Here is a 72,089-nt window from a genome sequence, read left to right as displayed (position 1 = left end):
AGCTGACAGGATAGACACCTTTTAGATTGGTATATGGCGTAGAAGTTGTGATGCCTATGGAATATATTGTGCCCAGTCTATGCATAGCAGCTTTCACAAGCATGGCAGATCGTGAAGCCTGGGAAGAACGGCTCGTGTAGCTGATGGAGCTTGAAGAAGACAAATTCTTATCTGGATTCCATCAGTAAGTATAGAAGGAATTTGAAAAAGCATGGCACGATCGACACATCAAGTTGCGTACGTTTAAGGTAAACGACTTGGTATTGTTTTATGATAGCAAGTTCACTAAGTTTCCAGGGAAATTTCAGATGCATTGGCTTGGGCCATATGTTATCAAAGAGATTACAGATGGAGGCGCAGTTCAACTCATGAAGTTGAATGGATAACCTTTTCCGAGGAGGGTAAATGGCAACCGATTGAAGCCATATACAGGGGATCTAGTTCAACGACTATATGATGGCAGGAAAATCTTAGTGCTCCAAGAAGTTGTAAGGGAGCACGGGACTATAAACTACACTTCCAGGATTTGAGGACTCCATGGTAGGTGGGCTGCGCGTAAAATGGGGCAGTTACAGTATAAGAAGTTGTGCGAAGGGAGTTGCACTACGAAAGGAGGTGCCATGCAACATAGCAAGAAAGTGACCATTGGAGTCACTGTTCATGATTTGACAGCCAGAAGATGGTTAAGAGGAGCGGGTTGGTAGCATTTAAGGTCAAAAGCTTTGAATATTTGTCACCAAAATAACATTAATGATTGCATTTTGGGGGGAATAGTTGAATTTGAATTCAAAAAACCCTATAAATTACATGTGCTGGTCCAATAGAGAACACTTTTCACACTTAGAGTTTTTGAGATGTGTTGTCTATTACTTATGAACCACTCATTCTTTGAGGATTTGGTCATGAGCCCTGCATTTTCCAATTTACCAAAGTTGAACCATAAGTTTATCCTTGACACCATGTTAGGTCCAAGCCTTGCTGAGACTGTGAACACCGGGGGAGATATTGCGTCTGAAGGAGTTGCCCCAGAGGTAGTGAGTATGGAAGCTCCACCTCCTATTCCCATGGTACTGAGGTCACCTAGGTCGAAGGATACCCCTCGTAGAGAAACCCAGAAGATGAAGAAGGATAAGTATAAGAAGTTAATGACAGTTCGCGAATCACCCAGGAAACATTCTGCAACTCAAAAGTAGAAGAAAACAAGTAGCTCGAGATGGTTATTTGGAGGTCGAGGAAGGACAAGGCACCAAGGATATAGATGTTGATGGAATGGATCCCTTGTTGGGTAGCGGATCCCCCCATCGCCAGTTTTGGGGCTTAAAGCCTATGTTTTGGTCAATTTAATGTAAAGACCCCGCAAAATGTGGGCGTAGAGCGCAAGAGTATAGGGTTGTTCGCCCTAAAATAATGTAATTTAATATAGAATGTGTCAGCCTACCCATGCCTCGCGGACCATGGGATTGTATAAATAGAGCGAGGCTCTAAGTGTAGAGGGCAGTTTTTAGTCTTGAATGATATGATGGGCTTTTGAATGAGGAATTCACTCTGAGTCTGTCAGTCCGAGTCTTGGGTCATAGTAGTAGTAAGAGGCTCTGCAGCTGAGTGAGCAGAGGCCTGGTAGAGTTCGTAGCTATGTGCACGGACCCCTGTAGCTGAGTGCGTAGGGCAGAATTGGGATTGTATCTGAACAGAGGTTTAATAAAAGATAAGTTGATTTTGAAATATTGTGCATCTGCTTGTACATCGGTGTGTGTTTATGTTTCTATTGTATTCATGCATCTCTTTACAGTTTTATGATTGCGCGCACTGGTTATAAATGTTGAATGGTTAATAAGGATATCGGGTACACACAATTAAGTGAAGATCTATAATAATAATGTAGTGAGGATTAAGGGTCTAGGTAGAACCTTTTCGCAGTCTTTACAGAGCTACACGAAAGTAATTGCACAAGTTGGGAAGGTCAGACGGCTGCGCGGAGAAGCACAAGCGTGAAAGTTGGGTTTGCGAACTTCCTAAGACCTCATCAGGACATCCCTAAGGTGCAAAAACCTAGTTCTAGCACCCTCCCATACTACCTCGGGTGAGACCTTAGTCTGCGCACCATGGGCTGTTGCCGAAAAGGCCGGTAGTTTTGAGATTTGTTTGGCTAAATCACTTTTGAACCTGGGTCAAGCCCCAACAGGCCAACAAATGGTTCCATTGTTGGGACTGGGATCTACCTAAGGGATTTTTGATGTTGTGCCATTGGAACCCCGTGAAGGAAGAAATTGAAGAGTGGTTGGATAAAAATATTCACAAGTTTGTGACATAGGAAAATAGAAGAGGTGGCTGGATCACTACGTATATACAGAAATCCACAAGATCTTTGCATCCTTCCCTTCAGAATTGTATGAGTGGATCTCGAGGTTAGCCGATAGCCATGGAAGGTATAAGCTCGACCAACCAATAGTGTGGACTCCGGAGTTAGTGCGTAGACTAGAGGAATCAGAAGATACGATCGCACGAGCTATGGACCATTGGCTTGACCGGATAATAGGAGGGTTTATCACTGAATTTGCGATAGACACAACTATGAGTTACAATGAAGAAGAAAGACATTTTCTCAAGGGATTGTGAGGTAAGTACATCAAATCTTTGAATACCTAGATTAAGATGCTATTATGTGAAAAACAGGTGATGCGAATACATTAATGTTTGGAACAATGCGGAGCGGAAATTTCTACAGAGGTAGTGGGGAATTAGGAAACAATCCCTTAATTTCACCTTCATGAGAGAGTGAGGAAGAGCTTGCTCGGGTCTCTCTGAGGAGCGCAGTCAGTTTGATAAGGCAACGCATTCTGTAGTTACCATCTCCACTTATGCCACCACTCGCTTCACCTCCTTCACCTCCATCTTCACCTACACCACCCCCACCAAACCAGTAGTTCAGTATGGCGAACGCGATCAAGCTACCCATATTAAGAGGAGTAGGGAATGAGGACCCGGATCAGTTCTAGTTTATGGTAAGAGCAGTGTGGGAAGCACAAGGGGTCACAAATGATAACATCAAGAATGCTACATTGGTGAGTGCACTGCAGGATTGCGTGTTGACATGGTATATCAAGCACTCGAATGATCACCCAAATGCAGGAATAGTGGAGATCTAGAATGCACTGAACAGAGAATTTAGCTGTCCAAAATCATAGACACAGTAAATTGTCCGATTTAAGGAGATCGCGATGCTTCCAGGCAAGACCCTATGGGATTTGGATCAACAGCTGAAGAGTAGAATCCGCGAGGCTAATATGACACTAATGGATGCACAACACCGCGCATGGTTTGTGGCATCCTTGACACCCCACCTGAGGATGGCGTTGTCATAGCAGAAGCTTTCAACCCAGGCCGAAGTGTTGGAAATGATGATGAGGTTGGATGAAACACTGATATAGGATCTGAGGGTGGGAGTTCAAAAAATCCATGCACAACTACAAAATCTATGCTTGGAGATGCAGAGTTTGAAGCAAAATAGGGCACCCCGGCCAGGGGCGCACGATGAAGTATGGTGTATAAAATTCAAAAGTCAGAGCCACAAAAAGGATCACTATCCAGTATTCACTAACTATTTGGTAGGAGGAGGGCCAATGCCATTAAGACTGGAAGCACAGGAAGGGCCGAGTATGACACTCGCATTATGGTGCACAATCTGTCAAGTAGGAGGAAAACACATGATGGATAACTGTCACTTGCTGTAGAAGTATACATAGACCCTACAGCAGCTATTTTGTAATTTCTGTAGGTCAGTGGGCCACAATGAGCATACTTGTCGTAGCTACGAGTTGATGATAGAGTGGACCCCAGCCTATAGAATGCAGACAGAAACGCAAGGCCTCGACCCAGCCATGGGGATGGCACGTGCTAGATTTTAGGGCCGAGGTTGGGGACGAGGAGGAATGGGCCCAGGAAGGGGCTATGGAAAATTAATTTGTTACAATTGTGGAGGACCAGGGAACTATGCTCGTGATTGTACCAAACTAACAAGAATATCTTGTTCATACTATGCTCAGTTCGATCATGAAGCAGTGGATTATCCTACGTCGATCACACAGATGTGCGAGAAAGGAGAACTTCATCCTACTCTGACTCAAAATATTCAAATGATGAGGTCTGAATCATGCGAAGAAGACCCAAATGTGAATATGGTGCTCAGAAGCGGCACGACCACAGGGGAAGATAAGGGGGAGGAGCTCGAAGAAGATACATGGGTTCGTAAGGCTCCTACAAAGGAACCAGAGTTTGACTTGGAATGCACAAAGGAGATGTTTATGGAAGCTAAGAAGAGCTTCACAGAGGCCTCTACTTCAGGTAGTAAGGATCAACCAGAGCTAGGAATGGATCCTTCTATGCTTACTACCTTTTTAGAGACATGCATGAAACTGTTGCATGATAATAGGGCAGTTAAAGGACTACAAGAGCTGATCACTCGGTGCGCAGGGTCGGGTGAACCGCACGTAGTCGAGAAATTGGGAAAGCATACGTTGTGCACTGGAAGGGAGATGAGGTTGACAGCGTAGATTGGTGAATATGAAATGGATCAGGTAATCTTGGACCTGGGGCCTGACGTGAATGTGTTACCTAAGAAGACATGGGAATGCATGGGCAAGCCCATGTTACAGTGGTCCCCTATCATATTATGAATGGTGAACCAATAGAAGATTTTTCCTATGGGGAGGTTGCAAGGGGTAATAGTTGATATTGATGGTGTGATCATGCAGACGAACTTTGAAGTGATAGAGATTGTTGACGACAACAATCCTTATCCCACATTGCTAGGAATAGATTCGACCACTAATATGAATGGAGTCATTAACCTGAAGAAGCGGAAGATGATATTCGAGAAAAATTCCCTATGCATAGTAGTTCTACTAGATCCAGCCGAAGGAGAGGGCTATACTGAACCTGTGTTCGACAATGATAGCGACGATGAGCTAGATTGCAATTACCAGATAACGACACACGACCAGGATCAGGTGAACCCGGTTGTAGATGGGAGAATCTTGTGGGAACATGACAGTTCCTGTACTTTGGATTCAGATGAAGAATTAGAACGCTGGTAGAACCAGTTACACAAAGTGACAATGCTGAATTGCAACATGATGATTAGATCACTGCGGTGTGTGACGATAGAAGCAAGGGAACTGCCAACATATGATGGGGTAACAATGATGGATGAATTCTTAGGCAAATTTGAAAATGCAGCACCAGAACAGCCATGGTATGGTGCGTTGGAATGGGCGTTGCACGCGACACCCGCACAGTGGTGGAGTACACATCAGAAGACCATTGGAAACTGGCATGAATGTAGAAAACGGATGTGCTTACGGTTTGGAAGTCCCCAGCACTGAACGAGAACTGAGTAGCCAAGACGATGCAGTTTACGTGCACCTATGTCGATGGGTGCAGATGTGTGCTATGCAAGCACATCCTAGGCTAAGGATCGACACTCGGAACCAGCTGTAGCAATAGGAGAAGTGTTGTGCACTGAAAAAGTTCCACCTAGAAGTGTTCAAGACGGTACGCATGATATTGAATAAGGTTTACTAGGTGGAACAAACTGATTAGGACCTGTGCATACAAGCGATCCGATGGGCTCAAAGGGCCATGTACAGGATCCTGAGCATGGGAATGATTTCGAAGACAACAAGCAGAGTCGAGGTTGTAGCACGGGAAAAGAATCCTCGCGCAATAAATTCCATAATTGGGATAGCATGCGAGGACTAGATCGAAGAAATTATGCAGCCATGTGAGGATGAACATATGCAAATTCAAGAAGCCATTCGGTGAGGGAACATTGAGCTTTGCGAACTCGAAGAAGAGCGGGTACAAATGAATCAGAAGAGCATGTTAATGGATGTGGATATCAAAAAACTAGAAACCAAAATAGCGGAAGCATTACGCATCGACCGAAGGAAAAAACAATGTATGAACAACCCTACCACCACCCTAGAAGACAGACACCGAGAGTTTCTGGTTATACTACCATGGTTGTGACCACACCTTATTAGACAAAGTAACCAGGGAAGCACACTGCATAAGGAAGAATGACAGGCATGGACTGGCACGAGGGTGACTACGAAAGGCCCGTCGATTGGGTTGGAAGGTGACCTGAAGCCTCACACTGGTGGTGTGACCACCTGACTATCCATAGGAAGCATAGTCTCAGCACTCCTAGCAGTTGAAAGAGAGTGTGGGACTATAAAAAAGTCTATAGGATAGCTGCGTGGGAAGGAGGTTACGCGTAGGGTTAGTATATCACAGGGGTCATGGTCGCTCATAAGGAGCTATGCTGCTGCGTGGGTAGGCTGGAAGGTGACCATTGATGTCATTGTTCATGACAAGAGGTCCAATCTAAAGCAGAAAGGAGTGGGCGATGGGCAATCAAGACAGGAATTAATAACTAGATTCGGGATGATCTGTTACCAAGAAGGTATTAATGACTTAGAAGTGGAGGGAATGGTCAAATTCAAATTCAAATGATACTATAAAATCCCTTGGGTTAGCCTCGAGGCAATACTTGGTTGTTTAAGATTTGAGCTAGTAGAAAGAATTGAGCACCAAGCACTCTTGCCACCCTTGAGTACGCGACTGAATGACTCCAGTGTAGACAAGATGACGGCTATGAGAACCAGAGTTTGATTCACGAAAGTTACCCCAAAGCCCCGTATGATCCAGGAGGAGCTTGGAGAGGCGACAACTACACCAGAGGTTCCAAAGACACCACACACACCGCTATCATAGAAATACAAGCAGACAATGGGGCCAGTCTAGGTATCACCACAGAACCGATGGTTTAGTAAATTGTCAATGGCAAAGAAGGGCAAAGCCATCACCTTTGAAACAGAGGAGGAGGAGGAAGATTTTCAAGCCTTGGTCACCCAAAGTGAAGCACAGGATGATGATGTAGAGAATGTCTCCCAAGTGCCTTCGGTGATAAAGTTAGCCCCCTACATCCCCCCGTGGAAGGGGAAAGCCAAGATACCAAAGGACCTAGAGGCCACGAAGAGTGCACTCCAGAACTCGCTCCTTCTTGATGAAATAAGGTTTGAAGGTTCACCGTAGGGACGAGTACCTAGTATGAAGTTTGAAGACTAGGACCTCGTGGACGGCGAGAAGTTCTCGCAGTTGGCCATGGAGAGATTACTGAAGCAGAAATGGCTATGCGGCATAGAGAAGGCTAGGCTACTCCATCTACAATTGATACCCCACTACCACTACACGCCCATCACTATTTTTTTCATTCAGTAGCTATTGTGCCTAGTACATGATGGGTATCTCTGGCTAGAAGAGTTGATTCCCATCACAGACAATCTAATTCACCGAATTTCTCAGCTTCCCATCAAAGGAAATGACCCCGCATCCATAGCAGGAAAGAGCAGCAACTTGGTCCTCGCGAAAGCTATGAAGGCGAAATATAAGTTGAAGAAGAGGAAGCGAGGGTATGTAATCGCAAGCATCAAAACCAAGGGGTGCACCTAGCCACCCAGCTGCTGGTCGACAAGCTGATGAGGAAGTGTTGCGCAGATGAGGTTCCAGCATTTGTAATTGCATTAGTAGAGCAATGCGCAGAGGGGGTCCAGTTCAACTGGGCACAGTTCCTCTATGACGAGTTTTTAACAAATTGCAGGGAGGCCCAAGAGCAAGGTAAGACCTTCCACTATGCGTGGTTGCTCTTATCCATCTTGTTGGTTGTAGAAGAACTACCAAAGTACAACCAATTTCCCATGGTTGAGGGTGACCTACTTGAAGCCGTGAGGTACACATCACTCTGGGCAAAGAAGGACATGACGAACACTTGCGATATAAAGGTATTTTGGGTGTTCGTAGAGGTAAGCATACGAACATGGATCAATCGCAAGCTGCGCTTGTCTCCTACAATCCATAATAGCTTACAAAGAACGGTAGAGTTCAAGGCAGATATACATAACCTGTATATCCGAACGCGCAAAGATCCCACATGAACATGGGAAAAGATCCCATTCATCGCAACAGATGATGCGATCTTTACGGTAATGGCATCCTGGCCTTTGGAGTGGTGTGCCCCAGACTTGGCAGAAATGGAAAAGATCGTAGCACAACAGTGAAAGAGGGAGACCAAGCTATTCATCGCGTAGCTGGTAGAGAGAAGGCACCAGGAAGAAGAAGCGGCCATGCAGCAGAAGGTGGTTGAGGCAGCAGTGGCAGCATAGATGGCAGAAATCACAATCACATCCACCAAAGAGACCGAGGAAGGCCATGAAATTTCTGTGAAGTAGGACATACAGGGGGAGGTAGAGATAGAGGAATGCATGGATCCGGCACCAAAATTGACCCAAATCAAGAGGTCGTGCGTCCATGAGAAGCCAGCCTGAAGGAAAAAGTCAAAGGCCACAAAGACCTCCGCTGACCAAATCCAACTCACCGAGGGAGACATTCTTGACATTTGTGAATCAGTTTGCGATGTCACTAAGGATGCTTTTGATGAACTTGTGACAGAGGAGACAACTATGTTGGGGGTGCTCAGAGCGTAGTTGCAGCCATTACAAGTGCGACCCCGAGAAATGATGGAAACACACATTGTGGTAGGTGCATCTAAAGCCGAGCCGATGTTGTGTGCCTGCACCACAAACACTTTGGTATTACCAGAGGATGCAGTGGTAGCAGCTGTCGAGTGCGACAGGGCCTCGGCAAGTCAAATGAAGGGCTGGGGGTTGAATTTGGCCACCCTTCCCATAGAAACCCTATACCAACTATAGGATGGGGTAACGACTAAGCTTCACGCCAGGGAGGGTTGTACCCTCCAAGTCTTGAGAAGGTAGAAGTTAAATTTAGAACAGCTCAGCCTGCAGCATGACAACCTGGTCGTGCACACGCAGGGATTAGAACAGGCTATGGAGGAGGCTTGTGGCAGCATACTAGAGTTGGCTATGCCGACGGGACTCCCAACAGCATAAAAGATTCATTATCTAGTAGCGAGAGTCCGCAAGACCCAGGAAGAGGATGCGAAGGTTTAGTTGGAGCTGAACTTGTAGATCGCTGAGTTGTGGCTAAGGCACAGCCCTCTACACCCTTGAAAGTCAGAGAGCAGCGCCGCCGTGCCATTCAATCGGGTTGGAAGCGATAGAGCACGCAATACAGGACTACACGAGATTGTTGGATCAGTCCCTCTTCACGCTCACCTCAATGCAGGAAGATCCAACCATATAGCATCTAGAGACAGAAGCAGGGAAATTACAGCAGGCATATGACAATATCAAATGGTTGCCCTTACTCAACGAATTAATAAGATGAAGGAAGCCCAGGCTCTAAAGGAATAGGTGGACATCACGCGCTAGAAAGAAGCAGTGCTTAAATCGCGCATCCAACCTTAGCTCGAGGAAGCACTCATAGTCACCACCATGATCAAGGAAAAGCTGGCATAGATGCAGAGTACATATGCGCTAAGGCAAGAAGATGCCCCTAACAACAATGCATCAGAGATTCGCGCACAACTGATACAGCAGATGGCAGAAGAGTGTGTTGCAGATGTAAGCGAAGTGCGGATGTTGTTGGATGGACTTTGTGTGAAGATAACCACACCAGCCGATGGACTCGGGACGAGTGACAATGATTGTGTTAGGGACCTGTTTGGCAACAAAGCCCCCTATAGCTAGTTTTGGGGCTTAAAGCCTGAGTTCTGGTCAATGTAATGTAAAGACCCCGCAAAATGCGAGCGCAGAGTGTGAGAGTCTGGGGTTGTCCACCATAAAATAATGTAATTTAATATAGAATGTGTCAGCCTACCCATGGTTCGTGGACCATGGGATTGTATAAATAGAGTGAGGCTCTAAGTGTAGAGGGCAGTTTTTAGTCTTGAATGATATGATGGGTTTTTGAATGAGGAATTCACTCTGAGTCTGTAAGTCTGATTCTTGGGTCGTAGTAATAGTAAGAGGCTCTACAGTTGAGTGCGCAAAGGCCTAGTAGAGTCCGCAACTGTGTGCGCAGACCCCTGTAGCTGAGTGCACAGGGCGGAGTTGGGATTGTATCTGAACAAGTTTAATAAAAGATAAGTTGATTCTAAAATATTGTGCATCTACTCATAGATCTGTGTGTGTTTATGCTTCTGTTGTATTCATGCATCTCTTTACAGTTTTATGATTGTGCTCACTGGTTATAAATTTTGAATGGTTAATAAGGATATTGGGTACACACATTTAATTCAAGATCTATAATAATAGCATAGTGAATATTAAGGTTCTAGATAGCACCTCTTTGCACTCTTTACATAGTTGCGTGAAAGCAATTGCACAAGTTGCGAAGGTCAGATGGCTACACAGAGCAGCACAAGCGCACTGGTTGGGTTCGTGAAATTCCTAAGACCTCATCAAGACATCCCTAGGGTGTGGAAACCTAGTTCCAGCACCCTCCCATACTACCTGAGGTGAGACCTCAGTCCGTGCACCGTGTGCTATTGCCAAGAGGGCCGGTAGTTTCAGGATTTGTTTGGCTAAATCACTTTTGAACCTGGGTCAAGCCCCAATAGACCAACATCCCTTGTCAAAGTTTCCTTACTATATTACTCCACACAAGAGGAAGGAAATGGTAACCAAGGACCCAGACTCCGATAAATTTGTTATTTCTACGCCCCTACTACTGGAGCAGTTCCCCTTCAAAGGTCCGCACCTTGCCAGATCCCCCTGCTAAAGATGCAAGATTGGGACCTAGAAGACCATGAGAGGTTCCCTCACCTCATGACAGCAAATTATATGAAGAGTGTCTATTACTTGGACTCAAGTGTCATCAAGCTAAAAATGGTGGAATGGATCCGTGGAGTGGAGAATTCTGGGCTGTTGAACCTATTTTTCGTGCCCCACTATCACCGCACCACTATCAACACAACCTCTGTGCGTCAGTTGCTTACTCTAGTACAAGTGGGTGATTATGACTAGGAGGGCCCATACCCATCACTGACATGCTAATCCATAGGATCATGCACTTGCCACATGAGAGCTTGAATCTGACCAAAGAGTTTGGCGGAAAGGCATGAGAAAAAGATTTGGCGGACAAAATGAACAATTAGTTTTCACTCCTAAAAAAGCCATGCAAATATTCAATAAATTCAATCAACGACCCCATGATGCAGATTGCCACATGGATCTTGGCAGGGAAGGTAATGAGAAAGTGTCGTGTAGACAAAGTTCTGGCACCTGTGGTCTCCTTAGTTGAACAATGCGCGAAGGGTGTGCAGTTTAACTAGTCGTGGTACCTATGCAGAAAATTTCTCACAAATTTCCATAAAGTCCAGGATAAGACCAAGACATTCCACTATGCTTGGTTGTTGCTCTCCATTGTGTTGGTCACATGGGAGATGCTGGAGGACAGCCAGTTTCCTCCATTGAAGGAAGGATTTCCAGAGGCTGCGTAGTTTGCCTCCTTATGGGTCACGAAGGACCCCATGCGGGTCACGAAAACAAAGATATTCTGGGTTCTGATGGAATCCAGCCTCCGCATGGCCATCATCCAGTGCCCAAGATTGTCCTAAACCTTGTACAAGTAGTTGTCAGTGTATGTTGTGTTCAAAGTTGACTTCCGCACATCTACATTTAGGCACGAAACAACCTGCAACAGAAATGGTATGATTTACCATACTTGGTCACCGATTATGACATACAGGAGGTAGTCAAGTGCTAGCTGATAGAGTGGTGGGCCCCATCAGACTTGGATGCCATAACTAGTAAGGGCATGGGGAGCTCAGTAGTAAAGAAAAGCAAGGATGCAACAAAGTAGGTTGCACAAAAGTTGGTCCCGCGGTGAAAAAGGAAGCCACAGAGAAGGTTCGAATGGAAAAGGAGCGCGCTGCTAAGGAGCAAGCTAAGCAGGAGCAACACAAATCTTAGAGAAGTGGTAAATCCCCTTTGCCCATGATCAAGCAGGAGGAATAGTCTGAAAAGGGTGGCAGAGGAGATGAGGGGCAGAGAACCACATTTCAGTTGAAAAAGTGTGGACAGGAGGAGCGGGAAGGCCTCCAGAAAAAGAAAAAATCAAATAAGGCACACAGTGATCCCATTATCTTAACGAAGGGCGATCTCGATGAGATCAACAACAAAATCTAGGACACTACATCTAAAGTGCTGCAGCAGTTCGAGCAGTAGTATATGCAGATGTTTGGGAGTGTCCATAAGGATCTGTGTAAGTTGTAGTTCCAGGCCAATAGGATATAGGTGGGCATAGGTCAAGCGAGCCTGGCATCAGGGACAAGTTAGGCTACAGAATTGGTAAGGACCCTGGACCTTCACACTGTTGCTTTACTAGAAAGGTCCCTACATGCAGAATCAGCCAATGACCAAATCATCTGAAGTACCCTTAAGGAAATCATGCTGAACATTGCAGTGCTCCCCAATGAATTTCTTCATGTGCTGCAAGTAGGGGTAACAGAGGAATTGAGAACTTGGGAGCAGCACGCTCTCAATTTCATAAGTCAATATGGGGTAAATAATGAACATATGTTCGCCGAGAAAAAATAGGCCTTGAAGGATAAAGATACAATACAGGAACAAAATTCTAGGCTGGAGGTCGTGGTAGAAGAGGTGTACAGAACAGTGTCGGAGTTGCACATCCTAGAGGACACACAACCGAAAGCCAAGATCCTGAAATTAGCTGTAGGAGTGCGGGAGGTGAAGGCATAAGTTGGACAAGTTCAATTTGAAGTCAATATGAAAATAATGGAGTTGTAGTTCAAATTACAGCCTACGAGTAGTGTGGAGCTGCCATCAAGCAAGGGATGGCCATTTTGGATGTTGTAGTCGCACACTACATGACCTTGTTTGAAAAAGTGATGGAGTTGGTAACAACTCTGTAGGAAGACCCAAACCTATAGATATTGAATACAGAGATTAGCGAGATCCAAAATTAGTATGACAAGGTCAGGGTGACGACACACTCAATTGCTACATCACAACGCCTCGCCAACTTGCAGGAGGGGAAGCAGCTCCTTGCACAGGTCAAGTCAATTTTGAGATCCACCCATGGTTCGCGGACCATGGTATTGTATGTGGAAACGTATAAATAGGTGTGTCTTAAAGAGTCTAAGGGAGATATATGTCTAAGTCTAAGAGAAGAAAAAAAGGGAAAGTAAGCAGCGGGTAGATAGAAGGGAAAAGGCTCTGCAGCTGAGTGCGAGGAGGCCTAGAGTAGAGTCTACAACTGAGTGCGTGGACCCCTGCAGCTGAGTGTGCAAGATAGTTTGGAGTCTGTAACCTCATATTGAAGATCAATAAAGAAGACTGTTGAAAAAATTCACGTGTTTATTTATTTACTTCTGTTATTTATGTCTGTGATATATGTTGTAATGGAATAATGTCTTTATAAAATATTGATGTATTGATACACGACTTTATTGGATAAGTCTTATTAACTGTACACAATGCATGTTGAGTACTTACGTGAATATTATAATACATTCTGTTATGTTTATTGAATAATTAAGTAGATCTGATTGAACACAGGCCTAGGTTTATTTTATTTTTCATTTAAGTAGTTGAGTCATCTATTAAAGGTCTACAAGGACCTATCGTAGACCTTCGCAAAGATCTAAAATCAGTTTAAAGCACTTGTAATACTGAGCCCTAGGGGCTTATAGATCTACGGGAAGGCAGATCTAGGGCCATAGAAGACATCACACTGATCTTTGGATGCGGAAAATTGGTTCCAGCATCCCCCCATACTGCTTTGGGTGAGACTTCAGCTTGTGCTATGCGGGTTGATGCTTAAAGGGCCAGTAGTGTAGGTTTTTGTTTGGCGCAATTAACTGTAAACCTAGGTCAGGACCCACAAAGCCAACACAGGACAAAACAAGGGATGATGTGAATGAATTTCTGGTGACTTTAATTGTTTTAAAACTCTATGTTTTTATTTAATGGAAGAGCCTTTGAAGACTTGATGCACAGTTAATTGTTCATTTATAGCTTGTGACCACCTATTTGTCGAGGGACCCAACAAATAGTGAGGTTTTTAACTTATAGGTTTCCCTATTTATTATTATTTTCTGTGGTATTTTCGCACATGTTTCATTTCATAATTCTTAGTTTGATTTCAGAATTGGATAGTAGTAGTGATATTTCATTTGACTAGAAAAGCGGTAGCGAAGTTCTTCATTAGCTATTTTTGATGATCGAATACTAATCATGGCCATTCATAGTTTTGATTTTCTTATGATAACATTACAACCCTCTTTTACAGTTTATGCAGTTTATTTGACTCATTAAAATACAAGTGGTTTCCTTATGATTTCTTTGGAATTTCCTCAAAAAGCATTTCAACCTCATAGCATAATATGTTTCTCTCTATAGACTTAGGTCTATAGATTCCTCTTAGCTTTATGTTCAGAGCATTTTCATTCAAAAGTTTTCTTAATTTAATTTCAAAAAGAAGTGTGGTTTGATTGTAGTTACTTTATTGAACTTTCAATCTTGAAGCAAGTGTGATTTAGTTTAGTTTTCATTCAGCAAGTGTGAGTTAGTTTAGTTTTAATTCAATAAGTGTGATTTAGTTTAGTTTTCATTCAGAAAGTGTGAGTTAATATAGTTTTCATTCAGAAAGTGTGAGTTAGTTTAGTTTTCATTTAGCAAGTGTAAGTCAACATGGTTTTCATTCAGCAAGTGTGAGTTAATCTAGTTTTCATTCTACAAGTGTGAGTTCTTTATAGTTTCATTTTTCAAGAAAGAAATATTGCTTTAGATTCATAATCATTTTATTTTCACTAGATAGAAATGTTAATTTCATTTTTAAAATAAGAATACAAAACTTAAAAACACATTTCTAATAACTCAATCAATTAATAAATCCAACTTATTAGATATGGTTCTAGCATATATTGTGCACTTGCACTTCACAAGTTTACCAACTCCCGTAGATAATTTATGTAATCAATTTAAGAAAATTAAATTGACAAACAGTTAGGGTTCTAAATTTTTCCTCTTTTTATTCATTTTGGGGATACAATTTAGCTTATGAACCACTATTTTCATAGTATAAAGCATCATTGTCTAAGTTCACTGCAACTTTTTCATGTCATAGAAGGTCCTTAAATACAAAATCAAATTTTAGAGGGTCTAAGTTTATGAGAGGGTCATAAGGTCATATTTTCATGTAGAGTCGTTTAGGGTTCAAGGGGTATGTATCAAAAGTCAAAACCATGAATAAAACAATTTAGGTTTCATTTATTAAATTTATATGGGTTTGTTTGTTAATGGTGTCCATCATGCCTCCATTCCACCATTCACAATTCATCATTCATAGTTTACCATTTAATATTCATAATTCTCTTTCTTATACTCTTTCCATTCATACCGTCATATGCACCTCCCCGCCAAACTCACCTCTCATCATCATTTCCATTACATCCCCCTAAATCCACAAATCATTATCATCATTCATAATTGATCTAAAATTGGATTTAGGTGATTTATTCCTCTTTTCCAAAATCAAATAAAACAAAACTTAGGATGGTGTCAATGCTTTGCAAAGGTAAAAATGGGTCTTAAAATAATAGGTTTATTCAATGTCTCTTCAAATCATGAATTAGTATCCATATGTATCTGAACATAATGAACATAACACACTTTGTAGTGGCAACAATCATCCTCCAAAAGTTTTCCTTAGCTTCGTTTTGGAGCCTCCATACCAACCATCCTTAGCAAAATATCTTGCACTCTCAAGTACGTATGCTTCAGTTGAGCTTTTGTGGCTCATCATCTTGTCTTTGCTAACTTGTTTGCCTTTCACCTGCAAGCTAACATCCCATGACTTAGTTCTCAACTGGCTCTTGTGCTCACTTGGAGAATTGCGCAGGACTAGAGGGAAACCATCCTTGCTCTCCAGAATTGCACAGGGCATCAAGCCAACCTGTTGCTCTCTAGAAATGTACAGAGAAAGCAAACTACCTTCCCCTTGAAAATTGCACAGAGCAGCCCATCACTAGGCTTGCTCTCAGAATTTACACGGTTTTGGCTGGTAGCCTTGGTTTCAATCTATAAATATCACAAAGCTTGAGGGGTAGACATAGACACTCAGCCCAGAAACTGCGCAGAAGTCATCCTGAGGCTTGTTATCTGTTGCATGTGCTCACAAGTTGACTGGTTCCCTCTAGGACTATGCAATCTTGCCTTTCATGCATCGCAACTTTTTCCTGAAAAAGTAAAAAGAAAAAAGCATCCCTAGATTGTAGGGATCTATTTTTAGCAACTCGGGCTTACATGCAAAATCCATTTTAGAAACCTCCTGCCAAGTGTTTCTTTTTCCTAGATTTGTGGCATGCACGTCATAAGCCTCAATCTTGTAAAAACTATTTATTCGATGCTTTAGAGCTCATTCTTCACTTCGATCTTGGAGCTTTGGCATTTCAATTGCATCTAGGAACCTTCGACACAGTCAGCTCAACTTTTGTTAGGTAAGTCCATTTTTCATGTCTTTTGTTACTATTTGATAACTTTTTTTATTTTGGTTTGTATGAGTGTTGTTTTCTTGGTGTTTTTGAATGCTTTCTATCATTTTAATGCATGTTAGCTTGTAGAAGCATTGTTTCAAGTTTTCCATTGCATCTCCTTGTGTTGCATGCATGACATTGTTTCTACATTGACAGTCATCTTTGCAGAGACTCGTTTCACACACTTACTTGTTTTCCCATTTACTGAATCTTGTACTTACTGATTGCATGCATGTTGATTCACTAATGTCTACACACAGTTTCACACATGCTTTCAGTCCTTATTGCTTTCAGTCACCCATCAGCAGGTCTGAGCTACCTTGGCCTGGACCTCACCTTGCCTGGTTTGCACAATGCATTTCTAGGATGGAAGGCCATGTCTTTCTCCCAGAAATTGTGTAGAAATTTCCTCACACTAACCTCCTAGAGTGTGCTCTGTGCAATTCTGAGAGGCAGTGCCTCAGTTAGTCTTCAGAATTGTGCAATGTAGTTTTCCCGAGTTGCAGTCATGCTGACTGAAACTATGCATTACACAGTTTCATTCTTCAGCAAGCCAAGATGGAATGTGATTTGTGAAGTTTAGTCAGTCAACACAATGGTAGTTCGGACTATGTTATGTGCAGTTCTAGTAGTCAGTCTCCCAGCCTCCCAGTGAAAATTGGCAAATTTCCCAATTAGTCACCCAGGTGTGTTGCATGTCAGTGCTAAGGTTGCTTTGGTTTTCAACTGACATTTTTCATGCCATGAGTGTTTATCTATCTCTAGGTATCAAATGTGTTCAGAAGTACAAGTACAATGGCTTCCAAGAGAGCAGGGTCAAAGGATACCATTGAGAGCACAATTGGAGATGTGGTCGAGCAAGTGTCTATGAGCTTACCCACCCATGAAGACACTAAGTTGTTCATAGAAAAGGAGATCAAGATCAAATGGTAGGATATCAATACATAGTTTCAGGCACCTTTGAGGAGAATCTCAAGGACCATAGAGTCTATATCAACATACACAATTCTGGCTTGTACCGTGTTTCATGAAAGTATCCCACGTTTCCATGCGCGGACATGATCCACTGAATTTTCTTGCATACTAATCTAGAGACAATGGTTTTGAGAAGTGTTAGTGAAATAGAACTTTCTACCTTCAAGGAAAAGGAATTCTAGGAGATGTATCGATTTCTACAGTGGGTGGTCATAATGGATGTACCCTTACGAGGCCCAGCAATAGTGCAAACTCAAGAGATATCTTGAAGAGTTGGGTGAAAGAGCCATATAACTTCAGGACAACACCCAACCAATTTTACAAGACAAGGATACTGCAGAAGTCTTATTATCTCTTGGTCATATTCTCATGTCACTTATATGGCCAAGAGAGTATAGAGACATTCTCACAGAGTTGGGTGATTGTGTTGGATCAACTGACGAATGAAGGAAGACCTTTAAATGGGTCTGACATGTTGGCTCTCAAGTTGAAGTGACAAGTAGCAGAAGCCCTACATCTACTTGAGGGTTAGCAAGCAAATATCTTCATGTTATCTTACATACTTGATGAAATTTGTGCCCGTTAGAAGTTCCCTTGCTTGGGTTGGGTAGGGACACCTTCAAAAACCTCTGTGCGCACATATTTCAGGTTGTTCTCCTACTGCAACTTTCGTGGAGTTATAATACAACTATTAGACCACTTCGTCACCCCAGTATATAGGATGATCTTTGAGCAGGATCACTTTGCATATCACAAGCAGTGATGGAAGCATTGGTTAACATAGCACATTTGTATGCCTCACCCCTTGGCACCTTCATCCAGATGTACATTGCGGAGAAGGGGTTGCATGTTTTACTAAAGTTTTCCATGGATAACATGTTCATGCAATAGGTTTCATACCACATCTCGATAGGGTTTTCAGCAAGACTTCATAAGGAGAGGAAGGCACCTTGGCCCACTCTTCCTTTGAGGATCGAGTTTTATGAGATCTAGAATCCCAAGCATGTTGAGGTCGAGATGGAGGAATTCAAGAGATTCACCTTCGACACCAGAAGTTTCAATCCATACAACCTGTATCTCTTAGTGGAAGACCACTGTACGAGAGTGTATCATCCTTGGATCCCCGGGGTGTGTCATTGGCCTGAGGAAGACCCATGGAGATACTACTATAACTTCTCAAGGCTCAATGAACCAGTTAGAATGTTTGTAGAGTGGTTAGCAGTGCAGAAGGCAGTAGCATCTTAGAGAGAAGCAACATCAGCAGCAGCAGAGAGCAGTAGACCTTCACTTTACAAAGGCAAGAGGAAGGTTGTTGACAACACAGAGGCTGCGCAAAGCTACAATTTCAAATTGGATCCACTTGTATTAAGAGCATCTTTGGAGATTTAGGGAAAGAGGTGAGAGTGCGATAGAAGGATTGCACAAAGATGGAGGTAGAAGCAAAAGCTGAAGGAGATAGAAAAGGAGTTGCAGGAGTCGAAGCAATAATTAAGTGAAGAACAAGAGTTGTGCAGTAGGGAGAGGGAATAGCAATAGGAACATGAATAGTAGGGGGTGCAACATGCAAAAATTGATGAAACTATGCCCATACAGGTTATTGATTCATCCCAACAACTGGAAGATAACAATTAGTGTGAGAAGTTGCAGGAGAAGGACTTTTCTCAGGAGATTGAATAGATGTTGGAACATATAGACATGGATGTGGTTAAGCTAGAGCTAGATCAAGACATTGACCTCATGCCTAAACACCAAGAGGTCACTCCACTAGCTTCGCCAGATCCAGGAGCAGATCAAATCCCAAGTGATCAAGGAGACACTGAAATCCTTGAAGACAATATAGAATCAAATGTGCACAACATATCTTTCAATGATTCACAACATAGAGTTGTGTAGTCACGCAGAGTGCCCACTCTGGATGCCCATGTATCTCTTGCACAGTTTGAATAATGATTGATCGTGTCCGATGTGCGCAGATATCTAGTTGAATTGGCTGGCGCTACAAAGGAATATGCATAAGCCACTAGCTCAAGCGTGAGATTCTTGATAACTGAGAGCGAGCACATGGATAAGTAGTTACAAGTGGCCAAGCATGGAGAAGAGCAAGTGATAGCATCTACCAGAGAAGAGTTGAAGAAAGTGATGCTTGATGAAGTATCATCTCTTGAGACATGTTTGGACTTCAAAATGTCATACAAATATCACTCATTACCATACATTTTTCACCTATGCTTCCATTATATCACCCATTATTCACCACCATGTCACTTCATTTTCACTATTATTCACCATTACTGGGTCTCATTTATATTTTCCAAATATTATTTATTTTAAGCATTTTTGAGAGAAATTCTTGATTAAATATTAGAAAATAATATATTTCACTTTATATATGGAAAGTGGGTTGTTTTTGTGACATGTGTAGGTGCCAAGGAAGCTTCCAAGACACCTTTTATGTGGCCTTGAAGGATCAAATTCGAATTTGAAGAGATAAACCTCATGGAGAAGATCAAGGACAAAAGGGGGTTATATGTCTAGATGGTTGAGAGATTTATGGAACTAAATGAGAGATTAGTGGATGATCATTATGATTTTGTTCCTCATCCCATTGTATAAATAGGAGTACAATCTCCTCCATTTTTAATCTTAGAATCTTGAAGTTTTTGTAATCTTAGAATTTTGGAGTATGTAATCTTAGAAGCTTAGAGTTGTAATCTTAGAGTTGGTTTGTAATGGAGTTTTTGGAATAAAGGATCATACCTCAATTTTGCTTCTACATTTGAGTCTCCATTGAAGTGGTGTTCTTGTGGAGTTATGGAGGGCCCCCATGGCCTCACTTGCATGTTTATTTGTTTATTTTAGGTATAATTTATTTTATGTTTTTGTTTAATTTCAGTTTTCAAGTTTTTGTTAAATGTTCTAATATTGGAAGAGTCTTATTTGAGAGTGTTCTTGTAAGAGAACCGTAAGATTTCAAACAATTATTAGATCTAGGTTTTTAAGTTCTTATTAGATGTTCTAATGTTGGAAGAGATCTTGTAGAATATGTTCTTGTAAGAGAACCATAGATCTCAAACAATTGTTAGATCTAGGTTTGATTAGTTATTGAAAGAGATCTTAATGAATATGTTCTTGTAAGGGGACTTTAAGATCTTGGAAAAATTAGGAATCTTTCTAGATCTATATATTTTAGATAGGCACTTCTAAGTTTACCTTCCCGACTTTGACATTAAATTAAACTATAATTTTCATCTGCATTTTAGACCAAACATTTTGGCGCTGTTGCCGGGGATCGAACCCGGGTCACCCGCGTGACAGGCGGGAATACTCACCACTATACTAAAATATTCACATAATAATAATATATATATATTATTATTAAAAATGATATATATTATTATTATTATTAAAAAAAATTGTTTTGAAAACTAACCATCTTTTAGAAATAGGATTCAAATTCATTTTTTAGATTTTAGTTAAAAAAAAAAACCAAACCCAAAAAAAAAAAAAAAAAAACAAAACAAAACATAGAAATGAAAACCAAACAATTATTTTATTTTATTTGTTATTTGTTATTCACCCTCCTTCTAGTGCCAAATATGTTGAAGCCCCGAAAATCGGGTCTACAACAATGGGGATACCTGCCCGGTCTGGACCTTGGTTGGCAGCTCCTTTTCCGTTTGGTATAGTGGGTCTGACTGGGGATATGGGACCAGTTTCCCAATTTATGTGTGTGTGAGAGAAAGATTGATATTTCTGATCTAACATTTTCTAAATGGAATACTTCTACTCTACTTCTAATCTAATAATAAGGAAATTATATTCTAATAAGCAGAAATATCTAAATCTACACTAACTGGGGTTGTAATCTTTCCTTTATGTGATCTAAAATGGTTTCAAACAACAACTGGTAATAAACATCATTCAGTTGTTATGAGAAAAGAATTCAATGAAGATGAACCACTTTGTATAAAAAGTTAGACAAAACAGTTGTGAAAAACATATGGCATAATAAGCTATTCATACACTAAACATAAATAAATAGCTATCACCATACAAAAGTGCCAAATGATAACTCAGGCATTCATACATTAATATATAAATAACTGAACTGAAAATCACTTTAACACAAGGCAGAAATAGTTAAGAGATAGAAATACCATTTATAACTAGTCCTACTCATGAGCTTCAAGAGATAACGATTTATCTCTTCTTGATCAAATTTCCACTAAGAGTACAAAAGTGCAACATCAGTAGCAAATATCAAATGCAAACATCAATAAATCCTGTTTCATTCATTCATCAAAACCTCCTCAGAGGGTACAGAAGTGTATGTTCTGGGGATAAGTTTTTGATAAATTTCAGGACCCTTCTCTAAATGCATGAGAGGGGTTTAAATACTACTAACTAAATCTAAAAATAAATTATTACAAAAATGTAGGATGCGGTTTAAATGACTGTCCTCATTTTAGGAAAATAAAACAAAATTAAAACTAAAATTGAATCTAAAATTAAACTATTTCTGTATCTGGTCTTTGAAATCACACGCATGCAGCATCTGTTTGAGAAGAGTCAGCTGGCCGACTTCCGCTTTTAGCTGAACCGAGAAAACAGAATCGACAAGAGATGGTGCCATTTTTTGAGCCGAAATGATGATACACTTAAGAGTCATCCACTGGCTATGTGGCCCTACCAAGTATGCCCAGTAATAATCCCAGTTCAACTTGGTTAACCCTTGGATTGCTTTTGCCTTTTCTTGCATTCTGTTTCCAATTTGCCTCTATCGTTGCTTTTATGCAAATTTTGGAGCTTGCAGGTGACTGGGCAATTAACAACTTTCCTTTTCGAGAAATTTTTCTCAGTGATGGCGCCTAGGAAACTGCCTTCGTTCCTTGATCCGGGTTTCCTTGATGCATTTTTTGCCTTTTGCGCTTTTTCCTTCAAACAGATATAAAGTTCAAAATTTGTAAAAATAATACTTCCGTGAACTCTTGACTTTGAGTCTTAAACTGTGTGTTTCTGATATCAACGTTGTCTAGTGTCCACTTGACCATGTCCGTGTATGGGAGAATTTTGGGCCTTGCTGCTATCCCGTGTAGGAATGAGCAAGCTAGCTCTGTAAGGGATTCTTCAGAAGAACCATTTGAGCCCACAGTAGCAACAACTTCCATTACTCTGGGATTCTCTTCTTCAAGCATATTATACATGCCTTCCCACGTAGCAATTCCTGCATCTCTATTACAAGCCGTGTCTGTATACAAGGGTGCCATTTCCTTTTCTTCTGAGCTCAGAGCTTTGCTTTTCTTTCACATTTTAACCTGTGTATTGCTTTGTATCGTCCTCTGTTCTCCGTTCTTGCGATTCACAAGTGAAGTGAAAATGAATGATAAGGAAGGGTAATGGGAAAGTTTTAAATGCCACAGACACATCAAGTATACCACCTTACGTGAGATGATTTTTTCGATAAGCACGAACCCATATTCCATTAATAACTGGAAACTACCTTATTTATTAGCATTAAAGCGCATAACCAGGTGTCAGCTTATGGAAAGTACTTTTCTTGAATAAAGAGCCCGAAAGATCTACGATGAAGCAATTTTGCGATTTGCTTCTCAATATCGCAGATCGCAGCATCGCGAAATGATAACATCGCAAAGTTGGCCGCTCGTGATATCGCATTATCGCATTGTCGCTGTATCACGAGATCGCAATATCGCAATATCGGAATATCGTAGATCACAGGAGTATTATGTATGACAATCTTTGTTAACATGTTTTTTGCAAAATGCGATTTTGTGATCGACGTCATCACATATCGTCAAATCAAAGTGTTTCGTTGTAAATTGTGTTGTATTCGATGGGATCTTTCATTATCGCACATCGCAATCTCGCAATGTTTAAAATTCAGCTCATAAGGAGGTATCCCGTTATCTTTTTTGCGATGAAATATTCCTAAGAAAATATTTGTGTCTTACCTTATCATAAAACTTAGATTTTTGGATTTTTCAAGGGGAGCTTCCTAAGCTTATGATGGTAAGTTTATTCGAAAAGAAAATTTAAACACTACTTTGATTTTTTAAATTTTTTGCTAAGGGTCCCCACTTATTTAGTATTAGGAATAACACTAAATAAGAAGGGGAGTCTTTGCTGCCACAACAATTGGTGATTCACTTGGAAGAACCAGTTATCTCTGCTGCTTTTTGAATTTTCAAAACTTCCAAAACAAAAAAATTTCCAGAAAGTTAAACTTTATTATAGAAAGATAAAGTACATTTTACTTTAACCTATCAATGACATTTTGTTTCAACTATTTTCAACTTTGATTATTTTCTACCTTAAGTTAGTCCTTGTATTTACATCAGTCATTACTTGGCTTGTAAAGATAAAACAAAGTCTTCTCTGTAAACCAGTTTTAAATATGCTCATTTGTTGTAGGTAAAACCTCTGCTGCCAGTAGGCGTTTATAGCCTCGACAGGGTTACCTGTTACCCAGAAATGATCATGTATCCTACTTAAAGAAACCTACAATTCCCAAAGAAGAATCCACATCCACACTTTCTGCTTTCATTTTCTTTTTTATTCTTAAAGAGCAATGTCTTGGTTTGGTAGCCAATTCATGACACAATCATTCATTGATTTATAACTTTGATGAACAAGCTGGCTCGTGATGAGACCCCTTGCCTTTTGATTGCAACAATCTTAAGTCGTTGCCCTGTTGTGGTATGCAGTATTGGCAAAGTCAGCAAGTTATAATATCTGTGATTATGATAAGCTGGCTTGTGATGAGACCTCTCGCTCTTTAAGATAAAGTGTATCCTTGGATTGTTCCTCTGAAAGTTGTGATTTCCTTAGTAGGGAGGAAGTCATTGTTTCCTTAAGATAGCTCTGGAAGACAATAGTAGAGTTTTTGGAAATAGCTGTTCTATAGAGAATCTTTATTTTGTTATTGATACCTTTCATTGCACTGATATAAAACAATTCCTCACTAAAGGTTGTTTTCATCAAATTTTATGAAGTTGAAACTAGTATCATATCTAGGTTAGAGTTTTTAAATGTATCTTTCAATAATAAATATCAATTTTCCAAAATATTTTCTATTTATACAAGCGAAAGATCAAAATTTGAAAGAGAATTGGTGTCTTTTTCGTAAATGCCTATTGTAACCATTCACAACTGGTTTTATTATGAAAAGAAAAACAACTACTCTACAAAATAGAAGAATGTTCTTCTATCGAAAATATTTCTTAAGTATCTGACCATTAATAGGTAGAGATTCTCTTCTCCCTGTTAAATCTTGTAACATGAAGTTAGATGGACCTATGAATTCTATTATCTAAAAAGGACCAAGCCATATTCTTTGGAATTTTGTATGTTTTCCCTTTTCCTCATGAGCCTTGTCCCATTTTAAAACTAGATCTCCCATCTGAAAATATTTTCTGGATATCATATTGGAATCAAAAGAGGCCATCACCAATGCTTGATGATGAGCATGAGTTGTCTTAGCCCTTTCTCGTTGTTCTTATAATTTAATTAATTCCAGCTGCCTAAGTTGTAAAAAGGAAGTTGGTACTTCAATATATTGAACCAAGGTTAAAGAGGGAATTGCCAGATGTGTTGGAAGAACCACTTCTTTCCCATAAACTAAATTAAAGGGAGAAGTGTCGATAGAGGCTTTCTGCATTATTCGATCTGCCCATAAAGCATATATTAAAGACTTATGCCAATTTTTATGATTTTGGTCAATGGTTCACTTAATGATTCTGATTAAGTTCTTATTTGTAGATTCAGCTAACCCATTCCCTTGTGGATAATAATTGGCCGAGTATTTAAGATTGAAACCCCTTTTGAGTGCAAATTCAATCATTGCATTTCCAGAAAAATATGATGCATTATCAAACATTAAAGCGGAAGGCAATCCAAACCTAGTGATTATGAACTGATCTATGAATTCAATGATATTTTCAGCATTAGCCGTCTTGAGTGGAACTGCTTCTACCCATTTATTAAAGTAATCTGTCGCTGTAAGGATGTATCTATGTTGTTTAGAAGAGTGAGGAACGATCTCACCTATTATGTCCAATCCCCACTGATAGAAAGGTTGTTCGATGGTAACTGGTTGCAGTGGCAAGGATGGTTTCTTTTGTCTCCCAGCAGTGGTTTGACAGACTTGGAATTTCCTTACGTAGTTATGTGCGTCTTTGAATAATGTGGGCTAGTAATAGCCCGCGCGTAAGATCTTATGAGCAGTGGTGTCTCCAACGTAGTGTCCGCCTGCTGGCCCATCATGGAGTTCCTGCAAGACCTTTTCAGCTTCAGTTTTCTCAAGAAATCTAAGGAGAACAGAATCATAATTTATTCTAGAAAGAACATCATTCACGAGTTGATATTGTTTGGCTTTTAACCTTAGAGCTCTTTTCTTGGTATGATCGAGGTTTGGAGGAGCATATCTTTTCTTTAGATAATAAATAATATCAGCATATAATGACTCAACATCGTTTAGGCTTACCTCGTATACTTGTACCTCTTCAGATGGATTTTTTGGCATTATCGATGCTCCTACCAGCATTTTACAAAAGCCTTGACCCTTTACAATACTTGCTGGATTTATTTCTACGTCGTATTCCTGTAAGGCAGTAACCCAATTGGCCCTTTTCTCACCCACATCCTTCTGTATGAGAAGATTTCTTACTGCTGGAAACGGTACTATGATCTTGGTATGTGTTTTGAGTAAAACAGGTCTGAAATATTTAATTGCTTTAAAAACAGCGTAAGCTTGTTTCTCCACATCTTAATAATTCAACTCAGCACCTTGTAAATTGAAACTGAAAAAAGCAATTGGGGCTTCCGCCTTTTCTTGATTTGCTTGAGTGAGTATCGCAGCATACAATCTATCTAAGGCAAATGTATAAAAAATAAAAGGATCGGAAAAATTTGGAGTTGGTAAAGATGGAGCATTGATAATTGCTTGTTTGATCAGATTGAATGCCTCATGTTCATCTTGGCCCCATTTAAAGTTTTCGTTCTTTTTAATCATGGCTTGTAAAGGAGACACGATTCTTGAAAAGTCTTAAATGAATCTCTTTACAAAGTTAATCTGGCCAAGTAAATATTGCATGGATTTCTTATTGTGAGGTAGGGGTACTGCGGAAATTTCCTTGATTCTGTCAGGATCAATGTGAATTCCATATTTTGACACTATGAATCCTAGAAGCTTTCCTTCACTTAATGCGAAAAAAGATTTTTTCTGGTTAAGAAAAATCCCATATCTTAAACAACGTTGGAAGATTTGTTTTAAACCCCTGAGATGGTTGTTTCATTTCTTGGAAAAAATAGTAATGTCATCCAAATAGATTACCACTGACTCATTAACTAACCCTTTGAATGCAATGTCCATGGCTCTCTAAAATGTGGCACCCACGTTAATCAAACCAAATGGCATCTTTTGATATGCGTATGTGCCCCACTTAGTTCTGAATGTCGTTTTTAATTGATCGTCGGGATGTACCAACACTTGGTTGTATCCTGAGAATCCATCCAAGAATGACATTAATTCTGAGCCTGCAACTGCCTGCAGTATTTGTTCCATTGGAGGTAAAGGAAAATTATCCTTTTGGCAAGCCTTGTTAAGGTTTCGAAAGTCAATGCAGATTCTAATATCTCCATTTTTCTTTCTAACAGGTACCATATTGGAGACCCATTTAGAATGTCTAACGGGAAAGATTATTTTGGCTTTCAATAACTTGTTGAGTTCAGTTTTGATCTAATTTTCTAAATTTGGATGGATCTTTCTCAGCTTTTGCTGGACAGGTTTTTCATTATCAATCATTGGGATAGTATGTTGGATGATGGAGGTGTCGTATGTTTTGAGTTCATCGTAATTCCAATAAAAGACACTTTTGTACTGTTTCAAGAGACATATATATGCTAATTTTTCTTCAGGGGCTAGGCCAAGGCCTAGGTTGATATTCTACGGTTTGGCATCAGTTCCTAGATTTACTAATTCATAATTCAAAGTTGAACTTTGGAGTTTTGAATTGGCAAATATTTTGAATCGATCTTTCAAATCATAAAGGTCTTCTAATTTGACAACTGATTTAGGTATAGCATTGTTAGTACTATCTTGTTGCAATTGTTGGTCATGTTGGTCTTCATCAATTATTTGATTGGTGTAGGATCCTTAAGATCTGAGAAAACTCACGATATCAGGATCGTCGTTGAAAATCCTCCAATTTGGGATGTTATCAGGAATATATGGTCTAAAAATTAACTCAATTGAAAATCGGTCAGGGCTAAAATCTTCTGAAGGAATGAGCTTGGAAGCTACGTTGGTTAATAGATTTGCACTGGCATTCTGAAGTCTAGGAATTGATGAAATATTAAATGCTATAAAATGTTCAGTCAAATCTTGAACTAAATATTGGTAATTCTTTAAATGACCTGATAAACAGTGTATAATATTACGTACCTGTCTTATTATAATTTCAGAATCTTCGAAAACTTGCAGGTATTTGACGTCTAATTCGATTGCCTTGTACAACCCTTGGATTAGAGCCTCGTATTCTGCGGTATTGTTGGTGCACTCAAATTTGAGTCTGCAAGTTAGCATGGTTTTATCTCCCTCTAGGTTTACTAACACGCCTCCTGCTTCTACTCCTTCGTTAGACTTAGAACCATCAAAAAAAAATTCCAAAACAAAGATTTATTTACAGGACTATCTATAAAATTAATGCATTTAGAACTATCTGTTTGAGAAAATTTTTCTACTTGAGATAAAACAGAATGTTCTAAGTAAGGTGAAGTATGAGCATTAAAATTTCCTAGGAAAGAATCTACTGAATAGTTGCCAATAATGTTAGAATTGTATGCTACTGGTTTGTTTTCTCCCTCGAGTTTTGTTACTATGTATTTCTAATGTTTTTCGTGTTCAACTTTTATCTGGTTTGGTTTACCATTATAAGGGAGCCACATGTGTGACCAGTCAGTTGCAAAGTATCCATGAAGTTTTTCTGACCAATCTCTGCTAAGAATTAAGCCATAAAATTCAGGAATATCAGCAACTAAAATGTCGATAACTTGACATACCTTTGGGTTGGATGACAGCCTTATGGTAACCTGATTTAACTAACCAATCACTTCGACTTGCGATCGATCTAATTGGAATATGCGTACAGTGGATTTCTATGGTTGAATGTTCAATTTTGCACAAATTGATCTTGGCAAAATATTTGATGAAGCTCCAGAATCGACTAAGCAATTATGCATGTTTTAATTGAAAATTTCATAAGGAGAAATGGGGGAGTATGTGATCTCGATCTTCCTCCAATTAATGCGATATCATTCGGATCAACCTTATTCATCGTATTAGTTGGAGTTCTTCCCATATCATGGGAAGCTTGAGAGATTACAGCAGCTGGTAAAGGTGCAACTGGTACAGCATGTAATTCTTTCAAAAGTACTTTCTGCTGGTGCTTTAACTTGCTCAATTCGAAAAGAGTAATATTGGCTCTAGTCTTTTTCATGTCTTCTCTGATATTATACTCCATTTCATCTGAAATGATTAGCATTTTAGATGGAGTAGATGTGTCTGTTTGGACTGGGCTGGTTTGAGTCGCTTTAGGTGATGTTTTCTTGGCTGCGACTTTATCCTTAGACATCGAGCTTGCGCTCTTTGGCTTAGGTGCAGGTTGAGGAGGATCAAGTTGATTTCTGTTATGAGTACTAACCGGGAATGCCTCTTGATCCTCTTCATTTGGGAGGATGAAATCCCACATGCCTTGTAACTCTACAACTTCTTCTTCATCAGTATGTTCTTCGGTAGTGTTTTTCTCTTCTTCTTCTTCTGACTCAACATTTGATATAGCGTTAGGGGGTTTGGAATCAGTTGAAGGATTTCTTTTAAAAGGCATGTATGGCTTTTTAGAAGAAGTTTATGCCACTTGTTTCTTGATGTCGACCATTTCATTAGACATGGTCTTCAAAACTTTTTGTAATCCTTCTAAATCAAATGGATCTTTGGATTGTTTTTTCTTGGGATCTTCTTTGAAAGAAACCTTCTTAGTTTTGCATTCTTCTATCACATTTTTCTTTTCTAGGGTCGTAATACGTTTCTCTACTGCTATTGATTCTTTCATATTTTCAACCAAGGTTGTTTTGTTAGCCCTATCAACAAAGATCGCTAAGTTTGATGGTAAAGCAGTAATGTACCATTCACTTCGCACTTCTTCACTAGGCTGAGAAGCAGTAGGAATTTTGTTTAAAATTTTATTGAAATGTAAATTGAAATCTTTGATAGGCTCTCTTGACTCGGCCCTAAGGTTAGACAAGTCATTGATCAGTGTTGCTGTAGACCTGTCATCACCAAACTTGGTCAGAAATTGTTCTTGGAAGATGTCCCAACTAGTAATAGATCCAGATGGTAATGAGAAATACCATGATCTCTCTGTTCCTTACAGAGTATAAGGAAAAAGTTGAACAACAGCATCTTCATTAACAACTCCATTGAGATTTATAGATAACATAAAGTTATTTATATGTTCTTCCGCTAGCATTTCTGCCTCAGGGTTAAACTTAGGCAGCCATTTTTCAAGATGGGCCGGTATCTGACTCAAGGGTACAGGCATTAAGACTGCCCCTGGGTTATTCCATGGAGTTTGGGCCATCGCTGAACTAATAACAGAGGAAAGTCCAGAAGATGATCCCTGTGGTTGAGAAGATGAGGATATTGAGAAGGAGTTGAGGAAGTTGCAATAGGTTGATGGACAATGATCTGAAGTGGAGGAGTGGATGGCTGACTTCGCAGTGAAGAGGTTGAGATGGATGATGATGACGAAAGAGTCTCACTATCATATCCTTTAGGAGACTTCCTTGCTCTCTTCCTAGTAGGTAGAGGTAATTTGGTTGGTTAAACACCAAACTTTTCACTCTTTAACCTGGTAAGAGGATGTGTAGGATTATATTGCGAAGTCACATTGCCTTGAGTTTTATCAAATTTTTGAGGAGATATTGAAAATCTCTGAAGTTTTTGGATCAAAGATTCAACTTCAGGAGGTTCAATAGTAGATTGTTCTGAAATATCAGGGTTTGTAGCAGCGACTGTTGCTCGAGCGACTTCTAACTCTGGATTTAAGGTTTATAAATGCAATGGAGAAGTCGGAGAAGATGGTGAGAGCGATTTACTCTTAGAATGGTATTTATATTTAGATTTGCTTGCCATTCACAGTTCGTTGCCCTCCTTCTAGCACCAAATATGTTGAAGCCCCGAAAATACTCACCACTATACTAAAAAATTCACATAATATATATATATATATATATATATATATATATAGATATATATATAGATATATATATATATATATATAGATATATATAGATATATATATATATATATATATATATATATAAATATATTATTAAAAATGATATATATTATTATTATTATTAAAAAAAAAAATCTTTTGAAAAATAACCACTTTTTAGAAAGAGGATTCAAATTCATTTTTTAGATTTTAGTTTAAAAAAAAAAACCAAACCCAAAAAAAAAAACAAAACAAAACATAGAAATGAAAACCAAACAAAACCATTTTGCATTGTGAATAACAAATAAAATAAAATACAAACACATGAATTAAATTAATACCAAACACTAAAAAAAATAATAAAAAATCAATAAAACAAAATCCAACCCATGGCATGTTTTTTTGAAAAACCCACGACCCATAAGCCTATAGATTTAATAAAGGTAGGACAGAAGATAAAAATGAAAGTTTGAAGTCACAATTTGATGGTGCTGGTGAAAGATCCATGGCTTCTACATGGATTATCGCAACTTCAAATTCGTTGTTGGGCTTCAGGCCTTCAATAACCTACAAATGAAAAAACTATAATGTGAATTTTGCACAATGGTTAAAACTTGATTTAAATCAAAGATGAAATTTGTTCAATGATTGCATGTTTATATAAAATCACTGCATGTCTTGTAATGGTTGTTTGGATTAATCTCGAGAGATCATGGATTTTGATTTTGGTACTAGACATTTCACTTTTAACAAAAACAAAATCTAAATAATACAAAAGAAAACTTGACTGTGCATGTCGCAGACACAGGTTGCAAGCCATTGCTATTTTTAGGCAATTGAAGAGTTTTAATAAAAATTAAAATCTTCAGTGGCATTTAATTCAAGTCGGTTGATGGTTGCATATTTCAAGAGGAAAATTTTGTATAAAATCCATATGTGGGTGCTAACAAAAAGACGGGTATGGCATAACTATTGGGATGTTCAGTTTATTTGGCAAAGATCGTGGCTTCAATCCCAACAACGGTTATTCATTTATAAAACCAAAAATGAATTAAATACACTTTGCAGATCCCTGCATTGCATAACACTCTGACGTGTAGAGGAGAGATAAAAATTGCAATGTGTATATTATTTGGTCGACGGATGAGCTATGGCGGTGGAGCAATTCAAATTTAACAAGAATGTATCGGTGGACATTTTCCAAATGTCCACGTATATTGTAGAGGCATTTGCCACGCTCCTTCTGATCTAAAAGTGCCAGTGGAAGTTGGAAAGATCCCCTCTTTTAGGGAAATCGTGGCTCAATCATCGAGAAAATCTCAAGCATCAGGCGGAAATCTGGCATGAGTAATCTCCAGCTTTAGAATCGGCGATGTAGATGAAGCCGATAATGACCATTACATGGGCCACAAATCAAGGGATTACAACACTTGATTTTCACCTTGATTTTCACTCCATTTTCACCTACCAATTTGCGATAATGACCGTACGTTCATTTCTCGGATGCCAGTTGGTATCAGATAGAAATTTCCCTAGGGTTTCAAACCGTGAACATGTTTCTTTTGTCTACTTTAGAAGAAACCCTATGTAAAATAGCCGCACGGTAGCAAAAGAGACTTAACATGTAGACCAAAAAGAGGAATACAAATTTTATTTTTCATAATGGCTGTAACAGCGTCAGAATTGCCTTGTGCTTTTGGGGTTGATTTTGGGTTTCAACCAGAGAATAATTGCGGCGGTTAGATCAGATGGGATTCTCTGCTTTCTTTTATACTATTTCAGAAGGATCGATTGTTATTTGGTTATGTGATCCGTCGATTGCAATTTTTACGTTTCTTTTCAATAATTTCGGAAAGTGTTTCTCTGGAAGGTGAAAAGGACTTGGAATGTCTGATGAACAAAGTGAGTCTTTTTCAATTTTTCTGATACGTCGTGGTCAGTAGGGTTTGCTTAGTGTCCTAATCGTTCCATTACAGTGCATAAAAGTTCTATTTCCTCATATCAACAGGGTTTGTTCTGTGTCCTGATTGTTCCATTCCAGTGTATAAAAGTTCTATGTCGACATGTAAAAGTCGATGATGAAGAATTTTTTCAAATCAATAAGCATCAATACAGATATACATCAAAGCAAAAATCAGATTCCTAAGAATAACAGCCAGCAGCATGGTCCTTTTGGGGATGGAGACACTGAGCTTCCCAATTCTATACGCTACCACACACTACCGCCTGTAAATTTTGAAATGTCTAAAGAAAAGTTTTTGTAAATGTTGTGTTTAACATAGGAAAATAACCATTTTCCAGAAATTTCTACAAGTTTTCTTACAGTAAATTAAAGAGCATAGAAGTTTATAAAGATGGTAGCAATCAGAAGATTGTTCTAAGAGGTAGATGGGCAAAGCACAGAAAATCACGACACAGCAAAACTTTCAACGAGGAGTAACAATTAGTTTTCTTCCTGAATTTTTATTTTTATTTTTATTTGACGCATCTGTATTAAAATCTTGCAATTTTTAAATGATGCAGATTTTGGCAAATACAAGAACGATGACAACATCTGAAATTCGAGGTCATTGACGCAAATCATGAAACAATTTTGACTATGGTCGGGATTTGCAGAATTGCAATGAAATTGAATTTTATTTACAAAAATTACATAAGAATGGAATTAATTGTACTCATTTCATATTTGAAAATGGATTTGTAAAAGGAATCATAGAATTGGGCTAACTTATACATTTGATTTTATTTAAATCTGTTTCATTGGTGTTTAATTTTTTCATAAAAAACCAAGTAGAAATTTATCACTTTTGCTTGGATATATTTATGTTTTTTGAATGCCAAGTTTTTGCAAGTTTACGTTAATCAGATGATCATTCAAGGAGTCTAATTTTTCAACAGTTGGACTTCCAACAGATCAATTTTATGATGAATCATGTGAATAAGTCCATATTCATTACAATCAGTCTTTTATTTCCTTTGTAAAATTGTAAATCCCAATGAGTCCTCAATGCAAGCCAAAATCCCTTTTTCCTAGCAAGATTCAATCATGCAGTCAAATCTACTTGTTTTCATTCACCCCTAACCCACAAAATAAAACAAGAAGCTCACTTACAAAAAGCTCACTTATTTTCATTTTCCTTGTCATTTCCATTTCCTTCTTTTTCCACCATTTTCATCTTCTGCCAATAAAATCTTGCTTCTACATATCACTAAGTCAAAGTCGTAGAGTCTAATTATCTTTGTAAAAACACTTAGAGGCTTGCATGCCTTAATGGCAGGTACTCTTGCCAATGAACGGGAGTACATTAATATCCCTTGTTCGTTGGATCTTGTAGGTGACTCGACCACAACAAACTCATTCGTACCTACAAATATGTGTTAGGCATCTTGACTCCCATTGGAATCATTGGTGGGAGCTCTCGTGTTGGCTAGTGGCATTCATTAATGGCCACTAAGTCAAAACATTATTACTATGTTCGACACCAGTACATTTAATCACATAGTAAGATTTGTTCCATCGACCGTTGAAGACTTGAAGACCCATATTTTGTAGCAGATGAAGCAGATTTCCTTTCATTGTTTTTTAGTTTGTCATGACTTGAGGACAAGTCAATAAATAAGGTTGGGGGGAGGAAAATGTAACTTATATATTTTGTATACCTTCCAAGGCTTATAGATTTTTAGCCATATTCAGCAGACTCATCAGATTCATCAGACTATCCAGTAGCAGATACGACAATACAGATCCATCTTTCATCCACAACTTGTAGAAGAATCTTCAGATCAGAATTGTAGCAGTTGAACATGCATGATTCATCCACTTTTGTAGGTAAGTAAGGTAAGATGTTTTCTAACCTTTAATCTTGAAATTCTCTTTAGATGCTAAAATGATGATATTTGGAAAATATTCCACTATTTCACTATTCCCTTTCTCATTAAAAATTGCCAAAAACCATCAGTTGGGGAGGGGGGAATTTCACACTCCATTTTTTTTTCCCTCATTCATATTACATCTTAACCCACATAGTCTTCCCAAAATAAAAACTACTACAAAACGATGAGCATATTAAATGACTTCTTAAAATGATTGATCTCAACAAAGTAAATAATGATTGTAAACACAAGAACCAATCATTAAAAAGAGATCTCAACAAAGTAAATAATGGTTGTAACACAAGAACCAATCATTAAAATATGTAAATGCTTTGCAAAAATAAGAATTTATACAAAGATGTGCAAAGTTAAAAGGAAGTCCATGATTGAAAGATGGTTGTTACACAAGAACCAAACATCTTGTAAAAGGAAGCTCATCTAAGAATCAAATCAAATAAGTCATTGTAGTAGCTTGCATGAGGACATGCAAGAGCTTCAATTGGGGAGTATGTTTGGACTTCAAAATGTCATACAAATATCACTCATTACCATACATTTTTCACCTATGCTTCCATTATATCACCCATTATTCACCACCATGTCACTTCATTTTCCCTATTATTCACCATTAATGGGTCTCATTTATATTTTCCAGATATTATTTATTTTAAGCACTTTTAAGAGAAATTCTTGATTAAATATTAGAAAATAATATATTTTACTTTATATATGGGAAGTGGGTTGTTTTTGTGACATGTGTAGGTGCCAAGGAAGCTTCCAAGACACCTTTTTGTGGCCTTGAAGGATCAAATTCGAATTTGAAGAGATAAACCTCATGGAGAAGATTATGATCTCATGGAGAAGATCAAGGACAAAAGGGGGTTATGTGTCTAGATGGTTGAAAGATTTATGGAACTAAATGAGATATTAGTGGATGATCATTATGAGTTTGTTACTCATCCCATTGTATAAATAGGAGTACAATCTCCTCCATTTGTAATCTTAGAATCTTGAAGCTTTTGTAATCTTAGAATTTTGGAGTATGTAATCTTAGAAGCTTAGAGTTGTAATCTTAGAGTTGGTTTGTAATGGAGATTTTGGAATAAAGGATCATACTTCAATTTTGCTTCCACATTTGAGTCTCCATTGAAGTGGTGTGCTTGTGGAGTTATGGAGGGCCCCCATGGCCTCACTTGCATGCTTATTTATTTATTTTAGGTATAATTTATTTTATGTTTTTGTTTAATTTCAGTTTTCAAGTTTTTGTTAAATGTTCTAATATTGGAAGAGTCTTATTTGAGAGTGTTCTTGTAAGAGAACCGTAATATTTCAAAAAATTATTAGATCTAGGTTTTCAAGTTCTTATTAGATGTTCTAATGTTGGAAGAGATCTTGTAAGAAAACCATAGATCTCAAACAATTGTTAGATGTAGGTTTGATTAGTTATTGAAAGAGATCTTAATGAATATGTTCTTGTAAGGGGACTTTAAGATCTTGGACAAATTAGGAATCTTTCAAGATCTATATATTTTAGATAGGCACTTCTAAGTTTACCTTCCCGGGTTGACATTAAATTAAACTCTAATTTGCATCTGCATTATAGACCAAACAAGACAATCATGCAGAAGCTTGTTGGGAGGTATAAATGCTAGATTTACACCCACATTTAAATTGTTAATCCGGGGTCGTAAGACTTAGAGACATAGCACAATATATACCAGAATATGACCTCAAGGATTTGTAAAATCAAAATCCTAAAAAAAAAATCGAAAAAAAAATCATTCAAGAAAAGACATTCCAAAGTAAACACATTGTAACAAATAAAGAATGTAAAGATTCTTAAAAGACTACAGCTATACTGCAAATATGCAAGCATGAAACAAATTCAATTTCAAACTATTTTAAAATATGTACTTAAAATTCTTCTTTCGAATGATGTTGGAAAGGAATCTTAAGGGTATCGAAGTATTCAATCCAGAATTTAAATTATTTAGCGAGGATATCTTCAAGTTGTTGGACACTTTACTTATGTTAAAAATGTATTCAAACTAATCTTGGTATTTAAATAAATGTCGTTGTCTTACAATTCCAAAAATCAATTCATAAGTGCCCAATAATATTACTAATGAATTTGAAAGCCTTGTTGATCTCATACCATTATTATCCCTATATTGAATCCCTGAAACTCAAAATATGTTTCGTTATAAAATAAATTGAACAATGCAATAGTGAAGATGAGAAAAGAATCACTTGTTATCTCTACTCTATTTTTAGTCTAGTTACTAGAACATAAATAAATTAACAATATCGTTAAATTTACTAATCAAACATGTGAAATTAAATATAAAATATAAACGAAATCATGAAATGGAAGAACAAAGTTTAAAGCACACCACACAATTCGTGAAATGAAACGCAGTCAAATGAATTACACAAACATGTAATAAAATGTAGTGAACTAAATCACGCTAGAAGGAAATTGTAGGTTTTATCCCCATACAAAAATTACCTACATACGAATTCTAAAAACTGAAAATAAATAATGGCGAGAGCATAACACATAAAAAAAGTATACACAGAGATTTTCCCCTGGATCCCAAAACCGGGACTACCAAATTGATTTTTCATTATGTTCCTTTCAACGTTATAATACATATATATACATGCTGAAGCATCCATAAACCCCAATCTATTAACCCTGGATTAGAACATAACCATAGTTCCCTTGACCGGATCTACAAAATACCATGGACCGAAAACCATCGTACCCAAAACCATGTGTGAAATCCATGCACAAACACATAGGTAGGTCCGCCCACATAATATAGGGTCCAAAAACAATTTCCCCGAGGTGCTGCCCCGGGCCCCGTAGAGTGGGGCTACCTCCTCCCTCAAACCCACCAACAGGGGGTGCTTTTCCCCCCTTCTAACCCCCTCGCTTAACTATTGGGGCTAGTCATGTAAAGAATATAACACAACCCAACATTCTCCCACTTGTTGTTTTCTTTCCGTAGGGGGCCACAGGAGAGCTTAGTCATTGATCCAGCCCTGCAACGCCCATTGCTTCTCTACACCAAGAGAACTTCTTAGAGCTCACAGACTTTGTCAATGCATCTACAGTATTCTTCAAAGTGTCCACCTTTACTAGCAACACCTTTTTTTTCTTCTACCATATCCCTCACAAAGTGATACTGAACATCAATGTGCTTTGTCTTTGAATGATAAGCAGGGTTCTTTTCCAAGAAAATTGCACTTTGGCTATCACAGTCTATCCTTATAGTTCGATATACTAATCGTATGCTTGAACATAATCTCTAGAACCAAATTTCTTCCTTGATTGCATGAGTGGATGCCATTTTTTCTGCCTTCGTAGTTGATAGTGCCACTACAAATTGTCTCTTACTCATCCAACTGATGGCACCTCCAAATAGGTCAAATACATACCCACTTGTAGATCTTCTTTGATCCAAATCTCCAGCTCAGTCTGCATCAACAAAGCCACAAATGTCCAAATATCTGTCCAATCCTAGTCTTCCTTGGTAGCACAAACCATAATCACTAGTGCCATGCAAATACCTAAAAACCCGCTTCACTATTGTCCAATGCTCTTTCCCTAGTTTTGACATAAACTTGCTCAATACTCCCACTACATGTGCAATGTTTGGTCTAGTACAGACCATTTCATACATCAGGCTACCGATTACACTTTCATATGGAACACGAGACATGTCCTCTTCTCTTCTTGTGTCTTGGGACACTATTCAGTAGATAACTTTACACCTACAGGAATAGGAACCTTCATTGGTTTACTATCCCTCATATTAAACCTCTACAATATTGTATCAACATACTTCCTCTAATTTAACCAGACCTTCCTCTTTGCCCGATCTCACTTAATTTCCATGCCCAAAATATAGTTTGCAGCACCAAGATCTTTCATATCGAATTTGGAGGACAATTGTGTCTTCAAATCCTCGATAATTTCTATGTCATTTCCAACCAGCAACATATCATCCACATACAAGACCAAATAAATAACACAATCACCAATTAATTTAAAACACACACAGTGATCTTCTTTGCTTTTGGTGAAGCCAAGTCCCCGTATAAATGTATCAAATTTTTGATACCACATCCTTGGTGATTGTTTTAACCCATACATAGACTTTCTTTAACTTACATACTAGTTCTTTCTTACCCTTCACAACAAAGCCTTCAGGTTTCTTCATGTAGATGTCTCCTTCCAGATCCCTATGAAGAAATGTTGTCTTCACATCCAATCTATTCTACTTCAAAATCAAAAGCAGGCAACAAGATATAAAAGTAATCTAATAGAACAAACCTTGGCAACAAGAGAAAAAATGTCACCAAAATCAATTCCCGGCACCTATGAATAACCTTTTTCTGCCAACCAAGCTTTGTATTTCTCCACCATTCCTTCTACATTCATATTCTTCTTAAACACCCATTTTTTGCCAATGGGTTTCCTTCCAACTGGAAACTCCACCAGATCCCAAGCCTCATTTTTGTGAAAAGATGCCATTTCATCAATCTTGGGGAAATTATATGTGTTATAGTTTCCAACAATAAATTATCAATCCAGGGTCATAAGACTAAGAGGCACAAGTGTAGGTAACGCACAATCATAGCATCTAACCTAGACTAGAGTAATAAATCAACTTGTTGTTTATGTATAGAAACAAATCAAACGCTATTTCTAGTAAAATTCGACTTATAAAAATGCTAATTACAAGATTCAAATTATTTATAATAGAAAACACTCATTTATCTATTCTAATTTTAATCAAGACAAAACATGAATCACTAAATCAAAAGTGCATAAAGATTATAAATATGAATTAAGCTAGTGAATGCGGAATTGGAATTAAGCTCTAGAGTTCTCTAATTTAACTCAATCAAAGAGAAACATTCAACCCTCAATGCAAAGACAACCTATCTCAAAGCAACTTGAAATAATTCCTAAGCAATCTAAATTAATTGTTAAGAAACCTATCAAATTTGACCTCCTTATTGTTAAGAAAACTATCAAATTTGACCTCCTTATTTAATGCTAGAAAGAAAGTCAAATGAAAATTCAACCTATGTTTCTAATTATAATCACACTACTCACAAAATCAAATTTTATGCTATTGTTTGAGCTAAATTACCTCATGCTACCAAATTGAATTAACCCTGTCTTAAATAAAATCAAACCAAAGCAAATCACATTGTTCTTAAACCAAATATCTCCTCACTCAATCTTAAATTAAATTGAAATGTTGGACATGAATTGCACACCCTAAATTAAATTACATTAATGTTGGAATAAAATCTCAGTCTAAAGCTAGATCTCACTGCTCAATTCAATCCCAGAAACTAGAAATGAATCATACATTTAACTTGAATCACACAAAGACTTTTTTAAAATGAAACTACTATGCTTAACTAAATCACACTTGCCTCAAATAACTCTCACTGCTAGAAAGAAATCAACACTTCTCGGTCTTGAATATCACTGCTAGAAAGTAAATTTCACAATGAAAATGAAACCACTACGTTTAACTAAAATCACACTATTAACTATCGGCTTTGGATCACATTGTTACACTACTTTAGACTATGAATGCTGGAAAATAAACACACACAACAATCACAACTTGATCTTAAATACACAACCTTGGATGGAGTCACAATGCTTTAAGCAACACACATAGTTTGCAATATAAACACAAATTATATCCTTCACACAATGCTACCATATACGATTGTGATTAGTACCAAATTGAAACTTCACTCATCCAACGAATCACAAGTTAACTGCTCAATGCATATAGGAAGAGATTCATTCAAAACCCTCACCATATCCTATGAACTAGTGCATGTAATTGTTATAACCAGAGACACATTCTGATCAAAGGATATTTTAATTGCAATTACAATGAACTCGACTCTTTTATGAGGAACAGAGCATAGCTCTGTGTTGGAGATTCACATGATTTATATGATAATTGGAAATCTGTATATTCAGAACTCTTGATCCTTTTATCTATTAATGAATGCAATGTTGTAACAATTACAAACACTCCATAATTAAATTGAATACCTCACGCAATTGCACTAGAAAATTTAACAAATTCACACATTGACTAAATAATAGACTAATGCTATAGAGCTTTCACACAACTATCTACCTAAGAACTAACAATGAAGCTTGCTCTTAGATGATGGCGGGCCCTACCACACCTAAGCAAGCTTAGACTACTTGCAGTAAAAAACGATTTAGAACATTCAAATGAAGAACTTACAACAAACCATGACTTGGAACAATTTAGTTCAAACCATAGCCATGATATATTGACTAGAATAGAGTCTTCACTTACAAATCATAATGTTTGAACAACTTGACAACTTAATAATCAACACCAATTAACCCTCTACTGCCACTAATTAACTCATTACAATGCTGACCTTTATAGGCAACAATTCATATACAAAATAGCAGTAAGTCCATACATGGAAAACTTAGAAAATTAATACTAATCCAAATTGTTTGATCTGACCCCAAATCAACATGATTTGCTTGAAACAAATGCATTCAACCAACTACTATCATTAGCGCAATTCTGCTCTAGAGAATCCTCATTATGGAAAACATTGAGCTTGGCTTTAATCAAGATCTCCTGAGTTGTGCATATGAAACCTTCTAGAAGTCATGAGGACGTGGAAGAAGTTTACCAGGTCATTAGATTTTTATCCAAACCGTAGCTGTGGCCGAAAATAGGCAAATCTGAATTTCACTGTTAAGTACAAATCTGGATATTTTATATAAATTGGCCTCATATAACTCTTTGTATCTTCCAAACCGTAAGGAATTTGAGGAGACTATTTCAGGTTTAGTAAACTGGCTATACTGGGACCAAAACCCATGTTCCATATTTTCTCCATTCACCTTCACGTGCACAAAAATCGAGGTGGAAGTTCGCCATTTGAAAGGTATTGCAGATTTGGGAAAATTTGTGAATTTCCTTCTAGACACCCACGTGAGTGACCTAGGTGCAATCCATGTTATGGAAAGATATAAAAACATTATTTTTTATAATAACCTCTCTCGGTTTCTCTGGAAGCATGCCGAAAGTGTCAAAGCCCCAAATTGGTCATTTCCGTACTCTACTAGCTTGTAAAGAAACTCGGAGATGGAACCTTGTGAAAAGATGAGCTTAGTGAAATCATCATTAGTAAATCATGGCATAATAATCTTTAATCATACAAAAGCTAATAAAACTAATGATAATCAACCATGAGGCATAGGATGTGATTTGGTGATAAATGATGGAATTATGACGTGAAATGAGTATACTAGTGTCAGAATTTAGGTTATAAATGGTAGTTTTGTATGATGGAAAAATGGGCATATTTGAGGCCCAACAATCAGCCATGGCCTCTTTCCAGATTTTTCCATCCTCTAAATCTACTACTTCCTTCATAATCCTGGGATCATCATCAATAATAGATAAAGTAGAATTTGAATAGAAATCATATGGTTTATACCTTTTTGGCTGCCTTCTTTCTCGAATTAATCTTCTCACAACCGGAGTTTGTGGCTCTTCCTCTTCTGATTCCTCTTTTGTTGTAGAGTTTGATTCTTCCTCCTTTAGCTCAAACTCTATCTTCTCAGGTTCCTTTGGTAGGACTTCATGTTTAATAACATCGTTCACCTCTCTAAACACTACATCTCGGTTGTACACAACCTTCTTTGTTACTCGGATCCAAAGCTTATAACCTTTTAAACCATCCTTATACCCAATAAAGATGCACTTTTCAGATTTTCTATCCAACTTTGTTCTTTTCTCCTTTGGAACATGTACATATGCATCACATCCAAATACCCTCAGATGTGAAAGAGAAGGTTTCTTACCAGTCCATACCTCTTGTGGAGTCTTATCCTCCAACGTTGATGAAGGTTTCTTGCCAGTCCATACAGCCTCTGCGCAGAATTCCTGTCCTAACTTGGCACCGCTAAGCATGCTTCTTGCCATTTCCATCAACATCTTGTTCATTCATTCTACAACTCCATTTTTCTTAGGTGTGTATGGAGTAGTCTTCTATTGTGCTATACGACACTTCTTACAAAACTCTTCAAATTCCTTCTTGCAAAACTCTTCATCGTTATCTGTCCTCGATACCTTTATGTTCTTCTCTATCTCATTTTCCACCAGAGCCTTAAATTCTTTAAAGCTGTCAAAGAATTCAGATTTCTTCTTGAGGAAATATATCCATGTATTCCTTGAGAATTCATCTATAAATGATACATAGTACATAGACTTACCCAGTGATGGAACCAACACAGGTCCAAACACATCACTATGCAAAAGCTCTAATATATGTTTCGCCCTCTTACCACTAGAGGGGAAACTCACCCGTCATATACACAATTTTCACAGAAATCAAAATCTAGAGAGCTATTAGACATACCTTCTACCATACCCTTACCATGAAGTATTCAAAGACCCTTCTCTCCAATATGTCCAAGCCTTTGATGCCATAGCATGGTCTTTTCTCCAGAGACCACTAGATTTTCTACTCCACTTTCAGGAACCATAGAACTCTATTGCACCCATCAATAACAATGCTACCTTGCAGCTTGTACAGAGTTCCAATATGAACTCCCTGCATCAATACCAGTGCTCCCTGAACCATCTTGCAAGTGTCATTCTTGAACACTTTTTTTACACCTGCATCATCCAACTTGCTTATAGAAATCCGATTTCTAGCTAATGCAGGAAATTGCAGAAGACCCATAAGTGTTCTAATCCTTCCACCTTGCAACTTCAACTTGAGTTTTTCGTGACCAATGATTCTAGCCTTACTGTCATCCCCTAAAAAGACATCACCACCATCATATTTCTCATACTCGCAGAACCACTCTCTATGGGGAGTGAAGAGAAAGGATTCACCTAAGACAATCAACCATGCCTCATGATCTACATGTGTACTTGAAGATGAAGCCAAGTGCACACCCCCAAACTTCATCTGAGGTGGTTTTCTCCTCTACAGAAAGACATGATAAGATCCCTTTCCTTTATTAAGAGCTTTAGATTTACAGTCCCTTTTGTAGTGCCATTCATTTTTGCATTTCCAACACACCCTTATAGGTTTTCCAGGAGATTTATATCTCCCTCTAGATTTAGATCTCCCACTCGAGGACTTATCTTTTTTTTATGTTCTAGGACCATCCTCGTACAGACAAGGCATCACCATTATGTCTCTCCATATTTTTCCACCTCGTCTCCTCCGTCAGCAAGGATGAGACTATTTCATCAAACTGCAAGGTAGTTACATTGCTACCTATTGCAACAACCAAACTGTCCTACGAATATGGTAGAGAACACAATAAATTGATGCACTTATCTTCATCTGAAATTTTAATATCAATATATAATAGCTGGCTTACCACAGTATTAAATGCGTTAAAATGCTCTGTCACCAAGTCTCCATATTTCATCCTCAAGTTATACAGCTTTTTCCATAGGAACAGTTTATTCACTAGAGACTTAGATTGATACAAATTCCCTAACTTGTCCCACAAAGCCTTCGTTGTAGCTTCCCATGATACATTCAACAATGTTGAATCTAAGGCACACAATCATATTGTGCTTTTTTCCTTCCGATCCAACTTCTTCTAGTCTTCATTGGACATTTTTGTTGGTTTTGTACCTAGACCTTCTATGATCCACTAATCTTTATCCACCAACAGATCCTCCATCTTTAGTTTCCACAACTCAAAACTATGACCATTTAATTTCTCGATCTCTATCTTTCAACTGCTCGCCATCTTCTTTCACTACAAGAATCGATCCCATAGATCTCCCACTGAACAGGGTCTACCACAAGCCCGAGAAAAACCCCTCAATAGCAAAGGTGTCCCATTGAAGCCAAAACAAATCTGATGCCAAATGTAGGTTTTAACCCCATATAGAACTTACCTGCATACGAATTCTAAAAGCAGAAAATAAACAATGGCGAGAGTATAAAACATAAAACAAATATGCACAGATATTTTCCCCTAGATCCCAAAACTGGGACTACCAGATTGATTTCTCATTATGTTCCTTTCAATGTTACAATACATATATATACATGTTGAAGCATCCATAAACCCCAATCCATTAACCCTGGATTAGAACATAACAATAGTTTCCTTGACCGGATCTACAAAATACCATGGACCAAAAACCATCGCGCCCAAACCCATGTGCGAAATCCATGCAAAAAACCATAGGGAGGTCCACCTACCTAATATAGGGTCCAAAAAAAAATTCCCCGGGGTGTTGCCCCGAACCCTGTAAAGGGGAGCTACCACCCCCGTCAAACCCCACAAAAGGGAGGGCTTCACCCCCCACTTAACTACTTGGGTAGTCATGGAAAGAATATAACACAACCTAACATAAATAAAATGTAATAGAATAAATAAATCCTAAGTAGTCTAGGTAACGAACTGCCTGATGGGCCCAAACAACCAGCTCGATCTCACTATAAAAATTAGATCAACACACCATCTCAGAAATTTGAAATAGCCTATAAACATAAATTGAATGCAAAATCATATTAATACTGAAATCAAATTACATAAATGCAAAACAATAAAGTGTTGGGCTCCAGTTGTCCCCTCCAAAGATCATTCCACTAGGCTCAGACTCCTCTCATGGAGCAATTGAAATCCAGTCTCTGCAAATAATGCAATGTACAAGTTTTCATAGCCTAGCATTCTTCTGCAATCCCACAACCTGTGCCATTCTCTATCAGTACACAACTCTCCATTTTATAACTGCAGTGCTACCCCTAATTAACTGGATTGATTGTTACATGGTGTATAAATTTAGTATTAATACAAATTGGTTAAGATTACATAGAGAAGATTTATTTCAAATTGGGTTTGAATTGGTGCGAATATGGCTTTTGGAAGTAATTTAACTTCATTGTTTTGCTGGTAGAAGAAATGCATAGCTAGCGAGCTCGAGTCTATCATCAGCCAGATCAACCACTTGAAGGAGAACCGTGGGTATGGGCACAAAGGTTCCAGAGTCTGTGCTAAGACTCAATTGAGTGCTCCAATATCAAATTCGCCTTCTATGAACCATTCTGTCTCTTCACACCTCTTTAATAATTCATCTACTACTCTGCTATGTGATTCATCTGCTAGCTCTCTTTGCAGGCTCTCGACAGTAATTTCCAAGCAAAGGCTTTACTGCTTCAGTCGCTTCCACCAGGTGGTAGTGAGGTATTTGTGGAAATGAGTGATGCACAACATTAGTTCCAATATCATGATGGATATTGTTAATCAAGCCAAAATATCGATCAATGGTAGTAAGCCCTCCTCGGAGATAACTTCATTCCTTGCCTATATGTCAGAAGATCTAACCACATTACAAAAATCTAGTAGGGAATAACATAGAACTTCATTATCCATGTAGGACACATAAAAATTGTAAGTACATCTAGTAAAGCCACCATTGCACTCTAGCATGTTGTTGATGTAATGAATTTTCTTCTCAAAACAGATCATTGTCCAGATGAAAGTGAGAACCTTTCTTTCCAGGACTTCTACCACATAGGTAGAAAGGATAACATGGGCCATGGGATAGTAAACCATAATTTCTTGGTAATTGTTACATTAGGATCATGCATTGATACAACAATATTAGGTACAATTTCTTTCCACGATTCCTTAACAATTAGCAATTCACCAATGATGGCCATTACCATAAAAATGACATTGTGTGGGTGATGTTTAGCAATCTCTACACACAATCTCATCTTGAGACTCGGCAAAAGCTGCAAAATGCAGTTCTTAATATTTTTCATTGAATTCAAGTTACTTCTTCTGTTCATGAGATGAATCCGCACTCAAATGTGCTTTAGGGAGCATTCTTGCACTGCTGGTATGAAAACTGCTAGTACATGACTTATTCATCTGCCACCAAGAAGGCATATTATTATTGACATTTACACAAAACATTCTTCAAATTAATCAACAAGAAGAATTCATAATTTAATAGCTATTGCCTCTGAATGCCTCTAACTATCAGCTTCATAAGATAATAATGATTAAAAACACTATTCACAAGCATAGAATTATTTGATAAAAATCATAAAAAATCTAGACAAAAAGGGAGCTCAACATCCCCCCACACTGATCTTCTTTCACGTCCTCATGAAATCCAAACCATTAAATGAGGAAACCATGAAAGAAGGTAAGGAAAATGTTTAAATATCAAACTATGCTTTTGATAAGAGTGTCAACAAAATGTTTAGCAAGTAAATATGAAGATACCTGGTATTTTAAAGCACTCATTAGCCTACAACATAACTATTACAATGCCCACTAAAACCATGTTACAGCTCTTATCGAAAGTAGGAATGATAAAACAAGATCATGTATAGAAAGAAGACATTATGGAGAAAGTGTATTGCACATACATGTTGTCTTGTCTCAATTAATTCTCTATTTTTCTTCTACCCGGAGTCTTATGATAAAGATCAAGTTTTTTCTGAAAAGGTGCAACTTTAAGAAAACTACCACAAGATTCCTTCTCCTACTATAGCAATCTTATACCTAGGCTGTGTAGCACGTATTTAGAGGCAAACAAAATCAATACACATTGTTCTCAATTAGCACCTTGTGAGTAGTCATCACGAAGTAATTCATCACTCTAATTACCATGAAAATTAAAGTGAGTTGTGATACCAGAAAAAGGGAAATAAAAATTGAGTATTATGATAATTTCCTAAACCAATCAACAACCTATTTAATGAACATTATAAATTTCATTGTCATCTAGATGCAAAATTGAATTTCTCCTTAATCAATACAAAGAATTACCTTCTCTAAGGGTACCACATCATTAAAGATTCTTGGTTTTTTTTTAAATATAACTCAAAGCATCGTGTTCAAATCATCTTAAAACCATTGTCCAAGAATTAAAATGATGAATTTTAGGGAAAGAGAAGGATATCCGAGTAAACCTTACTATGAAATTAACTTTAATGCTATAGAGATGGCTCTGCTTCCCGCAGGTGTCTATAACCTCGGTAGGGATGTCTTTTAACCAAGTGAAATGCATGTGTCCCACTTACTAGATATAGATTCAGAGTTAGCTTATTTGATTTTTAGACGAAGGCCATTGTATTGGCTTGGTAATCAACTGATGGTAGTGCCACTCACAAGAAGTATCATGGATGAACAGGTCGGCTTGTGATGATACTTCCTGTCTTCCATCTTTTTGGATGAAATCCATTACTCTGGCTTGGTGACTAGCAACAACAATTTCATGCATGTTAGGTCTCATGATCATGGTAGGTCGACTCACTGCCAGACGCCCTATCCTCCCCTAAATATTTGTAAACTCTGATTATGATTAACCTTGAAGGTTACATAATATGTGGGGAGATAGATATACTCCTTAAGAGTACGGGATGGCCTAAAATGTTTTTAATGACTAATCATTACTCGATAGTTCCTCTACCCTAAAGACTTATTAAAAATATCCCAAATAATGATTGAAAGAGTCTTTGAGTTAATAACGCTAGTGTTGTCATGAACAACACATTATGATCTTTTACACGAGTGGTCCATCATAGGGAGCTCTCCAATAGTACCTTCTAAGGGAAACTGAAAAATATATGACAACTCATTAGAGTGATTAATCATGGTTAATTTTGCAGAATCATAAGGTATTTTAGTGAATCATACTCAACAAGATTTGTCACAGATGTGTGTGTTAACAACTAGTAAAAACTAGCTTTCAGTGGCAATGCTTTGAAAGTCAAAACCCTGATAGAATTATTGTAACATATTATATTCATGGCATTAATTTATTCTCCTACCCTACTCTACCCTAAAAAAATCAGAAGACTCTTTCTTAAGTATAGGAGTACTTCCAATGCATCCACTTGCGAAACAGAAGGACAATTATACTCATGTTCAAATTTGAAAAGTATATATGAGAAAATACCAGAACATGAAGTACCAGCTGCACTAACTGATGTGATGCTAAAAATTGTCGAATGATAAAGGAGGAGTGGATACTGACAGACATTTGGAACCAGGATTGTATGGGATCCATATACTCTTGGTTACTTGATTCATGGGCAACATCCAGCACATTGTGCAAATCCTCAACATGTCCTTGTTTATTCTTTAAAGTGCAGGCCGAATCAGATAGATTTTCTTCTTCTAATGGATTCCCCTCATCATGCATGATCCACATCTTCTCAGTCTCCTTAGGAAGATCTTCCGAATCTTCATGAATCTTCTCTTCCAGAGGAATATAACTTTCTCTGATTGATGCCAAAATGTGATCTTTCTGTGAAGCAGAGACCCCAGCTTCTGCTAGAATTTGAGATAATTCTTGGAATAGCATCACACTTCCTGACATTTTCTTACTAGCTGGAAAGTCTTGTTAGCACCAAACTTGAAATCTTTGTTTACTCGGACAACCAAACTTTGGAGTGACCCAAACAAAAGTGGATGTGTGGCTCTTCACTCACGTCTTACTGTCATCTTCACCCTCTAGTTTCCCTGCGATGGTAAAAGTAGGAAAAAATAAATCAATTAATCTCAATTGCAGTAAAGAAAACAACCACACTTTGCAGTAAAGAAAATCACTCATTTGCAGTAAAGAAAACCTGGCATATGAGCTTTCTGGAAATACCGTCTAGTATGCTTCAGCAAGCAATGGGAATCTCATTAATCTAAAAATTCAATTGCGAAGGAAAAACATAACAAATCATGATGCCTTATTCTACAACACATCCTCGACAATGGTGCCAAACTGTTGGGAGGTATAATTTCTAGATTTAAACCCACATTTAAATTGTCAATCCGGGGTCGTAAGACTTAGAGACGTAGCACAATATATGCCAGAATACGACCTCAGGGATTTGTAAAATCAAAATCCTAAAAACAATTCGAAAAGGAAATCATTCAAGAAAAGACATTCCAAAGTAAACACACTGCAACAAATAAAGAATGCAAAGATTCTTAAAAGACTACAACTATACTGCAAATATGAAAGCATGAAACAAATTCAATTTCAAACTATTTTAAAATATGTACTTAAAATGCTTCTTTCGAATGATGCTGGAAAGGAATCATAAGGGTATGGAAATATTCAATCCAGAATTTAAATTATTGAGTGAGGATATCTTCAAGTTGTTGGACACTTTACTTATGTTAAAAATGTATTCAAACTAATCTTGGTATTTAAATAAATGTCATTGTCTTACAATTCCAAAATCAATTCATAAGTGCCCAATAATATGAATAATGAATTAAATGAAAACCTTGTTGATCTCATACCATTATTATCCCTGTCTTGAATCCCTACAACTCAAAATATGTTTCGTTATAAAATAAATTGAACAGGGAAATAGTGAAAATGAGAAAAGAAGCACTTGTTATCTCTACTCTATTTTTAGTCTAGTTACTGGAACATAAATAAATTAACGATATCATTAAATTTAATAATCAAACTTGTGAAATTAAATATAAACTATAAAGGAAATCATGAATTAAAGCACACTACACAATTTGGTAAATAAAACACAGTCAAATGAATTACACAAGCATGTAATAAAATGTAGTGAAGTAATCACACTAACAGGAAATAAAATGTAATAGAATAAATAAATCCTAATTATTCTAGGTAACGAACAGGTTGATGGGCACGAATAGCTAGCTCGATCTCATTGTAAAAATTAAATCAACACACCATCTTAGAAATTTGAAATAGCTCCTAAATGTAAATTGAATGCGGAATCATATTACTATTGAAATCAAATTACAGAAATGTGAAACAATTAAATGCTGGGCTCTAGTGGTCCCCTCTAGGGATCATTCCACTGGGCTCAGACTCCTCTCATGGCACAATTAAAATCTAATATTTGCAAATAATGCAATGTATAGGTTTTCATAGCCTAGCATTCTTCTACAATCCCACAACTTGTGCCATTATCTATAGGTACACAACTCTCCATTTTATAGCAGCAACGGTGCCCCTAATTAACTGGATTGATTTTTACATGGTGTATAAATTTAGAATTAATACAAATTGGTTAAGATTAAATCAAGAAATTTTATTTCAAATTGGTACGAATCTAGTTTCTGGAAGTAATTTAACTTCATCATTTTGCTGGCAAAAGCAACGCACAGCTGGCGAGCTCCACTTCGTCATCATACAGATCAACCACTTGAAGAAGAAGCATAGATATGGGCACAGAAGGTTCCAGAGTCTGTGCTAAGATCCAATTGAGTGCTCCAATATCAAAGTCACCATCTATGAACCATTATGTCTCTTCACGCCTCTTTAATAATTCATCTGCCACTCTGTTACGCGATTCATCTACTAGCTCTCTTTACAGGCTCTCGATAGTATTTTCCAAGCACAGGCTTTATGCCTTCAGTCGCTTCCACCAGGTGATAGTGAGGTATTTGTGGAAACAAGTGATGCACAACATGAGTTCTAATATCATGATGGATATTTTTAATCAAGCCATAATCTTGATCAATGTTAGTAAGCCCTCCTCAGTGATAATTGATTCCTTTCCTCTATGTCACAAGATCTAACCACATTATAAAAATCTAGTAGGGAATAACATAGAACTTTATTATCCATGTAGGACCCATAAAAATTGTAAGTCTAGCTAGGTAATCCACCATTGCACTCTAGCATGTTGTTGATGTAATGACATCTTTCTTCTCAAAATAGATCATTGTTCGGATGAAAGTGAGAACCTTCGTTTCCAAGACTTCTACCCCACAGGTAGAAAGGATATGCAAACCTGGGCCATGGGATAGTAAACCATAATTTCTTGGTAATTGTTACATTAGGATCAGGCATTAATACAATAATATTAGGTACAATTTCTTTCCAAGATTCCTTGACAACGATTATAGCAATTCACCAATGATGTCCATTACCATAAAAATGACATTGCATGGGTGTTGTTCAACAATCTTTGCACACAATCTCATCTTGAGACTCAGCAAAAGGTGTAGAATGTAGTTCTCAATATTTGTCATTGAATTCAAGTTGTTGCTTCTGTTCATAATATGAATCCGTACTAAAATGTTTTTTAGGAAGCATTCCTGCATTACTAGTATGAAAACTACTAGTACATGACTTATTCATCTACCACCAAGAAGGAATATTATTATTGACATTTAAACAAAATATTCTTCAAATTATTCAACAAGAATAATTCATAATTTAATAGCTATTGCCTCTTAATTCCTCTAACTATCATCTTAATAAGATAATAATGATTAAAAACACTAGTCACAAGCGCATAATTATTTGATAAAAATCATAAAAAAATTGCACAAAAAGTCAACTCAACAAAGTTGTACTTTAATTTCATCACTGTGCATAAGTGAGGTGTCCATATTAGCGGTTGGCAGTAGCACTGTGCTAGGAGAGCACACATCTTATCAGACATACACACTTTTGTCAATCACATGCACATATGGACAATGAGGTACAAGAGAGACCCACTGTACTTGCCAAAGGTAGTGGAGTTGAAGGCACATATCCAGAGTCAGATTCACAACTATGAGGAACTCCCACTGCTCATCACCAGCTTATGGGCTTCACACACATGAGTGTTCAGGAGCATGGATGTCATTGTGCGCATGCATGTGATCCCGTCCATTGGCACACTCACCGAGGTGAAAGAAAAGAACCAAGTCTGACTAGAGTTGGACATGTACTTCAAGCGGTTGATGTGCATAGCCGCCAGTGCAGATTTGCGGATGAGCGCGAACACTATGCACCAGTATGTCGTTGGTCCAGCTACACTCAAGACCATGATGTGCATGCTATCTAACGTGTTGGATAGAGGTGCCAAATTAGTGTACCTAGATGCAACGGAGACTAGAGTTCACTTTCAGAAGGATGTCCCCATAGAGTATGCGAACACCATAACATACTACCAAGCTTGGCATCAGTATGCTACCATCGATCAGCAAGAGGATGTCAAAATGTTAGCCTTCCCGCAGTTGTATGAGTCTTAGCAATGTGTTGTATGGCTTACTCAAGCTCATTTTGTCTCACATGGGCACATGTGTAGATTGTATTGTAAACATGTTGTAAAGTGAAAGACCGAGTGTCAATAGTACAATGAAAATAGTCATGTGTAAGCTGAAGAGTCATGAGGATAGTTGAAGAGTCACAAAGGGGAATGTCAAGGGTCACCACACCCTTTTCTATATATAGAACCTCATAACTCATTGTACAGGATTTTAGGAAGCCAAGCTTCTAATAGATTTAACTTAGAGAAAGCTTCGAGTGTATTGTAATGAGCCTTGGCTTCTCCACAATGCAGAGCTAGTACATCTCTTTGGAGGAGCGGGTGGCAGTGACTGTAGTTTTCCACTATTGGGGCTAGTGTTTTTCATGGTTGTCTGTATGCTTGGGTCTTTCACTCTTTTAATATAATAGAGCTAAATAGTTTCATGCATATATTTTTATTGTAGTTCAGTTATCCTGGTTACTCTAATGATGTATGTAGTTGTAATTTACGCATGTATGTATGGTATATTTCTTTTTTGTTTTTATGAATCTTATCGAAGCATATTTTTTATATAACCCATCACTTTGGATCGTTGGCTATCCTGTTTTCCATCTTGTGATGTCTTTCAGCTCGTGTGTTCCCTTTTAAGGTGTGTGTTATCATAGGCTTCTAAGGGGCACACTTTTCTCCCCTTCTGTGTGTTAGAGCCTTTCATGAACCTTCCTTAACTTTTTGCAAGGTCACACCCTTGCTTCCAACAAGGAAAACTTACTTACCTCTGTGCACAACCGCAGTTAAGGTGATACCATACTACCTCCTGCTAGTACTCCTACTCCAAATGGTTTGAGGTCTATTTGCAACTTCTTATCGATGATATCCCCTAACATGTTGGCAAGTCCAGCACCTTCAACACACACATAATCCATGAAGGCATAAATAAGAGAAAGACAAAGGTTTGTTGATGAAGTTCAACCCTCCTGGGCTACATCTCCAGGCATTTCAACATTACTAGACCACTCATATATTTAGTATCAATGAAGTACATAAACAATTGTTGCAAGTAAATAAGTGGCTATTACCCCTACAAGGTAATTTTCTCCTACAAAGAACTCTCAAAACAACAACAACTCAAAACATCCCCTTCAAAGAAGACATACTTCAACTGAAATGAGTTAAAAACATCATGTGCATGCTTCAATTCCAAATAAAAACATATAATAATAATCTCATGATAAGAGAAGTTGAACCTAATATGAACCCTGTCAGTTATAGTTGTTGTAGTAGGCTTCTGGAATTGAGAATACCCCTACAAGTTCTTCTCAATGCCGAAAAACTTCCTAGAATTGCTCCCAATCCCCAACTGATCCATACACCTTTCATCTCAAACCTGCAAAAAGACACTATAGATGTGCTTAAATCATAAATTAGGCATTACCAATGGATTCCCAATATCCAAAAACCCCTAACAAACCTCTTTCTGAGCTCAATTTGGATAAAAACTTGAAATGTTATGAGTCTCCAAGCTCTCTCATGAATATCTTATGATAACCATCCTACAATTTGACATAAACATAGCTCGAGAGCACCAAATCTGGAATCATACACAAAATTGAACTACAATTTTTCTCGATGGGTGAAATTGTCAGACAATTAACTTGTCCATTAATGCTTAGTTTCTGAAATTTCAGGTCATATGGGGGCCATGTGCCCAGGGGCTGGGGCTAACCACCTACCCCTACTAGTTGGGCCCCCAACTAACTTCCATAGGTCACATTGGAGCTCGTAGAACCTGGGGCTTGGTGCCAAATGTACATGCCATTTTTTTAGGTCTGGCTTCTAGTCACATGAGGCCATGTGTCCTAGGGCTGGCCCCCGCTCCAACTGATAAGGGTTGGCTCCTTTGCTATGCTCCCACCTACCGTTACATGAGGGGTCTTGTGACCCAAGGCTAGTCAGCTAGGGGATGGCCCCCATCTAACTCCACACTAGTGGTCGTATTTGGCATATGTGGCCCAAGGCTGGCCCCCTCTGCTCTATGCCCCTGATTTTGCATTAAGGCTCTGGTGTTTTTTCATGGTGTGGGTACTAGGACTATGGGCCAGGGCTAAGTTCTATCCCTAGGCTCCCTTTGCCATGATCCTATGGTGTGGGGCGTAGCCATGGGCTAGGGCTTAGCCCTGGCCCATTTCCCTATATATGCGCCACATACAACTTAAATATATGTATGGCCCCATAGTTAACAAGGAACATCGGTGGCACAGTGATGGAGCACTATACTGCAACCCTGTAAGTCACTCATTCGAACCCCACCAGGCCCATCTGTCCCCAAACAAAATTTTGCAATAAATTTGGGAGGCCATGTGGCAGTCAGTCATTAGCCCACGTGACTCTCCACCATTGGACCACCTCAATGAATCCACAACCAATCAAAACTCAAGAAAATTTGACCAACCAAGAGAGTCAAGTGGCAACTTGCCACTAGAACAAAATGTACAGTCACCTTTTCCAGTCACATGCTTAGTCAACGTACAGACTGTTGACTGGGCATACCTGCAACCCAATTTTAAAATTTTACCTGTTTGGGAAAATGATTAGAATGTGATATGGGGAGCATACGATATCGGTTTTGAGTGAAACAAGTTGCGTTGGATTTAGATCATCGAGGCCTACACAGTGGTATAGGTTTTGAGCTCTATTGAACACTTTGAATTTTGAGCATAAATTTGATCACCTCATCACACCTCCCTACTAGGAACTTTTGGACTCCAAAAATTTACTTCCCTAGTCAATATAAAGGGGCTAGAACTAAAAAAATACCCTAAAACTCAATCCAAATTGCAAATTTTCAATTAGTTACCTTCAAGCCCCAATCAAGGCACTTCACTTATCGTTATCATCAAGATTTGTTGTCCTATTAAGAATTGAGCCAACATTCTTGTCACTGCTATAGGAACACAACACCAATGAGTGGAATATGAACATTCTCTTTAAGCTCATCTTTTCACGACTCCAAAAACACTTCATATTTATGTTTAGAGAGTTGAAGACAAACTTGACTCCATCTTGGAAATCAGAAGCAAAATAAATTTCCTTTAACGTCTTCAACTTGAGCCTGTACATAAAAAGTACACTACTGCAAAATTTTCCATGATATGATTTATCTGCCTACAATACATAGTCATATTATACAATATTACAAACAAATATTTAATTCACACAAGTATCAAATTGAATACTTGTATGAGTGAACATATGAAAATCTGTAGACAACATTGAATGAAAATCTTGTACATTCACAAAAAGTCCTGAACATGTGGACTTATAACAAGTCAATACATAAATCAATGAAAAACATCTACTTGTTGAACATAGTGACAATAATGTTCACTTTACAAAAGTACCTAAACAGGTAATGACAACAAGTATTTAAAAAAAAAATCAAAACAATTTTACAATAAGTGTACCCAAACTTTACCTCTCCTAGGCTTATGGGTTTTCTTGTTGCATCTTCTTGTCTTGGAGGTTGCTTAGGATTGTGTAAAATCCTCTTTGCCACCTTTTTGTTTCCTTGCATAATGTAGAATAATCTCTTTACCTTTCTTTGAATGAAGTTCTGGATGCAACTTCCAACATCATTCAATGTCATGTCCATGCACTTTGCAATGAGCACAAAAAAATTCTTTTTGTTTGTTGACATAGAAGTTCGCTCTTGAAAAATAAATTCATTATGCTTGATGCCCAAATTTTGGTTCATTCATTTAACCATTAACATACGTTGCTCACATACAACCATGTAATGGTCAGAGCATCACAAAATGTACAAGAGTACTAATTCCACAAGTATCCAAAATTTCCATGCATTGGAAAACACCATTGAGAGTTGTACTTGTCTCTAGAGTTGTAGCTCTTACAGTTGTCACAAGGTGGTGACATATCATGCTTAGATGTTTGATGTACCTCAAGCCTTTTGGAGCATTATCCAAACTCCCTTCAATTATATCCCAATCCCTCGTACTTTGGTATTTTCTCCACCATAATCGGATTAGTAATTCCTTGACCATTTTTTCCAAGACCTCCACCTTCATATCCCATATTGGAAAGAAACTTCATACCTATGCCCTTGGTATGTTTCTCAAATGCTGCAAAAGAGTTATTATGCATGAAAATGGAAGGAGTGGAATTTGAGATATTGATTACCTCTTTAAACTTGTCATGCATCCTTTCAACTTTTGATGATGATGAAGATGGCCAAGTTGTAGATGAATCTATCCACCCACTTTTGTCCACTGGTTTATGGTGTGCTTCTTGAAGATGTTTGCAAAAATCACATGCAACATCTTCCACATATGGTCCAAAACCACTATTTGAACCATGACCACACATTGGCCTCATCTTGGAGGTTTCCCTTGCTGGTGCAGGAGTAGAGATTTCTGCAACTTTCTCATCAAGAACTTGCTGCAAAACAAAATACATGTGTCTCTTCTCTTCAACTATCTCCAACATCCTTCTCAATTCTATGTTCTCCATCCGAAGAGTCAAATTTTGCTCCTCTAGCTCTTGGAGATTATTTTTGCTACCCATCTTGCAACTTGGTCAACTGGGGCTCTGATACCAAACTGATCTAAAATTGGATTTAGATGATTTCTTCCTCTTTTCAAAAATCAAATAAAACAAAACTTAGAACCGTGTCAATGCTTTGCAATGTTAAAAATGGGTCTTAAAATAACTGGTTTATTCAATGTCTCTTAAAATAATGAACTAGTCTCCATATGTATCAAAACATAATGAACATAACACACATAATCCATGAAGGTATAAAGAAGAGTAAGACAAAGGTTTGTTGACAGAGTTCACCCATCCTAGGCTACATCTCCAGGCCTGTCAACGTGACTATACCACTCATATATTCAGTATAAATGAAGTACATAAATAATTGCTGCAAGTAAATAAGTGGCTATTACCCCTACAAGGTAATATTCTCCTACAAAGAACCCTCACAACAGCAACAACTCAAAACATCTCCTTCAAAGATGACATACTTCAACTAAAATGGGTTAAAAACATCATTTGCTTGCTTCAATTCCACATTGAAACATATAATCAAAACTTCATGATAAGAGAAGTTGAATCTGAGTTGAATCTTGTTAGTTACAGTTGTTATAGTAGCCATATGTAATTGGGAATACTCCTACAAGGTCTTCTCCATGCCCAAAATATTCGCAGAACTGCTTCCAATCCTTTACTGATCCATACACCTTTAGTCTCAAAACTTCAAAATACCTTGTAGATGTGCTCAAATTAGAAAATAGAGGTTGCCAATATATTCAAAACATCCAAAAACCCCTATGTAGCCTCTTTCTGAGCTCAATTTGGATTAAATATCCAAACTTTATGAGCCTTCAAGCTCTCTCATGAATTTCTTATGATAACCATCAAACAATTCGACCTAAACCTAGCTTAAGTACCCCAAATCCGGAACCGGCGCGCAAACCTAGCCTACAATCCCACCCAATGAGTGAAATTGTTAGACAGATAACTTGTCCACTAATGCCCAATTTCTAAAATTTGAGGTCATCTCGGGACTACGTGCCCAGGGTTTGGGGCTAACCACCTACCCCCACTGGCTAGGCCCCCAACTAACTGCCACAGGTCACATTGGAGCCCGTTGAACCTAGGGCTTGGTGCCAAATGTGTGTTCCATTTCTTTAGGTCTGGTTGTTGGTCACGTGAGACATGTGGCATGGGGTTGGTCCCTTCTCCAAGTGCCAAGGGCTAGCCCCTCTGTTATGCTCCTACTTACAATTACATGAGGGTTCTTGTGACTTGAGGTTGGTCCCCATATAACTCCACGTTGGTGATCTTATTGGTTGCATGTGGCCTGGGGCTGGCCCCCCAAGGACTGACCCTATCCGCTCTCCACATGTGGTTCTATGTTAAGGCTTTGGTGTGGTTTCGTAGTGTGGGTGTCAAGATTGTGGATCAGGGCTAAGCCCTAGCCTTAGGCTCCCTCTGCCACAGTCCTGTGGTGTGGGGTGTGGCCATGGGTTAGTGCTTAGCCCTGGCCCCTTCCCCCATATGTGTGCCCCCAAAGTTAACAAGGAACATCGGAGGTTGTGTGGTGGAGCATTGTGCTACCACCCTGGAGGTCACCCATTCGAATCCCACCAAGCGCGTTTGGCCCACAAGCAAAATTTTGCAATACATTTGGGAGGCCACGTGGTAGTCATCCATTGGCCAACGTGGCTCTCCACCATTGGACCACCTCAACAAACCCATAGCCAATCAAAAATTAAGAAAATTCAACCAACCTAGAGAGGCCAAGTGGCAGCTTACCACTGGCCCAAAATATATAGTCACCCTATCTAGTCACATACCTAGTCAATGTACAAACTGCTGGCTAGGCATACTTGCAACACAATTTTGAAATTTTGTATGTTTGGGATAATGATCAGAAGGCGATATTGGGAGCATACTATGTTGGTTTTGAGTGAAACGTGTTGCGTTGAATCAAGATCACCATGATCTATGCAATGGTATAGGTTTAAAGCTCTTTCGCACACTTTGAATTATGAGCATAAATTTGATCACCTAATCAATAATTCATAATTATTACAACCCTTTACCCAAAGTTTACACCCATGACCAAAACAAGACATAAGAGGCACACATTTTCAAATTTGTGTTCATGTAGCCCTCATTCTCTCTCCAACCCATAGTTCACGCTCTTAGAAGGTTTGAAAGGTTGCACAGCAGAAGGCCGAAAGCAGTTTGGCACAGGTTTGAAGGCAGATTCTTTCAAGTGAAAGAATGTTGTTGCACAACAACTGCACAAAATTCTGAGCTACAGAGTCACTGCACAACCACTTCAAGCTCCTTGCAGAGGTCTCCCACTACTTCCAATTCATTTTTCTTGTTGTCTAAGGTAGGAAACATAACTTTTTAGCCAATTGTTTACCTTAAAAAATCAATTAGACATTGATTGGTAAAGTTTGTGTGCATTTGTTGCATAATCGTTGTGCAAACCCTACGTGTTGATTAGTCTGTGTTTGAGATGTTTTGAAGTAATCAAGGTTTATGTGTCAGTTTGTATGAGTCAAATGTGTGTCTATGCATAGCTCATATGTCAAAGCTCTTGTTAATTGGCGTAATTCCTTTGCATACAACAAAATATGGCATGTAAAAATTATTGTCTGGGCACCAAAAGCTAAAGTCATTTAAACTTTGTAAATTCATTGTTTGCTATTCGTCATCCCTCGATCGTGCTACTAGATAACCTTTCCTCCATAGATTCACTTGGTATATGCCATTAAAATAGAGTTGAAACATGTGTTGTAGTTTCCAAAAAATGGATGGAAAGCCCAGGGAGAAAAACAAAATCAAAGGGACGGGAGGTAGTTCATGTTGAGCCTAGAATTTTAGAGATGGTGAACTCTAACCCTGCAATCGAAGTGGCATTCGAAAGGATAGGGTGCATAGCCTTCTATGAGAAAGTACAAATGCACAATCACCATTTTCAACTTGCTAGTATGTTTGTCCTAAACTTTAAAGGTGACAACATCAAAATTGGAGATCTAGAATTCACAGTGCGTGAAGAAACTATTTCTCAAGCCACATAAATTCCATTACAAGGTGAAAGCTAGTTCAATGGAAAGGAGTTCGATGCCTCACATTTTAAATAGTTTTTGAAACCTCAATACACAAACAAATATGACACTACATTCCCAAGAAGTTACCTATTAAGTAACTACAGTCAATTGTTGAAGGTAATACAAAGGTATTTTACATGTGAAAGCCACTTCAACAAGGTGTACCAGTATCACATTTGGCTTCTTAGGCACTTCATTGGAAAGATGAGCCTAAACTTACCTTATTACTTGATCAAAATCTTGGGCAAGATGCTAGAAACGGTTCAATTTAAGTCAGAGAAACAATTGCGTAGCTTATTCCACTTTGCACTAATCAAACTATTGGTTTTGCATGAGTTAGAGAAAAGGAAAATGTATTGGGATGGTTTCTTGTCAACCTCAAGTTTTTCTGGCTCATACAGACATTTCTCCTATGGAAGCAGTTGAAGAACCTAAAGCTGAAGAGCCAGTGAAGGAATCAATGAGGGATAAGAGAGAAACTAGTAAAGGGAAAGGCAAGATCCAAGTGGCACATGAAGAAGCACAGTTTCTACATAGGCCAAGGACTAGACCAAGGACTATATTTTCTACCAAGCAGTTGATTGAGGAGCTAAATTCTAAAAAGACCATTAATATACCATAGGATATTCCAGAATAGGGTGCAGCGGATGAGCAAGATGTTTAGTTAGAAGACAAATACCTTAAAATCACACAGTTGCAGGACAACCTTGATAAAACTCATCTTAAGATTTCCTATTTGTAGAAGGAGAACCAAGAGCTCAGGCACACAACAGAAGAAGTAGTGCAGCATAAAAAAAGTGAGTTGTCCAAGAGGCCTCATAGGCCTACAACCTAGGATAAAGGAAAACAGGTAATTGATGTAGAGGAGATAAGAGAACCTAGTGTGCAACTAAGGAAGCCTATGACAAGGTCAGTAGCCAAATGGAAAGAGCAGATGAAAGAAACCTTTCAATCAATAGAGAAGCCAAAGTTTGATGAATGGAAGGAGTATCAGAGGTTATTTGAGGAGATTGAATTCTTCCAATAGAAATCTTATCAGATAACAGAGAATATCGAAAGTTACAAGAGGGCAATCAATGATACTATCTTGAAATCTAATGTTCGGGTTGTAGAATCTCTTAACATAGTTGAAAAAGCTAAAGTAGTCCTAAAATGGAATCTTCCCCTACACAGAAAAATAAATAACAATTACATAAGAAATCTAATTATGAGGAAAATATTGAGGCTGATGAAACAAAAGCTAACAAGGGATAGGAGACAACTCAAGAAGATCAAACAATCACCTAGCAATTTTCCCACAGTAGTACAACCAGCTAAAGAAGTCAAAACAACCTCCAAGGCAGGACAAGAAGTCAAAACAACCTCTAACCATGATACCAAACCATCATAAAGAAAGAAGAGGAGGAGGTATGTTCAGTGTCTTGACTGAATTTACTCATTCTTTATCATACACTATGTTTCATTCTGCTGAAAATCAACATTTGTGTAGCTAAGGGCTCATTTTTCAATCACTAAGGGCCATTTGTTTTTTATGAAAACTATGAAAGTTTTGGGAGTTTTGATGCATGCTTGGAGTTATAAGGTATATGTGATGAATTTCTAGATATTGCAATGTTTTTGGAGTGGTAAATGGCAAGCAAACTCAAAATTTAAATTTTGTTGCGCAAGTAATGACTAGGCATTTTTTAGGTCTACATGCGTGGAAGGAAGCATCCAGTGGGTCCTACTCCAACACAACACCATTTTCATTATACCCATTAGATCGGTTTCATTTGGTACAACCTATGACCATGCTGAGCTGGATGTCTACCGCACATTGTTGTGCAACTTCTCACTCATGCCTGCTTTTGTATTTTGGTTTTTTTGGACATTCTATAGTTATGATAGTGATTATGATAGGGATGGACATATGGATAAGTTTTATTTTTTGAAGCTCAATGTTGCCAAGTTTTTTTCAATATTTAAATATGATGTTTCCAAGATTAAGTTTGTCTTCATCTTCTTAGCCGATATGAGATACATTGTATTGGGTCTCTTATTGTTCATGCAAGAAAATCTTCCTAATTGTATTTAAGCAGAACAAGTTATGAAAAAAGGGTTAGACTTGGGAGAAAAGGGGCTTATGCATGTGATTTTATTTTCTAAATATAAAATTATCATCGCAGAACATTTGGCCTTTACCATAGATTCATGTGGTATGATTTTCAAGTTCTTTGCTTCCCTTCTTACATGTATTTTTGTTTCCTGTCTTGGCCATTTAAATGTTAAATTTTCACCTCTAGAATAGCTATAAGTAGTTCAAAATTCATCTTTGTTGGTGCTATGAAATATTTTATTCCTTTATAACATTATGTTGGAATTCACCATCAGTTAGGTGCTCCTTTATGGTAAATTGTTCTTCTTCTTGATCTTTGATCAAAGATATATGCTTTAGAGTTCATTTGTTAGTCATGCTTTGTTTCATGTGATTGAATATATTTTTGTGTATTTCCAAGCTATGGTCAAGACTCACTCATAATTAAGTGCTTTGAAGGTAATGAAAGGCTCTTTCTACCACTATACTATGACAAATGTAATAACTTGAAGTCATGCCTACCTTGCCTCTATTTCCATGAGTGCTTCATTAAGCTCTGATAATTTCGTGTAAGATCTGAATTATGACTCCATGCCCAGTGGCTTCTTCCTCCTAAGTTTGTTAACCACCATCATTGAGTCCTATTTTTATTTTACATATTTTCCTCTATTTTATGTCCTTAAGCCTTATTGTTTTCACATTTGGACATTATTTTGAGTGAGGGAGCCCCCTCTAGTTGGAAAGGGCCAGTCTCTAGCCAAAAGAGGTTTGTGGTTACCCCTATAAACTTTTTTCCATCCTAGAGGTTCAATTATAGGGTGTTAACAACTCCAATATTGGGTTTAAGATCCACCACATTCCAAATATCGATATGAGAAATTTTGATGGCGAGGATCCCGTAAAATGGATACTACATATGGAGCAATATTTTGATATCCATGATGTGCAACACACACAAAAGGTATGGATTACATCTTTATATTTAGAACCTAATCAGTTTATATGGTATCGATGTCTTTGTTCTCGTAAACCACTTGTCACTTGGTTGAATTTTACGAAGGAAATGATAGCACATTATGAGGATAAAAAGAGCAACACCTTATTTAGCCAATTGATAAATCTCAAACAAAAGGGTTCAATGGTGGAGCACATTGAGGATTTCCAAAAATTTAATCTCAAGATAATTGATATTCTAGAGGAGCATAGGCATGATGTTTGCATAGATAATTTAAAGGATAACATCCAACATGAGGTTCACCTTTTGGAACCTGATTCATTGGAGAAGGGATTCAGGGTAACAAGAAAAGTTGAAAGCCAAATTATGGTAACAAGAAAGTCTACCACTCACAACTATAAAAATGAAAGTGTTGTTGCTCCTAGCCTTCCACAACGTAAAAGGTTGACACCACAACAATTGGAGGAAAAAAAAAATAAAAGGGCTTAGTTATAATTGTGATAAAAAATATACTAAAGGTCACAAGTGTGTTGAGAAGAACTTATTTGACATAGATTGTGAAGAGGAGGAAGAAAAGGAACAAGAATAATCAAAAGAGGAAGATATACACTAGTAACCAGCCCCAAAGAAAGAAGAAATGAATCTGACCATTCGTTTTAGTGCATTGGCAGGAATTACCACTCCTCAAACTCTCAAGATATAAGGATATATCAAGAAGAAAAAGGTAATAGTGTTGATTTATTTCGGTAGTACCCATAATTTTATTCATTGTAAGATAGCCAAGGAATTGAATTACTTCCTATATCCAGCACTAGACTATCAAGTGATGGTTGCAAGTGGAGAAACTATTAAACTTCTCTAGAAATTTCCATAATATCAAGCTAACCATGGGGGAATATGTGTTTAATAGTCCAATTCTTTCCATTCCAATGGGTCATGTTGATGTTGTACTAAGAGACCAATGGTTACAATCTTTGGGGACGATAGGTTTTAATTTTCAAGAACATTTTTTGAAATTTGTTTGGGGAGGAAAGGAATTTGAATTTAAGGGGTATCATATGGAAAACAAGAAGCATAATGAGATCTGATGGCATGAAAAATCTTACGAATAAAGAACAACGGGGTGTAATTGCACAATTATGCTCATTGGAGGTTCAAAAATTGGAATCATCTATTTCTCCAAATATCCAAAGGGTCTTGGACAATCATTCCAGAGTATTTGAGACTTTGAAATGCCTCCCACCTATTTCTGATCATGATCATGTTATTCATTTCATTCCAGGACGTGTTCCTCCAAACATCATGCCTTACAGATATCCCTATGCCCAAAAGAGTGAAATTGAATGTATGGTTGCAGAAATGCTAGAGGTCGGTATAATTAAACTTATTTAAAGTTCTTTCTCTGCTCCGATAGTATTGGTACATAAGAAGTATGGATCATGGCATATGTGTCTACATTATAGGGAGTTGTTGGCTTACTGGGTCCTGACATAGGTTCAGAGTTAGTTTTTCCAAACAAATCCCTACACTACTGGCTCTTTTGGCCTCAATCCACGGAGCATGGACTGAAGTCTCACCCAAAGCAGTATGGAGGGATGCTAGAACCAAGTTTTTGCAACCAGAGATCAATATAATTTTGTTTTATGTCCTGAATCTTCCTTCACCCAAATCGATAAGCCTTTAATGCTTATCGATATAACTCCCTTTAATCGACCTCTAGACCTCCACGAAGATCTATGACTATCTTTTGTGGACCCTTAATAGGTGGATCAACTACTTATGTGTATCAAAAATGACTCGTAACCCAGTAATTACTCAGATCAGCTTAAGTTTTCAATAACTTCATCATACAACAAGATAATCTTTGCGTTAATAGTTAGCATCAATTACATTCATATAACAATACCAATCGTGTAAAGTCACGAATCAATACAGTATTATTTCATAAACCCGTCATTTATCACCATATAAATGCATTCATGTAAAAAAGAGTAAGTAGAAAAAACACAGGAATTTTTGGAATAATCTCTTTATTAATACTTCAATTCTACTTACAGACTCAAGGATTTCTTGTGCACTCAACTGCAGGGGTCCGTGCACTCGGCTATAGACTCTACTCTAGGCCTCTATGCACATAGCTGCAGAGCCTTTCTTCCACTCTAAGACTTCTATGATTTTCCTTCTATTGACCCATTACATTCGTCTTCCTCATCCTTCCTTTCTCTTGCTTGCCTTAGACATCCTAAAACACACCTATTTATACAATCCCATGGTCTATGGACCATGGGTAGATCTTCGAAAGCTGACTCAACTTACATAAAAGAAGGGTAAAACCCTTTATGACACTCCAACTATCTACGCGCTCCAAGACCACAACTTGCGGAGACTTTACATTTTATACAATAAAACTTGGGCTTTTGCCCCAAAATTGACCCTAGGGGACCCCATCCCAACAGGCCCCCAACACAAAAATTGTGACTTTCCCTTGAAGCACTCTTGCTGGCATGGAGATCTTACTGTGAAGACCTCCCAACTCTTCCTGTGCCACTACCACTCCAGCCGCGCTCTATGTAGCTACCTGTTTGATCTGCTCCACAAACTATGATGTTGTTGGTCGTGCATTATCCTCCTTGATTTTCTGCTGTGTCCTCTGTAAAGTTGCCAATTTCTCTTGGATGTTGGCGGAGACAATGTAGGCCTCATCCAACCAAGGCCCCAATCTGGCCTTGAGGACTACCTCTTTCTTCTGCACTGCTTCCACCTGTAGATGCAGCTGCCTTGCCTCCTGTAGCTTAGCAAGGCGATGTGCGGTAGAAACGATGCACGTCGTGGCTCTGACTTCATCACATTGTTGCTGGAGTTCGTGAGCTTCTGTATTCAAGGCTTACATGGTGGGATCTTCCTGCACAGTCATGACAACCTCCATTTCTTTCTCAAAAAGCACAGTTCAGTCTACCACCGAGGCATCCACTGTCATGACTCCATCCTTCACAATGGCTTCACATTGTTCCCTGACCTCTAGCAGAGTTGAAGGCTGTGACTTCAACTCTAATTCTGTGATCTTCAAGTTCAGTTCAAACTGAGCTCTAGCTAATTTTGTCTTGGCATCGCACACACCTGTAGCCAACTTTTTGAACTTTTCCTGCAACGACGCTTCCTTATGTATATGTAGTTCGAGCAATGTTCTGCAAGCTTCTGCCATGGCAGCTGTGAGCTAGGTTTTATATGCCTGAACTTTCTTCTCTACCTCCAACGCCTCAGAATTCTTAGCAAACATTTGTTCATTTTTTACTCTATACTCACTTATAAGGCTCAATGCGCGTAACTCTCGAGCTTTAACCTTTCCTATATCACATGCTTGCAGTGTGTGAAGAAACACGCTGGGGAGTGTGGTCAAGTTGAGACTGATGTTCTTCAGAGAGCTGACAATAGCCTTGTCAGTAACTGCCTCCATGCTCAATTATCCATCTGGTAGTGCAACTGCCCAAAGATCCAGTGACCAGACCATCTCAACTACTTAAGTGGTCCCCGATGCCAAAATTGTTGATGCAGCGCCGCTCTACCCTGCCCTTACATGGATCCTATTTTCCTAGATCTGTAACTCACGCAGATCCTTTTGAATAGCACTCAGCACCTGTTGTTTCTACTTCTCGAACTACTGCAACATTTCTACAGTGGTATCCTGCACCTTATCACCTATTACCTCTAGGTCATTGTCAGTCAAAGTAATTGGGTCCAGTGACGACTTGGTGGCTTTTGTTTTCTTCCGCAACCCTTCCTTTTCCTACTCCCTGTATCGCTTCACTCGGAAGGGAGTGCTCTGCTCATCCTGACCACCACAACCCTACTTTGACTACTCTTCCTCCTCCATTTAGGGTGAAGGAGACTTATCACTCCTCTTGGAGTTGTTCTCTTCCTGTTCTGCCTACTTCTTTGCAGTGCATTCTGCTTTCACCCAGGCCTTCTCCTCAGCCTCTTTCCTTATTTTTCTTCTTTGTGGACTTGTTGGTGCATGTGGCCAGATCAGAAGGAGAATGCCAATCTGTTGGCCATTGCTTGATGAACTCCTCAATGGTGTAATCTATAGTGAGGTAAGGTAAGTCAAACCATTTCTGCTCTGGATCCTTTTGTGCCTGGATGTATATGTAGTGGAAGTCAGCTTTGAACATTGCGTATCCTGAAAGCTGTTCAAACACAGTTGGTGAAAACCAAGGCTTCTGGTTGATTGCCATGTGAATGCTGACCTCCATCAACACCCAAAATACTTTGGTCTCTGTGACCCGCACAGAATATTTCGTGGCCAACAGAGATGCAAACTTTGCAGCCTCTGGCGAATCTTTCTCTACAAGAGGAAATTAGCTATCCTTTGGCAAATCCTAGGTGACCAGCACAATCGATAGCAACAACCAAGAATATTGGAATGTTTTACTCTCATCCTATGCTTCTCTGCATTTTTCAAGGAACTCACTGCATAGGTAGCGCGCCTAGTTGAAATGCACGCCCTCCGCGCACTGTGTAGCCAAAGAAACCACAGGTGTCGACACCTCATCCCCATGGCACTTTCTCATAATCTTGCCCACCGTGATTTGCATGGAAACCATTACCATGGGGTCAGTGATCAAGGTAATAGAGTACCCGCATGACTTCTTCACAAGTTTGAACTTGTCCTTCATCTTCTCAGTGAGGTCGCGCTCGCTCGTCTTTCCGCCAAATTCCTTCACCAGATTTAACCCTGAGTGTTGAAATAGTGTGATCCGATGGATCAACATATCAGTGATTGGGATTCGCACGCTTAGCCATAAGCACCAGTCATGCACTAGGAACAACAACTACTTAATGACAATCAAATTTATGTTGGCGCGGTGGTAGTGAGGAACCCACAATAGGTTCAGCAACCCCGACTAGTTAACTCTGTGAATCCATTCCACAGGCTCCAACGTGGTGACACAAAATTCTTTGTGGAAGACCCTCTTCATGTAGGTGTCTGTAGCAAGGTGGGGGAACCACTCGTGGTCTGCCAAATCCCAATCTTCTAGCTTCAAATGCGGTAACTGCGCCAAGCGTGGACGTTCAAAGGTTAGGTTCTCCAGTATCAGGGGTGTGTTGAGGAGGAATTGTCCTACATCTGGATCCTTAGGGACCTTCACTTTTCCCTTGTGTGGAGGGATATACTCTAGCAGCTTAGATATAGGATCCACCCCCTTGGTGTCTATATCTTTCATGCCCTCCTCAACCTCCAGATCGACCACTTTCCCCTTTTCTTTTGCGCTTGACTTTTCCTTCGTCTGGGACTGTGTGGCAGCATGCTTTCTCAGTGACTCACATGTCGACACCGAATTCTTTTTCTTATCTTTCTTTGGTTTAGGGGCCTCCCTCAATAGCGTAGGCTTCAACCTAGGCGACCTTGGCATTGTAGGCACTGCAGCTAGAACCCCCATGCTCATTACCTATGGGGTAGCTCCCTCAGAGGTCATAGTTCCTCCAATACTATTGGTTTCAGTGGGACATGGTCCTAACATGATGTCAATAATGATTTTTTGATATAACTCAAGCAACTTGTTGAACTCAGGGATTGCGATCAGAGCTTCGAAATACTCTCGATTCATGCGTACCAAACAACACAACACAAAAATTATAAGGATGCAAAGTGTTTTCCACTGGATGGCCACGCATAATTTATGGGTGAATCTGAATTCAAATTCGGCTATCCCCCCCAAAATCCATCCATAAATGTTGAACTGGTGGTAGATTTTCCAAGATTTCACTCTTAAATTGAGCTTTAAATGCCTTAAATGCTGCCCCCCCCCCCGCTCCTCTAAATTGTCTCCTAGCAGTCAAATCATGAACAGTGACTGTAACAGTTACTTTCGAGTTGCACTGTGCAGTTTCTCCTCCTATAGTGCAGCTCTGTTCGCGCTTCTTCTGGTACTGTGACATCATTAGTTTTCGCGCAGCCCCCCTATCGTGTAGCTCTTCATATCGGGCAGTGTAGTTTATAGTCCTGCGCCTCCTTGCAGCTGCCTGGAGTGCTAAGACTGTGCTACCATCGTGTAGTCATTGGGCTGGATCCCCGGTGTATGGCTTTAATCGACTTCCATTTACCTTCCCCGGAAACAAATCTCCATTCAACTTCGTGAGCTGAACTGCTCCACCATCTATAATCTCTTTGATAAAATATGGCCCTAGCTAGTGCATCTGAAATTTTCCTAAAATTTATCAAACTTACTGTCATATAATAAAACTAAATCATTTATCTTGAAGGTGCGGGGTTTGATGTGACGATCATGCCAATCTTTTTCACGTCCCTTCTGAAGTTGTTGATGCATTAGAAAATTATATATTACAGAGCAATGGAACACATAAAATATTGCAGAAATATAAACATAGAAAACGTATAAAACAAGAGAGACACACATATACGTGGTTCACCCAGTTTGGGCTACATCCACGGAGAAACAGCTAGTCCTTCTTTTTATATTATCTAGCAAACTGAAGAGATACAACCTACAACAAATCCACTGTAATTCCCTCTTCACTCTCAATGTCCTCTCTCTTCCTCACTCAGAATACAGATATACATAGATGCAATACAATTCCCTCATATATAGTGAGGGGTTGCCTTCTAGGGAAAAAAACTGTAAATTAAACATAACTTCTACCGTCAGATCATCTGCCTAATGAATGGCCCAAATTGACTAGAAATCACTAGACTTTTACAAGGCAATTTTACATCTATTTTTAGCTTTGGGGTCGCTGCCCTCGCACCCCTGCTGGGGGACTGTTGGCCCCTGGACCCCCCAACCATGGGGGATGGGCCCCCCCGAACCCCCTGCGACGGGGACAAGTGACCCCCGCACCCCCCTGCGTGGAGGGGTGTACAATCTTCCTAGGGTATACATCTGGCTGAAACCTTTGAATACAAAAGATAATCAGGCTCCACACCCAACAATCTCCCACTTGGAGACTGATTATAGCAACTCCACTGCTACTTCATTTGCTAGAAAATGACTCCACTTTGGACTTGGTAGTTTCTCATCTTCCTCATCATACTTAAAGACCAATTGAAACTGAGCAGATTCTTAGTTTTCCCTGGTTACAACTTTTGTTAGCATATCTGCAGGATTCTGGCTAGTGTGTATCTTTTCTAGCTTCAACTATCCATTTTCCAATGCTAACCATATGAATTGGTACTTGAGCTGTATATGTTTAGTCTTAGAATGAAATGTAGAGTTCCTTGCAATATATATGGCACTCTGGCTATCACTGTATAACCTTCCCAACTCTTGCTTCTTACCCAATTCATCTAGAAACATTTGTAATCAAATCATTTCTTTACTAGCCTCTGTAGCAGCAACATACTATGCTTCTGTTGTTGAGAGTGCAACAACACTTTGTAGTTTTGAGATCCATCTGACGGTTGTTCCACCTACAGTAAACACATACCCTATTATGCTTGATTTGTGGTACCTCTCAAATACCTGAGAATCCACTTCACCACCATCGAATGTTCTTTTCCTAGATTGTTCATGTACCTGCTTACAACTCCCACTGCATGTGAAATATCAGGCCTTATGCAGACCATTGCATACATTAAGCTTCCAATTGCTGATGCATATGGAACTTTAGACATATAATCCATGTCTTCTTAGGTCTTTGGGCTCATCTCCTTTCTTAATTTGAAATGGCTAGCCAAAGGTATACTAACTGGTTTTTCATTCTGCATATTAAACCTTTTCAACACCTTTTCTATGTACTCACTTTGAGACAATGTTAATTTGCGATTCTTCATGTCTCTAGTTATTCTCATACCAAGGATTTGTTTTGCAGCACCCAAATCCTTCATTGCAAATGAGTTTTCCAATTTCCTTTTGCACATTTATTTCCTGCATGTTAGAACCTGCAACAAGCATGTCATCTACATACAATAACAATATAATATAGCTGCCATCATTTTGCCTTTTGAGATAAGCACAATGATCAAAGTGACACCTAGTATAACCTTGTTCAGACATAAACCTGTCAAATTTTAGATACCACTGCCTTGGAGCCTGTTTTAAGCCATACAAGCTCTTCTTCAACCTGCACACTAGTTTCTCCTTCTCTTTTACCTCATATCCTTATGGCTACTACATATATATCTCTTCCTCCAAATCCCCATGGAGAAAGGTTGTCGTTACATCTAACTGCTCAAGATGCAAATCTTCAGCTACTACTAGACTTAGAATAGTTCTGATTGAAGTCATTTAGCCAACAAGAGAAAATATTTCATCAAAATCAATACCTTTTTTCTGTGCAAACCCCTTCACCACAAGTCTAGCTTTGTACCTTTGTTTTACTCCATCTTCTTCCTTCAGCCTGTAAACCCATTTATTTTGTAATTTTGTTTTACTTGTAGGCAACCTGACCAAGTCCCAAGTCTGGTTATGTGCTAAGGTGTCCATCTCTTCTTTCATGGCTTGCTCCCACTTCTTCCTAGTTTCTACCTACACTACTTCTTCATAACATTCTGGTTCACCAGAATCAGTCATTAATACATAATATAATGAAGGAGAGTATCATTCAGGGGATCTACTCATCCTGGTAGATATTCTAAAACCACTTTCAGGTGTTTGAAGTGCTTGTTGTTGTTGTGGTTGTTGTTCTAGCTGTTGATCATTATGATTTTCAAGCACCATCACTTTTTCTATGATCTCATCAAGCACATTTTATTCTCTGTTTTCTTTTT

The sequence above is a fragment of the Pinus tabuliformis genome, chromosome 5_1 (genome assembly GCF_031772625.1).
Source record: "Pinus tabuliformis cultivar Carrire ecotype Pingquan chromosome 5_1, CPIR1, whole genome shotgun sequence".
NCBI classification, from domain to species: domain Eukaryota; kingdom Viridiplantae; phylum Streptophyta; class Pinopsida; order Pinales; family Pinaceae; genus Pinus; species Pinus tabuliformis.
Note: the sequence above shows the minus strand (reverse complement) of the source record.